The sequence below is a fragment of the Cricetulus griseus genome, chromosome 6, assembly GCF_003668045.3.
Source record: "Cricetulus griseus strain 17A/GY chromosome 6, alternate assembly CriGri-PICRH-1.0, whole genome shotgun sequence".
NCBI lineage: Eukaryota > Metazoa > Chordata > Mammalia > Rodentia > Cricetidae > Cricetulus > Cricetulus griseus.
Window position 1 is genome coordinate 60,481,476 of NC_048599.1, and position 72,089 is coordinate 60,553,564.

Genomic DNA, 72,089 nt, shown 5'->3' on the forward strand with positions numbered 1-72,089 from the left:
ACTCATGATATTTCAAGTTTAATTTTGGCTCTTGGCCCTGGAGGGCTTCAGTACTCCCAGGCTATCTATGCTAAGAGGTATTGTGCATTGCATATTGTTCTTTTAATCTTCAATTTTTCTCTCCCACAGAGGCCTCATGAATACCATCGGATAGACCATATGGTTACATGATACATAGCTGCTATAGCTCTAGATTGGGAGCAGGATTGCAAGATACCAATTACTCTCTAAGTCAGAGAAGTTCCAAGATCTAGTTTGGAGAATGGAATGGGAAGAAGGGGAGAGTAGTGTATTATTTCTAACAGGGGCTGGAGATAGCCCAGCACTGCCTCCAGGGGACCCTCACTGGTAAATGTGGAACCTGGCTTTGTGGTTCAGATTTGCTGCTTCAGATTTAAATGCTGGCATTGTTTAATCAAGAGAATAAGAAACTGAGAGAGCTAGAGAAAGAGAGAAAAGTGACAGCACTCATTCAGGATAGGATGGGACATTCTTAAGAGAAAGGATTGCACCTAAGTGTCTTAACAATGGCTCTGGCATTTATCTAGGGGAGATCTATTTGTCAATCATCTGTCTAACTGTCTTTTGAAGTGTCCATCTTTTGTCTTGATTTTACTTGTTATGCTGAAGTAGTTTTCGACTCTCACCCAGCAGAAACTGTAGTTAGATTTTGGACTATATTAATTACTTTGCTGTTGCTGTGTTAAAACACCCATGACCAAGGTAACTTATAAAAAATCATGAGTTTGTTTTGGCTTATGCTTACAGAGGGTTAAAGTCCATGATGGCAGGGAAGCATAGCAGTAAGCAGCAGGGGTGGAAGTTGGAATAGAAAGCTAGGTATTCACATCTTAAATTGCAAGCAGGAAGCCAGAGCACTCAGAATGACAAGATAGTCTGAAACCTTAAAGCCCAACCTCAGTGATGTACTTCTTCTAATTAGGCCACACGCCCCAAACCTCCACAAACAGCGCCACCAGCTGGGGATCAAGTGTTGAAATATGTGAGCCTATGGAGGCATTCTCATTCAATTCACCCCAATAAATGAAATGCATCTGTCCAATTTCTGTTCCCTTAATTTCCCCATCTTTATATCCTCAGTATCTTCCTTCTCACATTCATTCGGTGTTCACTCACTGAGTAGCCACAAATGCTCCAGGAAGAGCTCTTGGGTGGATGAGAAGGCCTGGGCCCAGAAAAGAGAGAACAGCACACCCTTTCCTAGTTCAGGTGGAAGGTGAGATGTCATTGTCTTCCCTGTCTGATTTCATGGAGTATTGATCCTTCTTCTGAGAGCTAGGTGTAGGGAGCCTGCAACCAAATGTGTGGGAAATAATCCCAGACAATGGGAACAACTCTTTGGCTCCCTGTTTGTAACACAGTGACTGAGAGGTTCCAAGGGACTAGACTGGAGAACTCCCACATGTTTTTGGCTACAGGTTGGAAAGGTTTTAATGGTGAAGACTGAGACATCTTTCCAAGGCCAGCATGTTGGGTCCTTGTGGGTAGGTGCTTGTCACAGATAGCATGCTGGAGCATTCTGTTTTCTGTTACGATAAATCTTTCCACCAAAAGCCGCTGAGCCCTACCGCCACATGGGAGCTTTACGCCAGTCTCCCCTGTCTGAGTTAGGGCCCAAATGAATACACAGAAACTTGTATTAGGTACAAAGCTGCTTGGCCAATGACTAGGATTCTCATCTGTTAGCTCAGTCTTAATTATCATAAATCTATATATTTTATAAGACTTATCTTATCAGACGCCTTATTGGCGTCCCTCCTTGCCGGTGGATCACATCCTGCCGCTGGAGCAGGAATGGGAAAGAGGGCCCTTCCTGTTTCTCCTTCGCTTAAATATGAGTCTCCTTGCTACATCACTTCCTGCCTGGATCATCACTTCTCTACTACATTTCCCAGAATCCTCTTTGACTCCTAGTCCCGCCTATCTTGCTGTTTCATTGGCCAAACAGAACCTTATTAAACAATCAATAAGATAACATACACAGAAGTACTTCCCCATCAGTTTTCTGTGTGAGCCTTTGATGATCTTTAATGTCAAGAAGATTTCCCATGCGCCACGGACAGGTTAGTCCTTGAATATTCAATATGTTCTGGCTTTATTCTGTTCCACAGGGAGCCATTTTTGGTAAAGTTAATGCTAAATTTGGCTGGTAGCAGCTGCTGTCACCTTCTTCTGTTGGACACAGCCAGTGCTCCAGAAAACCTATAGAATAAGAGCAGCAATCTTGATGCCAGTCAGAGGTGGTGGGTAGAATAATGATACCAGTGGATGCAAAGTTAAAGGCACTTGGTCTGCTCACCATGATTTGGTGGTGTCAGGCTGTGCACAGTTTGAATGGTGGGCCCTGCCCCCAGGGTAGTCAAATGTTCTATTGTGGTGACTAGAACGGAGAAAGAACAAAGCAAATATGGTTCCCCATGAGCTTACGTCTTTTGGTCTTTTTGATGCAAGGCAAATGCCTAATGGAAGCCATATCAACTGCCAGGAAATGTTTCTGTCCGGCTTCTGTTATTGACTTGCAGAGTGAGTCACCCAGTCTCTTGTGTTTGAGATCTTCCATCTGCTACTAAAGGAGAATGGTGTCTAATCTTTCTCTGTGGCCAGAATACAGGAAGTGTTATTCCAGGGATTTCCGTGGTAAAGATTAGAGGTATGATTAAAGATAGGTGTCCGTCTCAGTCCAGCTTGTGGGAGGACAAACTTTCAGAAGTCAAAAGAGTCTTGAAGCTGGTTGTTGTCCCACATAGCATTTAGGAGGGAGGTAGAGGCAGGAGGATCAGCGGTTCAAGGTCAGCTTCTGCAGCATAGTGAGTTTGAGACCAGCCTGGACTACACCAGATCCTGTCTCAAACAACAACAACAACAAACAAACAAACAAAACCCAACAAAACAAAACAAAAAAACAACAACAAACCTTGATCTGTACAGTGGGATCAATGCCTTGTTTTCTGGGTTATTATGAAGCTAAAGTGCCATGAGGTAAAAATTGTGCCAGCATAGCACCTGATGTATGTTGCATATATGTGTATATGATATGTGTGTATATGTTTATGTGTAGATATGTATGTATGTGTGTGTTGCATAAGTGTGTATGTGTGGATATGTGCATTTACATGTGTGTCTGTGTGTGTGTGTGAAGTTTTTTTCTTTCACTTCTCTCATGCATCCTCCCCAGTGAACTTTTAATCTCTATGTGGGGAGTTGTCAGTGTCATGACTACAGACATTGATACTGACTTGATCTCCTTGATGGGCAAGCAGCAGAAATATGAAGGAACACCCGGGGCTCAGTAGAAAGTGCTGATAATGACACCGGAACCTGCTTGGAGCTCACATGTCCAAATGAATCATGTCTCCCAGTGTGATTCCTGTGTCTTCCTGTTGGTACAGGAATACCAACTACTGTTTCAATTGTTAGGCTACATTGGATTACTCCTGGATGACTGTTAGACTATCTCTGGAATCAAAGGAGAGCACTTTTTGTGTTAGCTCTACATTCTGGGACCTAGATGCTGTCTCCTCAGGACCTGCCACTCAGTGGCTTCCTGCAGGGTGAAGCCTCAACTTTTCAGGATTTTGTAAGATGCTTCTGGGATGATTCCAGCCTTGTTGTCCTTGGCTACCCTCAGTTTCATCTTCACACCCAGTACTCCAGCCTAATGAGACCACACAGAGATTACCGAAAAGTTCTTGCAGAGCCCCAGAATGCTCTGCCACCTCAAACATCTCTGTCTCTGAACTTCCCTAACTCCACCACACCCCAAGTTTAAATGGAAATTCCTTCCTTTATGGCTCCATTACAGTCACTGACTATTTCCCTTGTGAAAGACTGCTCACTATGTTAGCCATTTGCATGCTTATGTATCTATGGTGTAGGAACTGCTAGAGGTTAGAGACCTTATCTCAAGAAACAGCCTGTATCCCATCTGATTGTCCTTTCAGAATTAAATGTCATCAAAACAAAAAAGTGCCCTCTGTCTTATTATACTCTCCATTCATAGCTGTTTTCTTCCTGGGACCAGAAAACTCACAGCAAAAAGAAGTGGTAGTGTATAGGAATCAATGACACACATTTCTGTATTTAATTTTCTCCTGGATTTTATTTCCCATTTTATCTATATTTTACCATATCTTTCATCTGTATTCCCCAAGATATATGGATATTCCCATCCGTGACCATGCTTGTATTTACTTGAGGAATGGTTCATCTTTTACCTTTAGAGATGTCCTCTCATTATTAAAGTTTCCTTTGACTAAGAAAATTCAAAGGTGTTTTTGAAGGTCCAGGACAGATAGCACCCCACCCTTGTTAGCCCTGAACATGTTACCATCCACCTTACATACTCTTTCAGCCACACACCTGGCCTCAGGTGTGTAAAATGTCCTGGGTTAAGAAACAGAACAGTAGTCCTCTCTTCCTTATCTCTATTGTTGTATAGATCAGCATTTCCCATCTTCTCTATGGGGCAACAAGGAGCTTGACTCCACTATCTCTGGGAACTTTCTGATGAGACATTATTCAGTTGTTAGCAAGTGGCATCTAAGTATGAATTCATTTTGTATGCGTTTTTATGAAAACACTTTGGACACTAGTTAAAAAGCAGTTTTAACTAAGCTCCTTTGTGATGGCAACTGCCCCACAGAGAAAAGTAGGAAGAGTGAAGTGATCTATGACAAAGTAACTTTGCCCACATAGTGTAACATAGTGTACCTGAATTCCCTTATTAAGAAAACCAGTTTGGTGCTGGAGAGATGGCTCAGCCGTTAAAGGCTATGCTCACAACCAAAAAATAAGAAAACAAGTTTGTTTCCAAATGCCTTCTTTTTAAGAAATACAGTCTGTCAATATTTGATAAAAGAATCCAGATTTGAATTACCTGCTCTGCCTTCTAGGTTTGGAAGTTACAAAGTGACTTTGGGAATTTTAGACTTAAGTAGGGGTAGAAAGGGTGTGGGAATAGACTCCCACACATGCAGTCTGCTTTGAATAACTGGTCTCCTTGAGAATGGAGAGAAGGGCTTTTTTTAGTCAGGGGTAGGAGTTGTCTCTGAGATAAGGACCATTTGCTTTCAAGAGGATCCTGGTACTTCTTATCTCCACATCTCTTGGGCTGCAGTGGCTCTGCCATGTGCATCTTGCTGTACCCACCTCCCATGGAAGTAATAGCAAGTTTTATATGGAAACATCCCAAACACTCATCCCTGGTTCAGACTTAGCTGATGGCCTAGAGTCCTTGTTCTACAAATTAAAAAGACAATAACTGATGTTCAGACCCATTCATCAATTAGCCTTTAGTCCCACAACTAGTTACCAACAGGGCTGAGGTCAGAATTCAGGTGTCCTGATTCTCTGGGAGGTGACTCCCTCCATATTCCTCTTCTTCCTTCTTGTGCATTTGATGGCTTGTGGCTCTGCAGCACAGCTAAGAAGTATACCTGGAAGTGGAAAGACAGACACAAAGCTGAAACCTTGCTTTGTTTGGAAAGCCCCCAAGAGCAACCATTTATGTGACCACATAGTTGAAATGACAAAGAGATATAGTGAACTTCCTTATTTGAGAATCTTGTTACAACAATTGCAAAATCCTTTCAACTGTTCCTGTTGGAAGACATATTACTTTCTTGGAAGCTTAAGTATGAAAAACTAGCTTTAAATAGTTGTCAATACATGTGAGGTGAGAGGCTTGCTTGATAGAAATTCTAATGAAGGAGAATGACAAGACGGCTCAGTGGGTAAAGGTGCTTGCCGCCAGGCCTGATGACCTGAGTTCGAGTTCCATGATGCACACAGTGGTGTGAGAGCTGATTCCTACAGGTTGCTTTCTGACCCTCACTTCTGAAATGTGGCGTGGGACACCCAGCACATACATTTTCATATTTGCATTAAATGAAATGTTCACAGTCATGTGGTAACCCTTTCTCAGACATTGAAATGGATTGCCTACTTGAGGGACCATCAATAAAAAGTAGGGGAGAAGAAAATGAAGCTATACCAAATCTCTGTCAGATGTAAATTCCAATTTATATGCAAAAGATCGACTGGAAGTGATATGATGGTTTACATCAGCTTACCACCTTGACAGGACATAGACTAACCTCTGGGCATGTCTGTAGGGGATTCTCCAGGTTATATTAGCTTTGGTGCATGCCTGTGGGGATTCTCTAGGTTAGATTAGCCTTGGCACATGCCTGCAGGACATTTCTAGTTTAGCTAAATTGAAGTAGAAATACTCACCTAATGTGGGTAATACTACCACATGGCTGTTTGCTGTGCTGCATAAAAAGGTGAATGGGAACCAAGCACACACATTCTGTAAATAGAGTTCTTAATTGGTCTAATTAATAAAAACACAGAGTCAGATATAGAGGAAAACTCTGAGAGATTTGAGAGAAGAAAGAGCAAGCCACAGCCACACCTTACCTCCTTAGCGTCTCAGCAGACAAGAGAGCAAGTTCCTGTTTCTGCCTGCTTATATCCCCTCTCTACCCAGCAATCTCCTTCCTTCTGTCTGTACAGACCTCCAGACCTCTATGGTTAGCTGTGGTAAGCTGCATTCTTTGACCTTCAGACAGGCTTTATTTGTACAAGCAAGATATCGCCACATATCCCTCTTTTGGTCTAAAAATAAAAAAAAATGTTGTAGCTAATATAAGAAAAACTATATACAATAAGCCCATACAATATATACAGGCAATAAGTACATTAACAATGTCTAGTTCATTAGCATTTGACAAATTCATAGAAAATACTCCAATATCTATTCTTTCTTGATGAGTTCAAAGTCTTGTACCTAATTTACTTTCTATTTTAATTTTCATTATCAAATTATAAGTCTTTCAAACTTATTACACTTAGCACATCTTTAGTGAGTTTCTTTACTGAGTCTTGTAAACAAGAAAAAACATAACTATACTATTTAGTCTTCAACTCCCTCAGAGACCCAAGAAGGAAATAATATTAACTGAATAAGCAGGAAGTGCAAGCAAGTGACTTCCAAAAAATGTGAGAAATGACAGAAACAGCTGGCTGCCTGGACAGTCACCCAAGGTTGCTCTGCAATGCTGGGGCATCCATTTTGGCCTATAGGCCTAGCATATATGGCAGAAATTTCTGTGAAGCAGGATATTCTGAAGGACTGAACCACCTTGTCTTGGCAAGTTTTGCAGTCACTCTTTTTGGTGTCCTGTTTGTCCAGTTAGGGCAGCATACTGTCAGCACTTGCGGCAAGGGCACTTTCTTGCCCAGTGGCGTACCTTTAACACAAAGAAAGTAAACTCCATGTGGAGTTTCTTCAATGCCCATCATCTTCTCTGATATAGATTGGTGCTTCCAAGAGTAGACACGTGTTTCAAGCACTTCTAGTTTGCAACTCCTAGTCTTGAGGTCTACTGAGAACATGATAATTATGGTTGATAACAATATGCTATATTTTAAAAGTTGTGAGATAGTATACTTTAAGTGTTCTCAAAACAAAAATGATGAATATGTGTGATATAACATGTCAATTGGTTTAATTTAGCCATGCCATTGTGAACATACTGTATTGTGTATCATAATTGTCCATGACTTTATTTATGAGCTAAATAAATGAATGGAAAAGAAAAAAAAGTTTTCCAGAAACAAATAATGCATTAAAAATGAAAACAAAAAAGAGTAGACACGTGTTGTTGTCATAAAAAAAGAACCCATATTATTAAAAACATGTTAAATGCCATATTCTGTAGATCTCTGAAGTGTTTGAAGATGACTTGTCTTTTTAAAATATCTGTTTGACCTTGGAAACATACCTAATATGACTATAAGTTGATTGTAATAGCTGACTAATTACTAAACCACATTTCCTTATTGTCTTATATAGTTGATAATAATAACTTTCAAGGACTAGAAATTTTCATTACATTGTTAAATGATCTGTATAGGTACACTACCTTGAACAATATTAGAAATGTATGTACAATATGTTTCAGCAAAATCTATTTCAAATTTGTATCAATATGTAGCATTTGTATACAATATATAAAAATCCAAACCAATGTAAAATATTTAAAACTAGTAGTTGCTTTTTAAGAGTAGATTCAATAATTTACCTTTTTATCTTATAGCTATATCCCCCCTTTATTCTTTTCAGAGTAAATTCAATAATCTACCCTTTTTATCCTATCATATCTGGATTCCTCTTTTTTTTAAAAAAACAAAAACCTTGAAAATTAAACCGTTGTAACTTTCTTTCTGATTGTAAGCAACAACATTTTGCGACCAATCACCCTAAACAATGACAAATATTGATAATCCAATGAATGACCGAAATCACCCATCCCACTTCTTGGGAATGTGGGTGTGGTGTTTTTAGAAAAGTTACTTTTTGGTTTCTGGGAGTGATGGCATCTGTAGGGGATCCTGAGAAGAAAATTCATATAAATTGTCAAGCTGTATCATTTGTTGTCTAGTCTCTGTGTAATGGGCAAGTGTAGGGCTTGTTTCAAATTATGGTTAAAGTAGTCCCTGAGACTGGATCGCCTCAGCTAGCCACCTTAAATTGTTCCAAGCAGTGTCTGTGAGGCTGGATCATCTCAGCATATCACCTCAAAATTGTTATGAGCAGTTTGTAGTCCAAAGCTGATCTTTAGTTGTTGTTGTTCCTTAGCATGTCAGCAGACAAGAGAGCAAGTTCCCGTTTTTGCCTGCTTGTATCCTCTGTCTACCCAGCTATCTCCTTCCTGTCTATCTGTACAGACCTCCAGACATCTATGGTTAGCTAGTGGCAAGATCCATTCTCTGACCTTCAGACAGGCTTTATTTGTACAAGCAAGATATCACTACAACATTCGATGTTCTCTGTTTCCTGACTGGATGCGGTTTGACCAGCTGCCTCAGGATTCTGCTCCCATGACTCCCTCCCACCCTCCCATGATGAAATATACCCTCAAAGAATAAGCCAAAACAAATCCTTCCCTTCTACTCTAGTCAGGGTATTTTATCACAGTAACACAGAAGTAGCTAATATGAGTGGGAAGAAGTATTACTTCTGAACTGCCTAAGGCTGATTGATCATCACTGCAAACAGTCGAAATAACCATTCAGGAATATGAAGATGGTTGGACTTCTATATGGACTGAATTAATCAGGAGCATCTCTATCCCAAGGTAAGTCAGCTCTTAGTGAGGAAGAGTGTTACATAAAATATTTACTACCTTGTAAATATCTGGGGTCATTTATTAGGGAGATCAGTGAAGTACAGATTTTGATCACTCACCAGAAATGATGGCAGTAAAATAAAAGTGTTTGCTTAGGAAACAAATTAAAAAACAAAAACAACCCCAAACTTTATTGATACCAAGGAACATTCATTCAAGGACCAGGAAGCCATGGGTGTGTGGGCTTGGGTCTTTGACTATGAAGCAGGCTTTTGAACTAAATGAAGAATTCAAATAAAGCAGATGGGGAAAAGAAAGCTAACTGCAAACCACCCAGCCAAGTTTGCTGGTCCTAATAGTTTAAGTTCTATAGGTTTATTTTTGGTGAGCGAGTAGATGTTTGGACTCTATTTATGAGGCTCAGTCATTACCCTAGAGAGAAGAATGTTCTGTAGCAAGAACAACGTAAGTACATATGGGTTGAATGACTCACAATTTTTCTTGAGGAAGGTTGTTTCTGTATCCCCGCTGGGCCTTCTGCTCAGGCAGTTAGCTGCTGCTATAGGGAAATGTGAAGCAGTAACATGGTCCTCCCAGAATGGGAATAGGAGAGTTACCTTGAGTTATTAATGACTGTAGCACTAATGACTTTGTGTTGAGGACTTACAGTGTGTCAAGGACTATTTAGGACAATTGATTTGTAAACCTGAGAGGACTTAGCACTTGTTTTTTGAGTTCATGTCTTATAGCTGGGGTACCTGTTGTGGCTCATTTACTCAATGACAACTTTAATGAGATTGTTATCTCTATGAAGATGCCATAAGTTTCCATGTTCAAGCTGGAGTAAGACTGCTTTTTCCTCTGCCTGAGCATTTGCCTTTCCCTGTGGGTGCATTAATACCTTTGAAGAAATGGAATTGGCCAATTTCTTCAAAGTCTTGTCCTCCAACATATGCTGCTTAAGCACTGAGTTATCTGGCCAATGCCATCCTGGGAAAGAGAATGGACAGGAAGCTGGGGTACAGACTGCCATAGCACAGCTAACGATAAGGTGACCATTCAGTACTCCAGCAATTCCATTGGAAAGATTACACAAGACATCCATTAAAATAGGCTATAAAGAAAATGATCCTTCTCACTGGATTTAGAAAGTATATTGGAAAGTTCTAGAATTTACCTTGATGGCAAAAACCATAATACTTAACAACATGGGTTTTGTTTGGAGCTCCAAGTAAGTCTGGGACCTCTTTGACTTTCAGTCTCTTTGATTTTTCTATATAGTGTTTATCAGTATTCAAAAATACATGTCTACATATGCTTTCTTTTAAAAATATTCTCTCTAGCGGGGTGTTGGTGGCACATGCCTTTAATCCCAGTACTCGGGAGACAGAGGCAGGTGGATCTCTATGAGTTCAAGGCCAGCCTGGTCTCCAGAGCGAGTGCCAGGATAGGCTCTAAAGCTACACAGAGAAACCCTGTCTCGAAAAACCAAAAAAAAAAAAAAAACAAAAAAACAAAAAAACAAAAAAACAAAAAAACCCATTTCTCTCTATATTCTTCTCTCTCTCTCATCAGCTTTATGGAGGCTGGGGCTCTTTAGCCTTGTTTTCTCTTGCCTCCTTGGAAATGCTGGCTTGTAAATACTCAATAAATGTGCCAGATGACTAAGTGTATTAATGAAGGTAATGAATGAAAATTATTCTGTGCAATGAGTATTGATGAAATGAGTTTTCTGCTAGGAGTTTCACATAGACTAGGTGGAAAGCTGTTCAATACTCCTATGATTGTCCCTTCCCCAAAGGCTATCTCATTCTAACCATGGTGGGGTCAGGCAGAACATTCGGGTCTCAAGGGCTAGTAGTCAATGCCCTATCATGTAGACAACTCTACCAGGCCTCTGGCAATGCAGGGTCCAGGTATTGATATTTGGTGGAACTCTCTTCCTCTGTATTAGCACACTTCAAATGTACAATAATTGGGGCCCTGGGTTAATTCCATGCCCTATAAAAGGAGGTCTGCAAGACACATTCTCACGCCTACACACCTCACTGAGAAGAATATGCCATTACTTATCTAGAAGCTGGTTGTTTAGCCTTGCCGTTCCTGGCTGCCAAGTGAGAGTGCTGATGGCAAACTTCTAACCCAGGAAAATGTAAATTAGATGGGTAAACCCAGCAGTGAAAATGAAGGGAGGGGATGAGGCCCTGCTCCTCACAGATACCCCAGACATAGTGGGTCCCCATTTTTCCTTGTTCCCCAAACATATTCGCAAATCAAATTCTCCTTGGAACAAAATGTTACTCTGTCATCCTGTGCTCTCTGTGTCCCCATTCTCTATGATACAAACCCATATTCATCAGGTGTGTACCAGCTCATTAGTTAGGACCTCAGAGAACCAAAATGACTACTCATTCTTAGAAACCTGTGTTAGTGTATGATTTGCCTACTGGCTCCTTGTGGGTTTTCCCATGATGCTTTCTTTTACGGTGGCTGATCGTTCATTCTTCTCTGGAGACTTTCTCTTGGGTCACCCAGGGGAACTCCTTTAGTGAGTTTGCAGTCTCCATCTTAGCTCGGTGGGATTCTTATAGAAATTGGCATGCATTTCCCAAGCATCTTAATACCCATCAGTAATTTACCTCAGGGAGAAAGTCTGGAATGAATGCTGAAAATGAGAGCTATTGAAATAACAACAGCTGAGACAAACATTTTCCATATTCTGCAGAGAGTAATCAATATTTGTGAGGGGAGTAACTTGGCAAGAGTGTGAATGTTCCCTATCTGAAGCATGTTCAACTTTGCAGGACCCTTTCCTTGAAGGACCTTTTAACCACTGCTTAATTGGGATTCTCGGAATCCATCCTCTTGGAGGTACCTAAGTCTCCTTTATCCTCCAAGAGTTTTGGTATAATGACACTAGTCCTGATGAAGCAAGGCCAAAAGATGGCTGGTTTTGTTCCCTGGAGCCCTCCCTCTTCGTTGTGAGCATTTACAGTCTGATTAGCTCACTGGAGGTGCAGCTGTGAGCAGGCAATCTGCTCGCCCCAAAGCAAAGGAGGAGAAGCCTTCCTGTGAACTTCAGAACACATGTTGTCGTGGAAAGGACTTTGCTTTTCATTCATTTAGAGCCCTCTGCTCCCAATAAATGGCTGTAAATGGAGAGGACGGGATATGATGTGTGACTAATTTCCCAAGAGGGGCTAAATATCTCGACTCTTGACCCCAGTGTCTTGCCTCCCCCATCTCCCCATTGAAAGACTCATAGCAGCTTTATTAAAAGGTGGGTGTTTGCGGGGCAGTGCAGGATGGGGACAAAGCACACCACCCAGCATTGGCATTCTTTCCATGATGCTCAGCCAGTAGGATCTCAGTGATCTAAGGGAACAGGCAGTATGCGCTCAGTTGATTCAGCTGAGGAAGTAACTTAGTTTGGCCTTATAAGGCTGTGGTTCCGGTGGAAGCAAGACTGTCTCCATCTGAAAAGGCCTGAGCATTCCCAGATGACATCTGTGGTTTTTCCAACACACAGTCGGCCTCCTTGGTTCCTTGCAGTGCTTAGGTTGTGCAATCAGGATTTGGCAGGTTCTTCATCCTGTGAAATCTGTACATTTTCAGCTCTGACAGCTCAAAAATAATCACTAAATCATTTTTATCAGGGAGGTTTATCGTAAAGCAGAAACTTTCTCGTCCACATTTTTCTTCTTACCAACCAGAACTAGAAATGTGATGATTTATGATGGAGGAAGGTGGCGTGGAAAGAGGGCTGTTTTCAGAAAGGAGCAGTACAGGTTCTTCTCCAGGCTTCCCCTCTTTACTGTCACAGGAACTTGGGTCTTTTAGGGCTTTGGTTTAATCATCTATAAGGATGAGAAAATAGTTGCCAAGCAAATGTGAAGATTAGTTGTAATGTAAGCTAAGTGCTAAATAAATGGATGGGTTAAGTACATTTTTCATGAAAAAATGAGTGGTATGTACATGGTCTAGTGATATTCCCTATATATTCTCACTATAGCAGTGAGAGTGATGATGTAAACTGTATATGTAAGGAATATAAGCATTTTAGCCCTCAACAAACCATCCATGCACACAGGCCCACATTGCATGTACATACACATGCACGTAGGTTTTGGAAACCTTGACTTTTGATGAATAGCTTGCTTCTGAGGTTAGGCCAAGATTACATGTCTCTGAGTTAGTCTTCAGGCCTCTATGTTTGTAGTCGTCTGGGAATGTCTGAAGTGTGTTCTACTGAGAGCCACAGAGACCATACTGAGGCTTTCCCTTTCCTTCCATCAGCTGTCAGCAGGTACAATCAAAAGACGTTGCTCCTAAGTTTCACTGCTGTCTGAGGTCTGAAGATAGAAATCAGTCAGAATTCTAGCTTTTGAGGTATGAGAGAGTTATTTCTAGGCCTTGAAATGTTCTCTTATCACACAGCATCTGTGTTGTTTCCAACAGAGTTTATGAACTGACTTCCCTTGGCACAGTGAAAAAGACACGGTCCTTCCCCTCACAAAGTCTCTCTGACATAATATTGGCCACCAGCTTCGTAGCATGCTTAGTGAAAGACTTGTTATCTCACAATTATAAAACAGAAACAAATCAATTTAATGAAATAAAACAAAAAAACTGCTTGAGACAAACTTGTAAGTTTTCCTTATAGATCTTTTTAGTTTTTTGCAGCTGCTGTGCTGAGGCACCAGGTGAGGGGTACCTGAAGGATTTGGAGTGTGTATCTAGGGAAAGGTTAATACTTCACTTTGGAAATATTGGCCAATGGTAATGTAGAGACTGGGTTGGAGGGGCCTGTGCCTGGAAGCTGGGAGGATAGGGACATGATGTGAAAGAGAGTTCACAAACTCAATGTTGACAGAGAAAATAAGAAGCAGTGATACACTGAAAATATTTTTTATCAAATAGAATAATTGGGACTTGGTATTCTGAAACACAGAAAGAAGAAAAAGGAAGATGGAAGACAAGGATGATGCCTGCTTTTCTAACTTGAGAAGACAATTATATGGTAGTCCTGTTTACTGAAGCAGAATATTACAGAGGGTCAGGCTAGGGGAAAGAAGCATTCCATATTGAAACTCAAAGAGATGTCTAAGGATCTATTGGTGATATCGTTTATGTAATTGAATATTCAGATCCAAAGCTCTGGAAAAATAGTTTTCTAAGTTTGGAAGTTTTCAGCACAAAGTTATCATTTAATTCATGGGGATTCATCTACCAAGAGGGCTTGATTGATTGAGAAGTGAACAGACACCTCTGGAGAGTCAGTGTATTAAAGTCGGTCAAGGGCAAGAAATGGCAAAGGAGAGGGAAAGAAACAATAGATGGGGAGGAGGAGGATGGGGAGATAAAGGATGGAGAAGTCAGGGTTCCAATACAAGATGCTAGTCATGTAAGATGGGGCAAGTTTCTTGTGGGTTTTATGAGAATTTGCTGTTTGTCTTTGCAAGAATGGCTTAAATAGAGTAGTGATGGGGGGGGGCAGAGGACTGTTGAGGACATGGGAGGTGAACAGATGGACAAACATGTGGGGGTGAAGACTTAGAGCAGGAACTAGAAAATCACATGGGACAGTGCAGAGTCAGAACACTTTGCTTTCATTTTCTTATTATCTCGAAGACGAGGAAGCTTGTGGGTGATGGAGGTCTTTGGGAGAAGATAAGCTGTGTGAGAGATCACTGGCAGAGAGAAAGGCTCTAAATCCATGGTACAGGGACTACTCTCATAAAATGGATGCATCTTCTACTGTGAGAATAAACAGAAGGGTACACAGAAGCTGGTAGCTTGGGTGGCTGGATAATTCAGCTTTTCATGTCTTCAATTTTTCAACTCATGACCTCTCTCAGCTTTATGCTACTATTTAGATTATTTCTTTTTAAAACATGAAGATTTATCGACCTGGGAATTTCTGCTTTAGTCTAGGGCATCTCCTAGTGTCGTTCATGACTTAAATGTAATTCCAGAGGGCTGGGTGTGTCTGTCTTGGTGTTCTGTCTAAGTGAAGCATTTAGGGATGGATGGATTACTTCCTTTAAGTGGTTGGGAGTGCTTGGCCTATCCCGCATGGTTAATCACATGTTAGGATACATTTGTGACTTCAAAACAAAATGAACTGAAATTAAAGCCTGAATCTCATCCATCTAGCACTCCACCTGGATATGCAAAGTAGTGCCAGACGCTACCCAGCACTTTATGCAAACGGGTGTTTCATCTTCCATTTTTTTGAAAAACACTTTGAAAGTGATTTTCTGACTACTAAAGCTAAGATGTCTGATTAACCTTGATTACTTTTATGCAGTCAATTTGAAAGTTCATCAGAGACAAGATTTGTGTTCTTCAGTGTACCTGCCTTTAATAGGTTGGCACTGGCTATATATCTTACGATAGGTCTCTCCCAGTAATAGATGAATTATTTCCATCCTTTATAAATAGATTGTATGTATGTCTGAAGTTGGGACATGAGTAATATTGAAGGTAACTTAGGAGAGAGACAAGATGCTGAATATGGCTACTGAAGCCTCACACTTCAAGGATCTTTTCCATCACCATCTAAACAACCTATGGGGAATGAACTCAAAGTACATGGCTTAGTGGGAAGATTACCCAGAATCTAGGCTATCCTGGTCTGTAGAACATACAATCATAGGAGAAAGCATGCTTGGTTGCTGTCTATGGGAGTGAGACATTATACAAAGCTAGTCTGTGGGACTCACTGCCTCCTGGATCAGGCTCCTCATTTGGAGGTCCATTCTAATCACTCAGAAAGTTATAAGGAATTGATTATATCTGGGTACATATAGTCCGATTTAATTTATAGGCTATGTACAGTGGCAATTAAAAGAAATTTCCTTAGGTTAGCCTAATGTGTATAATTTAAGAACTATTGATTTAGATCATGGGAGGTTTTAAGAGATTCCCTGGACTGGAGATTATAAGAAACACAAGGATAATGATCACAACTAATGTATTCTTAAGACTGTATTTTCTAGCCATTGAAATATAATAATACATACTTACACACATATCTTTGTGTGTGTGTGTGTGTGTGTGTGTGTGTGTGTGTGTGTGTATGCATTCTTGTGTGGGTGTCTGAATTTCATGGCACAAATGCAATGGAATGTGTTGGTCCTTGTTGCTTCTGAACATGTCAGAAGCTTCAGGAAGAATGTTACTTCATCATCACATGTTTTTGTCTCATTTCTCTTGCTATGACAAAAATACCCCGACAAAAGTAACTTAGAGGAGAATGGATGCATCTTAGAACACAGTTCCAGGCAACAGTCTGTCCTAGTTTGCTTTCTGTTGTTATGATAAAACACTGACCAAACCAACTTGGGGAGGAAAGGGTTTGTGTAAGTTACAGGTTAAGGTCCATCATTGAGGAAAGTCAAGGCAGGAACTCAAGCTGGAACCTGGAGGCAGGAATCCTGGAGGAGTGCTGCTTGCTGGTTTGCTTTCCATTCCCTCCTCAGCTGTAGCACGAATAATAGAAAACCCAAAGACAGATATTGGGGTTCAAGCTGAAGATCAGAAAAGCAAAGCAGCCAAGCCACCAGAGAGCTCTTACTTCTACTAAGGCTGGGGAGATACTGTCCTCAATGTGGCTGGAGACTAATTGCTTAAGACTGAATGCCAGCTCTGAGACCCTGTTCCTGTCTTACTCAGCTTTGTTTCTTATACAACCTTGGACTACCTGCCCAGGGCTGGCACCACCCACAGTGGATTGGGCTCCCTCACATCAATTGTTAATCAAGACAATGTCCCACATACTTGCCTATAGATGAATATGGTGGAAGCAGTTCCTCAAGGATCACTCTTCCCAGATGACTGTGGTGTCTAGTTGATAAAAATTAGCTGGTATACATCCATCATAGCAGGTAAGTCATAGCTGCAGCTTGAAGGGACTTGTTCTATCATACCCATCATTTGGGAATGAGGGTCAATGAATCCATGCTTGCTGATGACAGATGGCTTTATTCTTTTTGCCCAGTCCAATGTCCAGACCACATTTGATGCTCAAATTCAGAGTGAGTCTTCTCACTCAATCAACCCAACCAAAGACATCCTTACAGAGAAACCCACAAGCCAACCCAACCCAGAAAACTTCCCACCAAGACCCCTGTACCTTACACAGTATCCCGGTGACAATAAAGCTAAGCATCACACCACAATTCACCATATTTTGAAATGCACACAGTAGGCATTTTCACCAGACTGGCATGAGAACAGAAGAACAGACATTATCTCTGTGGGAAATCCTTGGTTTTCAAAGAAGTAGACTTTATGAAGATGGAAACCAAGGAAATGTTCTGCTTGGAACTTTATCTCACTGCAACTTGACATCATATTGCTTAAGGTGACTTTGGGAAGAAGTGGTTTCTTTGTGGGAACATAGGGACTGAAGGAGTAGGAACCAAATAAAGCAGGGTTCCATGAAGCACAGCAAATGGCACTGTAGGTGCTCATCACTGCATACCAAGAAATTAGGCCCAACTTCTCTAGAACTCTGGTACTTAGGAGCCAGTTCTCTTAGAACCAAACACAAAAATTTTAAGGTGAAGGAAATAAAATCAATTCACATCTTCTTACTTATTTCTCAAGAACCCAAAGAAGCTAATCTGCCAATAGTGTCATTTCCGAGAGGCTAATAGAGATCATGTAAAGTCTGGGATGCCTCCCCTGGGATTTGAACACGTCTTGTTCTGAGCATGTACTTAACTTCTCTTTTTGGCTTCACTCAGTCTCCCAGGAATCTTCAGAGTTTAGAAAAATACTACTGAGAAAGAGGTGGTCTTTTCAGAGATAAGAAGGCCTTCCAGATCTGTCATTCCTTGGGAGAAAAGTCTTTGCAGGTAGAAAGCATGGATTACTTTATATTAGATTTTATATTTTTTCAGTTTTGATTACCTAGGACCACACTATCATTTAAAAGTTATGAAGCAATTTTATAGCTTGTCTTGCTCTTTCCCTCTAGGTATTATAATAACTCTCAAATATACAGGAGGAAGAAGACAGTGTGGTTCATTAGATTCTATACTTTGCATGAAACCCAGTGCATCACATCATCAGTTCCTTTGTGAGCATTGGACAGAAATTGTAAGTAAGGTCACTGTGTCTATGAAGCAGAAAGCTCCTACCCATGTGAAAGAGACTGGGATTTTATCCAGGAAGAGACTGCTGTCATTTTATGATTCAACACGAAATGTCTTTTGAATTGTTTCTTGGCAGTGACTCAGAGTAAGGAATTTTTGTGGAAGTAAACAAAGTCCACACAACAATGCTCCCAAGTGATTGGGTAAGAGTCCTTGGCTGTTAGCACTTCCAGGAGGCCTTTAAAGTTTCTCATAGCAACGGCTCAGTAGCAAGGTAAGGTCTGAGTCACAGAGGAACTCTGGATCAGGCAGCAGTCTAGTTACAGGAAATTCATAATCCAAGCCCAAATGGGAACTTATAAGAAGAGCAATATGATGAACCAGTGAACTCTTGAACTTCTTGTCTTCCTGTAGAATGTATTTAAACAGAGTTTGGCCCTACTGGTGGGGGTTAAATAGCCCAGGGAGGATTGGCAGAAATATAAATTCATATACTATTCTAACTGAAGAGTTCTTAGCATTATTTTTATTGAGAACCTTTTCACATTTGCAGATGTTTAGATTTTTTTTTTAAATTTAAAAATAAGACATTCAGGATTGCCAAGGAGAATTCATTATTGAAACATCACTGATTTAGAAATGTAATACAGTAATAGATGTACCTATTAAGTTATGAGTCAGATCAACTCATCCAGTGGGTCTAGTAACTCTTGTCATATCAAAATAGTGCTGTATAAAAACAACATTCTGGAATTTCTGTGGCAGCTCTAATGGGCTGTTATTAAAATATTTATAGTTTGTTTTGGTAATAATGTCACAGCTCTTATAATACCACTAAAGGATATTGTCCATATTCATCTTGGAAGTGGAAATGCTACCTTCCACTTAGATGTTAGCTGGACCAAAGGGTCTTGTTTTATATTTTTCCCATGTAAGTTTGCAATCTTCTTCATTCTATCCATAATCCCCTGAGATCTGGAATAGTAGGTTAGACATGCCTGGTTTGGCTTAAGCCATGCTGGTCCACTGATTGGGTGGCCAGTTGGCTTTCTGGCTTGTTCTATGTATATTGTATAGGACCTTGATTGGGGTTGGGGTAGGGACCGGTATACTCTGGGTCACTTCCCCAGCAGGGAGGCATTGGTAGATGGATGGGGAGAGAAAGTTAAGAATCAAAGTGGGTTCCCTGGTCCAAAGACATGGCCTGATGCTTCTTTGGTCTTGAGAATGTCACCCTTTTGCCATTTCTTCCTGTAGGACTTGAAGGATTTCCAGCCTGTAGAGATTCCCAAGTCAGTACTTCTCTGTGGACCATCTTAATCCTCCTTGAGTGGGGTGGGGAAAAGAGAACAATATGCAAGAACCTAGGGGAGGGGTTGGGACACAGAGAGGCCAAAGGCTGGGGAAGAAGGAGGTGAGTGGACCTCAGACAGTGAGGAGAAACCGTTCAACCTAGAATTCTATCCAAGCAGAATCACCTTTTACTGTGACTTAACTGACAGAAAGATGCCCAGTGCCATCCGTGTTCCTGGAGTGGTTTTGTTTCTTCTACATTCATGGTCCTTGGTTTTCCTCAGAGGTTCTGTTTCTTCTTTCATTTTTTGAGGCTATTTCAGCTGCTTGCCTAACAAAGCTCAGTTTAGAAATGAGAGCCTTCACTTTGAAGGCCAATTTGGAGCAGAGAGAGTGAGGGAGGACCTGGGGCCCTAAAGGTGGGTGAGGCTGCTAAGGCCTCTGGCTGCTCTTGCAGCACTCCCCTGAGTCTGGACGCTTGACTCTGTAGCTTCCAGATATGAGATCATCAGGATGTGATGGCCTCAGGCAGAGGCTACCCAGTAACAGATGGCAAAGAACAGTCATGGCTCCATAGTCAGGGGATAATCAAAGGACTTGTTCTGTGATGCGTCAGTAGGTGTGTGTGTGTGTCTAAAATGTGATGGTTTCATGCATTTACGTCTGTCATTTGTTTCTAAACCAAGGAGAGATGTTTTAGGTTTATAGTTCAATTTGGGAAAGATAATAAATGAAAAGCTAATCCCTTTGCATTGAGGATGATTTCCTCACTTGAGAAATGCAGCTGGTAAGATGCACCTCTGAGGGAATCACAGGATTCCAGTGTGGCCCAGAGCCCAGTGTTATTTGTGGGGGGAGCTTCTCTGGATCTTGCTCATCAAAAGCATGACAGGCATACAAGACATGAAATAAATAGCTCCATCTCTTACAGTCTTCCTGTGGCTTATGGAGAGCTGGGATGTACATTTGTTATCTAATGATCCAATCATGGCAAGTCAGTTTATCATTAAACAGGGTTTCTGTTTGCTTGAAGTTCATATGAGCCGACCTAAGTCAATGGGGTTTTTGAAGAGGAAAGAGATGGATGGGAGGAGAAATTGTTGGAGTAGGCTGCCTAAGCCACAGCTGGGCAATGTGGGTGCATCCAAAGAGGGGAGACCAAAGCAACCAGTGTCCTGCCCCACTTGGACAGAATCATGGACCACGGGAGTCATAAAAAAAGGCTCCACAGATTCCAGATCCAAATTCCTAAGGGTGTGGTGGTGATGCCTGCAATCACTAGGGAGGTCAGATCTGTCACAAACAAAAGCAAACAGATCCAAGCTCCCAGCCTAGAGAAAAAGACTACATAAAGGGTCAGAAAGACAAAGCTTTTCCAAAGACACATAGTGTAGAATCAAGTCCCTGAGCTCAGTGCTCAATTACATGGCAACATGCTTTTGAGATAGCTATGCAAGAGAAAGTTAGATAGTATGAGGCTGGGTGTTGGTGGCACATGCCTTTAATCCCAGCACTTAGGAGGCAGTGGCAGGTGGATCTCTGTGAGTTTGAGGCTAGCCTGATCTACAAAGTGAGTTCCAGGACAGCCAGGGCTGTTACATAAAGAAACCCTGTCTCGAGAAACAAACAAACAAACACACAAAGTTAGGTGGTATGACTTAGAAAAAAGTTGCTCATAAACTCTTCAATACTACTTATTTGAAGAGGCATTAGTTTTTTTTATGCCTGGACAAGAGCTGGAGTAGTGACAGACATCTAATGAATGAAATGGTTCTTACCTCGAGCATAAGGGTAGGCTTAAAATGTATTTCTTTGCCTTTATTATTATTATTATTATTATTATTATTATTATTATTTTACTTTTTCCAGTAAGACTCTAAACCATCTTCAAGATTGTTAGAGAGAGAAGGCTGGAGAGATGACAGGCAGTAAGGGTGCTTGCTGCTGTTACAGAGGATCAGAGTTCAGTTTCCATTGCTGAAATCAGGTGGCTCACAACCACCTGTAACTCCAGTTCCAGAGAGTTAATAGTTTCTTCAAAGTTTGGAGCTATCATTTTAGAATCTGTTCTACAATCTAGCCTTAGTCCCTTGGCTCTTTCTGGACACAGTGTGATCCTGGGGCCGTGGCTGCAAACATCTCTTATGTGACCTTATGTGGGAACTTCTCCTATGATCTGAGAAATATATGAAGATCCAGAGGAAAAAATGGAGTAATTTATTTAGGCAGTAGCCCAGTTTGTTACATGTTGTATAAAATGTACCACCAATGACCTATTTCAGGAGAGCTCTCAAGACAGGCATTTGCTGAGTTTATTACTGATGGTGAGCTATGACTCTTTTTGGGCAAGGGTGAACAGAGGGACATCTTTGATGTTTCTCACTTCATGACTGCCAGGAGCTTGCCAAGCCTCCAGTAAACACTTCACCCATGCCCTTTTCCTTTTAGCAGGGTGTTCCTTAGATAAGCAGCTTTGTAACTGAAGTTGGTTTCAGGAAAAGATAGTTGGGGGGGTGACCATTACCGGTGCCAGTGAGGTATAGGGCAGTATGGACTCCCACCTACTGCTGGTGGAAATGGAAAATTCTGGAGTTACTTTGAAAAGCACTTTTGGGAGTTTCTTACATTAAACATGCACTTAGCACAGCATCTATCAATCCTGACCAACAAGAAACAAATGTTTATAGCAAACCTGTATGCAAATGTGTAGATGGACGTTTCTGTCCTGCCTGGTCTTGTAGCGGTTCAGTCTCAAATAAACACACAGATGTTTATAAACTGTTTGGCCTATTGCTCAGGCTTATTACTAACAAACTCTTACAACTTAAACCAACCCGTAATTCTTATCTATGTTTAACCACATGGCTTGGTACCTTTTCTCAGTATGGCATTCTTATCTTGCTTTCTCTGCGTCTGGCTGGTGACTGCTTCTCTGCCTTTCCTCTTCCCAGAATTCTTAGTCTGGTAGCCCCGCCCATACTTCCTGTCTGGCTACTGGCCAATCAGCATTTTATTAAACCAATATGGGTGACAAATCTTTACAGTGAACAAGAACATTATTCCACATAACAAATGTTTATGGACATTGTTCATAATCACTTTAAAATGCAAATCCAAATGTTCTTCAATGATGGATTGTTCATGTGTTGCTGTGTGTTAGAGGAGAGGGCCCAGACTAGAAAGTCTAATCACATGCAAGTCCATCTGTATGACATTAGAATATAAGCCAAGTTACAGACACAGAGAACCATTAGTAGCTAGTAGGTATTGAGAGTGAGCAAGTGGAAGTTTTTTAGAATCAAGAAATTATCCTGTGTCCAGATGGCAGAGGTGGTTTCATGGCTAGGCATCTGTCAAAACTCAGAATCATCTACCAAAAGGGTTAATTTTTTACTGTGTTAAAAATAAACTCTTAAAAACACCCAAAACAAACCAAAACAAACCACAGTAGAAATGAAAGAGAGAAAAAGTAAAGTAGAGAAAAGGCAGGTCACTTTTGACTGGAACCCAGTTTATTACCGAGCCAAAAAAGGAGCTCAGGGCCACAGGGGACATTCCACTCGCTACTTCATATTCCACCCGCTTTGGCCAAGCTCTTGGTGCAGCCAAGCAGTGGGAAGAGCCTGGTCATTTTTTAGGGTACAGAGGCCCAAAGATATGACTCAGGAAACTGGAAATGGCTGTGTCCTGGGGAAGAGCAGCTGTGTTGAGCAGACAAATCGGTGTCATAATGAAGCTGGGAACAAGTGTTCTGGCGTGACCTCTCTTGGGAAGCACAGCACAGATCAGGGCCCACAGTGCCTGGCCAGAAGGTCTGAAAAGTTGCTGGATGCTCTCCAAAGCTTGGGTGGTTCTCTGCAGTTTTCTTCTTTGCTAGTAGTTCAATGATGAAATTCTGTGTCTGTCAAGGGAAGCCAACCTTGGGGGCCACCAGGTCTCATAACAGCAGATTTTGAGCATTCTTTTTTGTAAGAGCCGATGGCTTCTTTTACTATTAAATAACAGGTAAGGAGCAAACACATTATGGCAGAGAGAGGATGGGGCTTAGCCTTAGACTTACATGGTTTGCAGTAGGATGTGTGACCCAGTTGGGATAACTTACCTTCCTTATAGCTCCCTTTCCTATAGGTTGGGTTATTGTAGCTAGCAAGGACATATCAGAACCATAACCTCACTAGAGAAGACAATCAAAAAACCAAAGCTAAATCTTAGTCACTATTACCATCATGACCACCATGTGTGACCCAGTTGGGATAACTTACCTTCCTTATAGCTCCCTTTCCTACTCTGGGAAAAGGTTGGGTTATTGTAGCTAGCAAGGACATATCAGAACCATAACCTCACCTAGAGAAGACAATCAAAAAACCAAAGCTAAATCTTAGTCACTATTACCATCATGACCACCATGACCACAAATGCCACCACCGCCATCACTTCTATGACAACCACCACCATTACTACCACAATGATCATCACTACCATCACTCACTACCACCATAAACACCATTATTGCCATGACTACCACAACTTCCATCATCACCACTACCTCCATGAACACTATAATCACCAGCACCATGACCAGTATAACCACTACCACCACATTGACCACCACCACCACCCATACTTATTAGTGTCACTACTACAATGACCAACACTACCACAGTCATAACCACACCCACCATCATAAGTGTAACTGCCATCATGACATCAAGCACCACTATTCCTAGGACCATGACCATTCCAGCTACAATCAAAACCACAGCCACTGTGAGCATGGCTGTGGCTACCACCACTATCTTGACCTCTACCATGACGTCCACCACCACAACTATGACGCCACCACAACTACAACTATTACCAGCATAACCATACTCACGGCTACCATTGACCCCTTACCATGACCACAATCACCACCATCAAAATAACTCCAAATGCTCTATTGCTGTTGAATGATGCTTTGAAAATAAGAAGCAATGCTTTAATGGAACCTAATGTTCAAACTCTGGGAGACACATGTGTTATCATCTATATCCTCAAATTGAGAATCTATTTTTGATGTCAGACATTTACTCAATAAAACAGTTGCCTGTCCCAGCTGTAAATCCTACCACTGTCATACTATCTTTTGTTTTGGTGACTACCTCTCACTGAAATACACCACACACCACCATCTCCACACCTTTGCTGATGATATAGTCTCTACATGGGATTATCTCTACGTTTCCATACATATGCTCATGCATGCACATGTACACATACCATAGAGTCTAATGAGATGACTATCTGATGACAGCACAACCTTAAGAATCTAGTGTAGCTTTTCCTGGTCTCTCTTACAGATTGTGTATCATAGGGTCAGGATTATTGCTTTTGCTTTGTATTTCATTGTTCCACGAGGTTACCTCTTTTCTCTGTAAAATACAATAATAATCTCTTTCATCAGATGAAATCTGTTATGTGTTTCTAAGAATGTGCAGATGAACGGTTTAATTTAATCAAATGCATTGTGTGCAACTTGGCCAATGAGCCAAATATTTTCTTCCTTTTGTTTCAGATTTGTGCATGTGAGTGTTTGAGAAAGGCATAATGTGGAATGTGTACATATGTTTCTTGCTTTCTCATGCTCTGGGTCAAATGTACCCTGTGATGTTCCCTGTCTATTCTGAGTAGTAGAGAGAATGGTTACAGATGAATTTCTAATACGTGACAGCTCCGGGAGAGACACGTTGTTAGGAAGTGACAAGGTCACAGCAGGGCTATGAAGTTTGATTAGTCCACATAGTACATTCTGTACTCTTCAAGCGGGAGCCAGACAGATGTTGGTTCAATTTCACTTTAAAGGTATTTTTCAGATCTATACACTAAAGCATGAGAATGGTATGCTTTTTCATAACTCTGGAGCTCCATGTGGTATCCATCATGGATTAAGACGGCTGCAGATGCCAAAGCCAGTTTAAGGCAGCATAGCCCAAGTGTAGATGATAAGTGGCTTTTAGCCACTCCATCTTGAGGGCTTCTTTTCAGCTCCCAATGACCACTACTCACAAGGTGCTGTCTGGCATCCACAATTAATTTCTGGCATTCCTGGATAAAGTGCTAGAGTACTGGACTGGACCTCTGCCTAGTCTCTCCAGGCATTTCTATTAGTTACAGTCCTGTGTGGAGAAGAAGCAGCCTTTTACTTACTGGAGAAAGAAAAGAGAATTTGAATTTTACAAATGATTTACCGTTACTGACCCAAATGAGAGTCACACCCTGCCCTTCCAGACACCCCAAAAAAGTCATCTGGGAACTCAGTGAAGATGGAATCACCCACGTAAACGGAGGAAAGGTCATGATGGAGATGCTGAAAGTGTCCAGGGGAAGTGATGCCAACACACACACACACACACACACACACACACACACACACACACACACACACGTGCATGCATGAGCGCCTTTGTGTTAGGGGAACCTCTTGGAGATATTTCACAACACTGAAAGTACATAGGATAGAATGTTAGAAGCTGACTCAAATTTGGAATGACATTTGTCAATGCTTAGAAAAGACACTCATTTCATACACTATGAGAAAAAGGGAACCAGTTCAAGCCACAGAAGATTTCAAATTTTAATGTTTCTAAGTTTTAAATCACATAGGATTGAGCAAATACTGGTTTGAATGAATTTTTTCAACTACCTATGCATTTAAAACCTACAGCTAGAGAATTTTTAATGTTTCACTAAATCTTTTTAAGGCAATGGGATTGCTACAGTTTCTCCAACTGATTATTCAGGCCTCTCTGCATAGTTAGCTTGCACAGTCATTTTCTGGTTCCGTGTTGTTGTGTGAAGAAGGTATGTCTACTATTGTTAAATGACCAAAGACACTAAGTGCCGGGAAAAGCTTGTAGTCTGGGCATAGCGAATCTGCTTTTGTTGTCAATCTTGTTCTGTAGACGATAGCTGTGAGTGTCTAGACAAGGGGCTTTGCTTCCAACTTCCATGACTGTTGCATTACAAGGGCAGGAGACATGTTCCCTGTACAATGCTAATTCGGAGAAGTTGCACATAAACAGACTTTTTATTTATTTGGCTTCCTGAAGACTTTTGCAGTTGCCTTCTGACCTGTTAGCATCTTCATGGGCTGACTCACATGCTCTGTCCTTTTGAGTAGAGGATGCTTTTGGTGGGATTTGCTTTCCTAACTGTAGAGTATAGCCTTATGGGTTGCTAGGTTGCTGAAGGTTGTTGTAAGGGCTACGTTCTCAGTTGTTTAGTGTTCTATTCCTCAATGTGCTGGGAATCACCATTTTCTTTGGAATATGCATTCCTGCATAATTTGTGAGTTTGGTGTGATTCAGGGTCCTTCACACTTCCTTCACCATTCTTTTACACCCCAGTGCTGAGCAGAGTGGCCACCGCAGCCGATTTTCCCTACTGATTCTGCTCTCCATATCCCTAGAACTGCTGCTTCACAACATTTGGAGCCCCATTTTTCAATTTCTCCCTTTAGTTTCTAAGCTGGTTTGTCCTCCAAGAGGCTTTAAATTTTTGCCCCACTTCTCTACAATTAATTTCTTTGGTTGCTTATGAAATGTAATCTGTGAAATGTTTTGTTCTTACACTAGACTTAGCAAGAAAAGACAAACCATAAAGCTTTCATAAAGAAGAATAGTTATGAGATATGTGTCTAAATCTTGACAGAGCAACGGCTAAGGAAATATCAGAGGCAGTCAGGGGAGTTGGCTCAGTGGTAAAAATATTGCTTTATAAGTGTGAGGACCAGAGCTCAAATTCTCCAGCACCCGTGAAGAAAGATGAGCGTGGTTTCACATACTGGCAGATACTGGTAGCTTGCTGGTCAGTCAACCTAGCCCAAAGGAGGAGAGATTCTGACTTGAAGAAATATGGTGGCGAGTGATAGAGGCAAACACTTGGTATCCTCCTCTGGCCTCCTCATGAATGCTCATGGGCATGTACACTGGCCTGTTCACATGCATGTAGAAAACAACAAAACACTTTCATAATTCATGGACAACACATGCATACCACACATATGAAAACAAAATAAAAAAAACTGGAGGCATTTGGCACAATTCAATGGATTTCTCTCATAATGGAGAAGCTGTCTGTGGACTAGTTCCCCCACCCCCAATAAACCCTGGATTTACAAATGTCAGTAGATTAGATATAAGCTTCTGTTTTCTCAGTTTTCTCAGAGTCTAAGTGAGGACAGAAAGAAACATCCTGCCATGGGGTCTTTTAGCTTTTAAGTCATTTGTTTAGTAGGCTTCTAGGCACTTAGGGTAAATTGGTAAAGAAGCCCTAGGTACACCCCTGCCTACTTTGGCATTCCATTTTAATGAGTAGAAACCTATGGGTTTCTATCACTGCTACTTTGAATTGGGATTATTGGACCCAGCACAAGTAAAACAGAGATGAAACAGATCAAGTAAGATTTTACTTGAGTTTTTGAGTCACTGCCTCAAATAGAAATCAAATCCAAAGCTTTCAGAAGTGTTAAATTCTTTTCACATTTCTGGCTTCCCCACTTATTTTTCCCTTTATCAGTCATGGCCAAAATTGGAAGACAAACATGTCTAGCCTGGGTAGATTTCGAATCCTACTAGGAGATTCAACACAGCCTGGTGCCTTGGGCTTGGCAAAGACACCACTGCATGCCTGTTGCTTGGTGAGCATTAGATGATGGTGTCTGTATCTGAAGCCAGGTTTTAGTAGAAGGGGAGAAGATCCTGTCTGGAAGCATCTCTGATTTCCTTCCCTTTCAAGGATGAAGGGAAATGACCATGGACATTAATGCCCAGAACTTATTCCCTGGAGCAAATCCATACATTAAAGGAAAAGGGCTGGGCTCCTGGCATTACTTGGAAATTTTGCAAATTCTAGCTCTTCTTATTGCTCTTGGCTACTAGTTAACCATGCTATTTAATGGAAAATTGAATACAAACAACTTTGAATTTTTGAAGCTGTCAAACTCCATTATGAATCTCCAGAGAGATACAGATTTTGAAAACAAGTTTTTGCCTTGCCCATCAAATTCACATTGTTTATTCACTGTTCAGGAGAAACCATGAAATCTGACAATCCAGTAGGCTCTTTGAATTTAGCTGTAGTTTTTCTGGTCATTGGATTTTGGGCATTAGATCTATTCTTTATCTAATCTGTGTTTCAAATGGATATAAGTAAAACTCCACTGTCTTCATAATGTGCTTATGATGATCAATTAAATAATGGGTAAGAAAATGCTCCAAAACGGACCCCAAATGTATCAAGTTATTTTTACTGCTTTATCAGATTAAAAAAAAGAAAATAGCATCCTTCCCCTTTCTTTTTCTGGTATTTTTGAGATACAGTCTTATGTAGCTGAGGCTGATCTTGAACTTCTGATCCTTCATTTCCCAAGTGCTAGGGTTACAGGTATTTACACTAATTCTTAGAAGTTTAGGAAGCAATTTAAATAAACACTTCAGAATTTTATGAAGTTGGGGTGTCTAGGCAAATTCTATTGTGTAAATGAGTTAGAATTCAAATATGAATGGATTCAATATAGCATCTCAGATTCTCAGGAGTAGACACAACACTGAGATTTCTTTAGAAAAAAACTCATATGAGTTGAGGCTACAGAAATGAGAACATAACAGGTAATTTTCAGTTCATTTGGTGGAACTTTGGGAAATTTATTTTCACACTGTAAAGCAATCAAGACCACTGGAATGTCTCCTCCCTATGCCTCCATGCAACTCCTCATCTGCGTGTTCTTTAGGAGTTTGGCCACGTAGAAAGGGTTATCTGGTAGATTGAGCCCTGGCTTTCAAGGTTCATTGGTCTTGCACTCAGTTCCCCTTAGGATTTACAGGGACTCCTTAGAACTTGCCACGGCTAATCTTTAATTTGTTTTACCTGGTGCAAATACTGTCTATGCTTTCGGAGTTTTATTTTACATTTGCATGTACACACCTATATCTTTTTTCCTAGAAAGACATTTTAGTTAAATCTAATAATACTTTTCTTTTTAATCTTTAATGACTTTGAATATGTTTTACACTCAGAAAAACTTTTTTGTTGTTGTTATAACAGAATAATATGTAGGGCTTTTTTCTCCCACATTTTCTTGCTGTCTTTTTTTACACTGATAAATTTAATCTGTCTAGCATTTGGTTCTGTGTAGAATGTGGTCTTGTGTATTGATTATAACTCCCAGGACTCCTGGGTCCACTCAACCCTGCTTTCCTAGAACCTACCACTTCCCCTACCTTGGCTGGCTGTCTTACTGGTATGCATGTTGTCTGCCAGGCTCACATTGAAAACTCAAGTCTCTGGCCCTTCATTCATCTCCAGAGTAGGAAAGAATATAGATTTAGCAGCTGTAGGTTTGGCCAGAGGACACAATCTAGAAGTAGGGACAGGTAGCCATTGTGTGAATGATGATTAAAGGGGAACAGGAGATGGGAGGCAGGCGGCACCCCAACTCTCTTTCTGTGAGCCTTTTCAGAGTGCTCAGAGACACTCCTTTCATATGCCGTGTGTATGTGGGGGCTCTGCCTGGTTGTGACTAGCTGTGTCTTCTCATGAAGCCCTAGCCTAGCCCCTATCACCTCCTGCTGGCTTCCATCACCTTCACCTCACTTCTCTTTTCTCCCACCTGCGTTCCTCTGAAATCAAAGCTTCTGGTAGACTCGAGTACATCAAGCTTGCTTCAGGGTTTGTTTCTAGAATGCTGAATCTAGGATAGGAAACTACTAAATCCCTAAATGGAACAGTCCTTTGTTACCAAGTATTGGATAAACACATCCTTCCTTACACATGTATCTGATACTGCTTAGGGTGTCTATTCTCAGCTGCTGGCTGCCTTTTTCTGTATTGTTATGATCCTCTTAATTCATATAGGTTTGGGGTTCAGTGTCCAGAAGGTTCTAAGGTGTTTAGACAGGGACTTGTTCTGTAGCTATGGCTACTCCGACACTCACTGTGTAGCCCAGAGTGGCCGTGGATTTGCAGCATTCCTGTTTCAACTGCTGGAGTTCTGGGATTATAGGCAGGCATAAGCCCCAACAGCTGGGTCAAGGAGTTATGTTCACTGCCAGCTTCTCTCTTTCACTCATGTTCTCCTCTCACATTGCCTCTGATTATGATTTTTGTTCAGCCTCTCATGTTTTCAACATATCATCCTTGATTTCCTCTCACCTGCTGTCAGCCTTTGGTCATCATTGTCTCCTATTCTAGTGTTTTATGTGATTTGAAAATATAACTTTTGGGAATCCTATAATATCCATTCTCTTTTTTTATTGGTGACAAAACCATGGTTTTTCACTGGAGTTACAGTCCCTTGCATGATAAGTCCCTTTTCTGGACTCCTTTATGCCTAGTTTTGGTCACTAGCTATTATCAGAAATACCACGTGGAAGGGTCTGGTAGACTTCTTAAGGGACAGTGGGAGGTGACCTCTGCCTCTGCCTGTCCATCATTTTTTCCTCTGGCTTCCTACTTAGAGTCTGGTAGACGTTTTGGATTGTGAGTCTGAGGCCATGCACAGTTGAAAAAGTAGCTAGATCTCTGGTTTTCCAGAGAACCAGACCCTGACCTTTCATAATGTTGTTTAGACCACGTGTCCTTTGAGATAATTCTGTGTAGGGCTTTCTGACTCTCACAGGCAAACAGAATGAAGCTAATAAACTGAAGAAATGAAGTGTGAGGGGCAAAAGGAGCCATGAATCAAGGTCCCCCACGCCTTATCATGCTCAAGAATTTGGTCACCTTTTAGATGCTTTCCGATCCATCTTGTATGATCCCTGTGGGCTTCACATGAATTAGTATATAGTGTGTTTAACAGTCCCAGAAAGAGTCATCTAGCTCTTCCTTAGTCTAGGGGCTTGGACATTCTTATCCTGGAACTAAACCCAGTTATTGCCCCATGGAACTCACACACTTGGACTCTTGATATAGAGAAAGAACAGAAAGAAGATACTTTATGGTTCTATGAGTCCAACATTCCCAAAGGGGAGCCTGTAAGAAGTATTGTCTCATGTCCTGGTATTAGAGGAAATCCACTTTTGGCTGCTGGATGATGGAAAGAATACACACTGCTGAGACAGTGTGTGGGATTTGCCTCTAAAAGGAAATGAGTATCATCATTTTTAGAGTCAGGGATAGGTGGGGGCAGGGCTTCTCTTTGGAGCATGCCTGCATGATGGACTTACCCAGGGGTCTTTTTCTCATGGGCCCACAGATCTGGTCACTCTCGAAGTTCCAGAAAACCAGAGGTGAGTGCTTTCCTATTTACATAATGAAATCTGAGTGAAGGTTCTGGGGACAGGACAGAAAGAAGAGCTGAGGCTTCTAGCTCCGGGCCTCTGAAGAGTTCATTATGTTACAGAGTTGGTCGACTTGTGGCTGGTATAGGAAAAAAAAAGACCCGAGTCTGACACTGGATCAATTGTAGAGCCCATTGACACCCTTAACATCCCCCCCCCACACACATACACAGGCAAGTGGGACTTGGAGGCTCACACCTATACTCCAAGACTCTATGGAAGTTGAGGCAGGGAGTTCAAGGTCCCATTTGGCTTAGTGTGTAGAGTTAATAATCCTTTTTGTTGTTTTGCTTTTGCCTAGTATGTACATATGCCCAAGGCTCTAGGTTGGATCCCTAATGCCCAGCACTGAAATCCAAACCAAAGGAAAACCCACTAAAACTAAACAAAATGCTTGATTAATCCTGGGACTCAGAAGAATGAAATCACATGGCCAGTGGGACAGGATTCTCTCTCTCTCTCTCTCTCTCTCTCTCTCTCTCTCTCTCTCTCTCTCTGTGTGTGTGTGTGTGTGTGTGTATGCATCTGCAGGCTAGAAGTCAACCTTGGATCCTTGGATGGCATTCCTTAGGTGCCATATACCTTGTTTTTTGAGATGGAATTTCTCACTGGCCTGGAATTTGCCACATAGACTAGGCTGTCTGGCCAATCAGTGATGTTTTAAAAATCATTATATTTTATTTTGCACTGCTAGAGACAGAATACAGGTCCTTGGGCACACTAGGCAAACACTATATCATGAACCTATCTCTCTACTGATTATTGATCTTCTAAATTTAAAAACTTTTTTAATTGAGAAAAGGTCTATCTTTTATACATAAATTAAAGTGGACAATTTTAAAAGCCTTATTTCTATCCTTATTGTGTGATAGAATATGTGTGTTCCAACATACTTTTCTGAATTACAAGGACATGAAGGGATCTACTTAAAGTTTCTCTAGGGTTGAATCAGGCACAGGGTCAGATTTTAAGATCTTTTGGTTATTCAATGATCTAGCAAATATAAAAAGACACAGTATTTCACCAGGAAGCCCAGTTTGGGGCCATTCCTACCACAGCAAGGGGCTAAAGACAGCATCCTCTAAATCATTCACATTTGGTCCATAGAGACCCCAAAGCATCTTCTTTCCAATTTGCTGAAGAACATGGGGAACCTCAGCTTGTGAAGGAGCTACTTGCAAGGCTCGCCCATCCTAGGCATTTCCATGGTCTCTTGGTTTATGGAACTATTTTTCTGCATTATTGTAGTGGATTTTTGTTCTTTTGTCCTTTCTCTCTGGCCATCTCTCTCTCCTGTCTCATCTTGATTGGAGTTTCAAACTGGGAGTATTCTAGATCTAAAATTCTCTGTGCAAATTTTAATTCTTAGATAAGAAACCACATTAGAGAGATGAAATGCACATGCTTTACTCCTCACGCAGAGCCTCAGCATCAGACCTGTCTTCATGGAGAATGACACTGCAGTCTTGATGCAAGAGTGGTCCTCTGCCCTTGGCACCCTATCTGCTAGGAAGCAGCAAATATTTCCTGCTCTGAGACCTGAAATGCCAGCATAAAAGTCCAACTGTGATTAAGCTGTACCCTGGAAACAGGTAAAAGAACAAAATAACTTCATTAAATTATTGAAGATACAATGATAAAATCAGCATCCTTTCCTGTTTGTCACTGATGACCTTAGAGGGAAGTTCTTGGAGATTCATGAGATTGGTTCTTCCTGTGATCTTTAAGGGTGTCTTCTGAACTTGATAGGCATAGTTAAAGGTCAAGAAGGCTTTGGTGTATTGCCATTTCAGGTCATTGGAAAAGTGAGATGATTCGAATGAGAAATGTTCCCCACAGGCTTGGGTGTTTGAACACTTGGTCCCCAGTTGGTAGTGCTGTTTGGGGAGGTTTGGAAAGTGTGGCCTTGGTTGAGGAAGTATATCACTTGGAATGGGCTTTGAGAGTTTACATTTCTTCTGGTTGATTCTCTCTGCTTCATGTATGTGTTTGAATATGTGGACTCTCAGCCTCTGGCTCTAGCGGAGATGCTGTGTCTTTTCCCATGCATCCCTGCCATGATGGATTGTTACCCTGGGGAACTGTACTCACTCTCTCCCATCAGCCTCTTTTGGTGCTGGTGTTTTATCATAGCATCAGAAGAGTGACTAACACAAAAAGAGACTATGTAGGAAGCAGAACTCATGAGAAAGGCTGTCACAGAAATTTACAGACAGCCTGCACCATGGGATACCATAATTCTACAGGAAGATTCCTGAATCCCTAGTCTTTCATAAAGAACCACCGTGTTTGGATATGAGACTGGGGATCCTGCATTTTCTCAAACTCTATTTCAGTGGTCCTCAACCTTCAAATGCTGTGACCGTTTAGTACAGTTCTTCATGTTGTGGTGACCCCATCCATAAAATTATTTCATTGACACTTCATAACTGCAATTTTACTACTGCTTTGAAGTGTAATGTAAATATGTGATAAGCAGGATATTGGATATGTGACTCTTAAAGGGGTTGTGACCCATAGGTTAAGAACTGTCATTCTAGGTGATTCTTGTTGTAATTAGAATTTTAAACCCATTGATGAATATTCACAATACTCAGTTTACCATATAATTTCCAGATGCCAGACACTAATGTGCTTCATATTTTGTGTGCAATATGCAGTTATTGTATAAGTGAGAAATGAAGCTACATAAAGGCTACATATGTTATTCTAGATTCTCCATAGGTGAAGTCACAAACAGAATCTACAGGTTTTTTTTTTTCCTGCTCATGTATATAACATTGAATCATTACAAAGCCATGTTGAAGAGCATGTAATCAATATAAGGGAGTGTCAAACTGAGATCAGATATGAGGGAAAATGAAAAATTTGTTCATGTGACAAGTAGTTTTATAAAGAGGAAGGACATTATTCAACTTTCCACATCTGTATAAGCTGTTCTAAAAATCACATGGCTCCCCAACATGCTCAGCAGACCATCAACGAAAGAGTAGGTGTCAACTTCAGACCTCAGAGAACACCAAGGAAGAAAATGAATGAAACAGGACTCCTACTAGGGTGCAGCAGGGAAAGTGAGCCTCGCTTGATCCTGTCTCACATTTCCCATGCCACTGTTACTGACCTTGCCTTCCACAAATTCAGAAAGCCTGCTACCCTATGCTTTCGGCTATAAAGTTCATATGGGCCCACTAGACTATGATATTATAGGTCTAGACTATCGGTCCTGGGGATTAAAGGAGCATTTGAAGTGTCTGTCATTTCCCCCCAGACCTACATTAGCACTAACCACATAACCTCATGGTAAAGTTTTAACCATCACTCTGAGATGAGAGTCTAAGTCTGAGGATCAAATTTGCTCCTCACACGGAGCAAATTTAGGATCACATGGAGTACTTCTGTGGCTTTATTTGTTACCATCAATATCATTTGGGGGAAATTCTTAATTCTTAAGTATTGCATGATAGAGGGGAGGGGTCAAAAGAGGCAGTGTGTCCTTTCACTTCATTCTCCTGTTAATCTTATAATCTATTATGTCATTATGCTAATGACATAATCCTAGGTTTAGACAAGGGAAGTGATGTCAATGCTATCAGCATGGAATTGTTTCTTTTTAGGAGAATATTTCAGACTCATATGTTTGAAATTTAAAAACAAGCAGAATGAGACTGCCTTCCCAATATTGTGACACACACATACATGAATACTTATACACATAAACACATACACACATAGATGCACACATGCACGTACACACATACACATACACAGACACAGACACACACAGACACACACACACACAGACACACACACACACACACACACACACACACACACACACACACACACACACACACAGAGTTTATGACCCAGGCTTCTTGGTCAGGGAACAAGAGCAATCTAGATTTAGAAATCCAAACTAATGTTGCCCAGGCATTCTATGAAAACAGGTAGAAAATCCCCAGTTACAACAACACCTTGCTTCTTCGCCCAACTGTGTAAGTAAGTGTGCAGATTTTGTTCTGTAGGCATGCCATGCTAAATCCCTTGCAGTCATCATTTGTCCTTAGACAAAGGACTCAGCCAGCAGTGTTCCTCATTATCTGCAGTGGGAGATGGACAAGATCTGTCTCAGGAGGAGGATGGAGAGTTGATCACTTGGAGATTGACATAATACACTTTGGACCTGTATTTTAGCATTTAGCAATTTTATCTGCTAGGGAGAAGGGTACTGGGTTGGGGTGAGGAGTTCCATGTGCCAGAGATACTGTGCCATCAGTCTGTGGTGTTACCTTTGGGTAACATACCTTTGGTACATTCTTTCTGAGGCTCATTTTATTCTATTATTTCAAGTACATGTCCACACAGCTGCCACAATAGCTTTTCCAAAACAAAGCCAGCATTATATAACGTCCTTGCTTCAGCAGCAACCCACAGCTTACGAATAGTGGCTTTCAGCTCTGCTTCTGACCTTATGTCACTTGCAAAGCAATTCACCATTTCTCAGTATAGGTTCCGAGCATTCCCTGCTTCCTCAGGGGAGAATCCTTTGGATCTCTGCACCCCCAAAACATTGAGACCCCTTCACAATCTGGTCACACCTCGTATGCCAGCTCGGTTTCCTTACAGGGTCCCTATGGGGCTTTCTCAGGCTCTTCCTACCACGATGCCTGCTCTCTGATCAGTTTGGTGAGCATTGCATGCCTCACCACCACTGGGACCTATTTGGAGCCACAGACCAGATAAAGGGTCTCCAAGAGAGAGTGGAAACCCCTTTGCTATGATTCTACAACAGTGTGCATCCACATTTTTATTTTAAGTAGCATGGCATTTTAATCCAGGATTTCTATTATTAAATTTATTTTAAGACCTTTCCATGTGTAAAGACAGTAATGCTATAGTTCTGTGTATCTTGCTTACTATATTAGCATCACATTGCTTTAGTCATTGAATTATAGACAATAACGAGTCCTTGCTTATACTTTTCCGTATTTTCCATAATTCCTTCATACTTAAAATATTTTAGTATTATATATGTCTGTCTGTCTGTCTGTATGTATGTATGCATGTATCTATATGCACACATGTGCAGTTCCCACAAAGAGCAGAAGAAGACATTGGGTTCCCAGGAGCTGGAGTTACAGGAAGTTATTAAGTGCTATGTGGTGCTAACACTTGAGCTCAGGTCCTTGGCAAGAACAGCAAAGTCTGGTACTGTGAAAGCTAGTCCTCAAAGGAGATTTTTAGGTAAGGTCCCACTCACAGACCTCTGGGCCCTGTGTCTGAAGTACATGGTGTTCTTATCAGTAAGGACTTGATTTCCACCTCTGGGGGCAACAGAGGGCAATAGCAATAGCCTGGGGGTTTGAGGAGTTTCTTGCACAACTCTGGGCTACAGCTCAAAAGAGGGCTTCTCAAGTTGGTTGTAGGAGTTTTATTAGATGGTCTTTGGCCCTTGGAGTGAGCATTGTCAGCCCAGATGGGAAAATTTCATTTAGATTTTATATGTGCATTTATATACAAACTTTGGTGTATTATGGGATTTTTCTTAGGTTAATTAAATCCTCATGATTTTTTCAGATGTTCCTAGTTCTGGTTTAATATTTCAGACATGTACAAGATGCCAGTTGTTCTTTAAATTTTGATGTGAACTCTTCCCCCAAATAATTATCATTGTTTTTTTCTTTGAAAACCTTGAAACTGCAAAACTGGCTTCCCCTTTTACCCAAGAACTATTCGGGGAAGTGCCTCATCTCCTTTTGAACACTGACTATGTGGTAACATGAAATCCACAGAGCACACATTTCCGTAGCAGGGAATGACGAGGAAGTCTAGACCAGACAGTACTGATAGGGGCAACTGATGTGGGTGAAGTGCTTGATAAGCAGTCTGGGCATCCTTGGGAAAGGGCACTAAGAACAGGGCCAAAGGTTCAGAGAGGCGATGAGGAGACATCTAAGTGCAAACATCAGGATTTAACCGAGGGCAGGCCTTGGCTCTCTCTAGCACAGATAATTATTGATTGGTGCACTCTTTTCCCCATGACGACCTTCTCTAGGCTCAGTGTAGCTGAGTGTCATGGGACATCAAGAGTCTTTTATTGTCATCTTTGTTTGTCCCAACCAAGGGGACAAAGCAAGGTACATATGCCACCTGGGAAGAAGTGACTTGATGGCCTCTTCTTAGCCTCTTTTTCCCTATCGGTGAGGGATCTCTTCATAAGAAATGTGAAGGAGCCTCCCCGTGAGTGATGAAATGTGGAAAAGCTGGTACAATCCATCTCTGTCATATGGATTGTGCCAGTCACACTGGTGCCTTTACCAAAATCTCCCTTTGGCAAAATGGTCTTCATACCTAGATTCTGGATTTGTCTCTCTTCTCTACTTCTTTTTGACATAGCCTAAGCAGTGCTTGTGTACAATTTTATGAACAAACCTGCAAAATTATGAACAGTATCTTGAAGGAAGCCTGGGATAAACAGAACATGGAACCAGCCTGTACCTTTCTTCACCCTCCACGTCTGAATTAAGTTTTCCTTTCCTTCATCTGGGGTATGTATTTTTGGGTCTAGGATTGAGGGGAGCATGTGTGCCCACCTCTTTCCTATTGTTTTCATTTCAGATTGGATAAGACTCTCAAGGAATTTCTGATGAGGTAGTAGCAGTACTTTTGCCCTGGGTGGAGGGCTGGGGAAGCTCACTTCCTGGTTTGTCTGCTCTGCGCTGGCATTTCTGTGTTATAGACTGACTGCAGGACATCACATGATGACTGGCAGCCCACACCAGACAGACTTAAGTTTAGTAGGAAGGTCATGCCCTTTGATCTGGAACATTCCAGGGACTATATGAATTTTGAGACAAACAGGAGAAGTTTAAGGAAGTCTGTTATTGGGGGTGATCCTCTTTCTTTTTGAATATCTTCCCAGAATTGAAATTTCTGTCTTTGCTCTTTGAGTAATCTGTTTCTACTCCCAGTTCATATACTTTTCTAGAAATGATTGGCTAGACTTATTCACCCCAAGGAAATCTCTCTTTGCTGTACTAGACATTGCTACTTATCTCCTGATACCAGGACCTTTGAGCACCAGAGAACATTGGGATCCTACCTGTGTCTATGCTGCACAGTATAGCAGACTCGGTTTATGAGTTTGTATTGCAGCTACACACACCCAGATTACCAAGTTTTAACCTCTGTTGCCTCTTCCATTTGCTTACCCTTCCACTGGACTGAGCTGAATTCAGATGTTCTGAGGCCATTTGATCAAATGAAGGACTGTAAGCTCCAGCAACAGAGCAACAAGATGGAAAGTGCTTGGGTCTTGGGCACTGATGAGCATGAATGAACACAGCTAACTCTACATCTCAGGGGTTGAACCTGGTCCTAATGAAAGTGTGCATGAAGTGTGCCTCAGGAGAGTATGAGAGAAGCAGATCCAATGCTTACAAAGTGAATCTGATATGGTACCTGGTGTCACCTTGCTACTTTATATCAGTGGGATGCTGTGTGCTCTCCTTTGCCTGGACTCAGTGGCCAATTTCACAGTTGACACTGGTAAACTTTCCAGTGAAATTCTATGTCTATGTTAGAACGGGCAAGACTGTTATCCCTAAATGGAGAGATAAAATGTTCTCTCTGCTTATACAAAGGGAAGTTGTAATTTTAAACACTTTTCTGGCATGAGTTATAGCAAGTGTTGAAAAAGAACCAGAAATCACGTATTTGAGAATAAATTATGAAACAGTTTAGTTCAGGGCTTGGTGTAGGCAGACTTTTCTGTCCCACCAGTCAGTTCCAAATAATCACTCAGAGACTTATTATTAATTATAAATGCTGGGCCAGTAACTTAGGCTTGTCTCCAGCCAGCTCTTACACCTTAAATGAACCCATTTCTATTATCTATTGATGCCCTGAGGTGTGTTTACCTCATCTATGTTGCTGCTTCTGTATCTGGCTTGTGAATCCAGACTCCACCCTTCTTCTTCCCAGCATTCTCTCTGACGCCAAAATCATTCCTAGCTATCAGCCAACCAACTTTTTATTAACAATGAGAGCACCACATTTTCACAGTATACAGGATTATTCCACAGCATTTTCCCCTTTTAGTCTAAATAAAAAGGAAGACTTTAACTTTAACACAGTCAAATTATATACAATAAAAACAGTTTACAATAAAAACAGTTATCAATTAAGAATTACAGTTGCAGTATTCAATCCATTAGTATTTGGCAAAATTAGAGAAAATACTCCACTATTTATCTTTATCTTTGTGAGTCTAAAGTTTTGTAGTGACACATCTTTACACCAAGCTGCCTGAGTTCTGCCCACCGAGTTAAGGCCCCAAATAACACACAGAGATTTATTAGTTTCAAATGATGCTTGGCCAATGACTAGGATTTCTCATCTGCTAGCTCAGTCTTAATGATCAACCATACTCAGAAGACTTATTTTATGGAGGACGCTGGCAGAATGCGTCCTGTCTTCCTGGCAGTCACATGGCAGGCAACTCCAGAGCAGAGAGCAGGAGGAAGAGGAAGAGCAAGAGAGCGATTTCCTGCTTATATTCTGAGTCTGCTTGGTATTTCACTTCCTGCCTGGACCACAAGACTTATCTTTACTACATTTCCCAGAATCTTCCTTGACTCTTAGTCCCTCCTAACTTGCTTCTTCATTGGCCAATAGTACTTTATTCAACAACCAATAGGATAAACATACACAGAAGGACTTGCCCCATCACCTCCTCTTTTCTATCTAAATAAAAAGAAGAGTAACTTATCTTTTATAACAACTGAAAAAAACTATAACCATAACTATCTGTCTTAAACTCCATCAAAGATCACAGAAGGATAATATATTAACTCTAGGATTGACTGTGATCATTACCATTTATAACTAACCCCATTTAAATGAAAACAAACATTTACAAACAATATTTGGGAGTTTGGACGTCATTCATTCCAAACTGCTTCCTGCTGGTTGGGGGTGATGTCGTGGGGATCCTGAGAAAACCCAGAAATCCTGGCTGTAGTCGTCTATGACTGCATCATCTCAGCTGTTTTGGATGTAGGATCAGTTGGGACACTGCTTCAGGGGGTCTTACTTGATCAAACCAATTAGTTTGGAAGGAATCCATAGCTTTACATTTTCTGTGAAAACATAAGCAGAAATTCTTTTTCCAAGTAGCCTGTCCTTAGATTTAAATTTTGAAGTCAAAGCATTTTTAAAATGTATAAATTGGATTAATTCAGCAGCACTTACAATCCAATATATTTTAGCAGCTGTAACTCTTTCCTCGGCAATCAAACAATTTAAAGACAATAATATAGAATATAGTATCCAGACTCTGTATTTTCCATCTTTATGTGGCTTTCTTATTATTCTATTTATTTTAATTCCTTTTGTTTCTTTCTTCCTGAGACAGGCTTTCTCTGTGGAAATCTGCCTGCCTCTGCTTCTGGAGTGCTGGCATTAAAGGCGTGTGCCACCACACAAAGCTACTCTATTTCTCCTTTATTTTTAAAACACTTTAAGAAAGACATTCCCCATCAAAATTTTATAAATAATTTACCTCTTATCATAACTAAGGAAAACTTTAAGTGTAATTATTTAACCTTTCATTTCATCAAAGACCCAAAAGGGTGAAATATTACCTACTGTCAGGGACATCTGGTTGCCTGGACAGTCACCCAATATTCTTCTGTAACGTTGGGGAATCCATCTTTGGCCTAGAATATCTGACAGACATTTTTGGGAAGCAGGGAATTTTGAAAAACTGTTCTACTTTGTCTTGGCAGAGTTTGGCAGTTTTTTTTTTGTTGTTGTTTTGTTTTGTTTTTGCATCCTGCTGCTCCAGGTTGGACAGTACACTGCCAGCAATTGAGGCAAGGGCAGTTTCTTTGCACAAAGGGCTAGATTTTGCCATATAGAAAACAAACTCCATACAGAGCTTCTTTGATGCCTATTATCCTCTGTTGAAGTAAATTAGTGCTGTCAGGAGCAGACCTGTCTCATTGTCATGAGAACCCTAACATTATTAAACATATTAAATGCCATCTTCTGGAGGACTTTGAAGTGTTTGAAGACTGTCTGTCTGTCTGTCTGTCTGTCTGTCTATCTATATTGTGTATGACCTTGAAAACATATCTGATTTTAATAGGTCACTAATTACTAACCTGCAATTTTTTATTATCTTAAATAGTTTGTAATAATAATTTTCAAGAACTAGAAATTTACGTTACATTGTTAAATGACCTACATAGGTACAATATCTTAGACCAGAGTAGAAATGTATGTACAATATCTTCTATCAAAAATAAGCTTAAATTTGTGTCAATATTATATACAGTATAACAAGAATAACCTCAAATTTTTATCTATATACAAAATAATGTAAAAGATTTAAGACTAGTAGTTGCTTTTTGGGTTTTAAAGTAGATTCAATAATCTACCCTTTTATCCTATCATTTCTATATCCCCCATTTTATTTTCAGAATGAGATCCCTGAATCTAATCTCCTTTGTTCAGCTTTTTTTTTTCTGACCATTACCAATAACAACTTATAACTAACCCCCATAAATGATGGCAAATATCCATAATCCACTGAACAACCAAAAACTGCCACTCCTCCTCTTGGGAATGTGGGCAATGTGGTTTTAAAATTACTTCCTGTTGTCTGGGGATGATGGCATCTTTAGGGGCCCTGGAGAAAATTGAGATAATTGTCAAGTCCTGGGATATCTAGCTGTATCATTTGTTATCCAGTTTCTGTGTAATGGGAAAGTGTAGGGCTTATTTCAAATCCTGGCTACAGTAGTCTGTGAGGCTGGACCGTCTCAGCTAGCCACCTTAAATTGCTCTGAGAAGTTTGTAGTCCAAAGTCGATCTTTGGGTGGTGTTTGTTAGCTTTCTGGCATAACCACAATCCTGGTGGAATTGTCATTGTGAAGCCCCATCCTCCTTTTGGAGATTTCAAAGGTTGCTGTTAGGAATGGTCATGGTTCACTGCATAAAACTTAAACATTTTAAATGTCATATGCAATAGATCTCAAAGAAGTTAAAGGACCACAATTTGTTAAGTATATCTAGATTGCAAAAGCTTAATTCCTAATTACCTCAAACCTAAAACCATGTATAGGGAGCTAGATGAAGCCTTTTTCTAGGATTAGTTAGTACACTATAAGACCATTAATATCATGACAGAAAGTTTAAAATATATATGTGTATCTATATAAATTTTATAAATTTTGAAATATTTATACCTTAAGAAAAGATTTAAAGAGTCAAAATAAAACCAAAGCATTATGAGATCAGTGGCAATAGAACAGTCCCTTAATTTGGGTTTTTCTTCTGTCCCATATCAGTTGGCTCTTCTGACATGAGACAGAGATTTTGTATTTTTTTTTAACAAGCATGCTTAGGTTTAGAGAAGGAGAGAACCATGCTCAATTCCAAAGGCAGCTTTAATTTTTAGTTGAATTGGGACTATAAAAAACCCATTTGCCTATAATACATAAACTTTTAAAGGCAACAAACATATTTGCATCAATACAAGTGTAGACTGTGCATTGTATACAAGTCAGCCAAAGACGATTTTTTGTTTTATGTTTGAGCAGGTAAAATATATGTTATGTGTTTTGTAGTTTTTCTAGGTTTATTTATTTGTTTGTTGCCAGAATTTTCAGGAGTGTCTTCCTCAATCAAACCTGATCCATTTCAACCTGGAATATCAGCCTCTCATTTCCTGTGGAAATAAAAGCATAATCTCTCTCCCAAAGCAACACACCTATTGTCTTTCATTTGGAAGTCAAGATATGTTTCTAAATATATAGGTTAGTTTAGTCTAATGGCTTTCATAATAAAATGTCTCTTAGCAGCTATCACTCCATCAGTCAAAAAATCCAAAGACAATACAATAACATACAGAATCCAGACTCTCTGTGTATTTCCCATCTTTATTCCATAGTAGCTTGGCATATTTGCCATAAAGAGGCAGATTGTAAGAGTTTTAGGCTCACATGGCTAACAAGTGGCTAGCAGATCTTGGTTGGTAACTCTCACCTCTGCCTTTGCAGTAAAAGAGGCCATAGGCAGCTCACAAACAAGTGGCTGAGGTGGAACTCCAGGGAAATTTATTTACAAAAATAAATGTGGAAGACTGCTTTTGGCCTGTAGACTACATCTTGTTAACTCCCGACCTAGATTCTGTTCTAGTTTGGCTTCTCTTGCTGTGAAATGACCAACTTGGAAGGAAAGGGTTTGTTTAATCTCATAGCTTGTTCTGTCACAAACAGAAGTCAGGGCAGCAACTAGAGGCAGGAACTGGAGCAGAGACCATGGAGGAGCTCTGCTTAAAGGCTGACTCCTCCTGGCTTGCTCATCTTGGTTTCTTAAACAACTCAGGACCATGCCCAGGCGTGGTTTTATCCACAGTGGACTGGGCACTCCCGTGTCCATCATTTTCACACACTTGCCTACAGGCCAATCTGGGGGAGGCATTTTATCAGTTGAGGGTCCCCCTTTCCAGGTAACTTTTGCTTATATCAAATTCACAACAACCTAACCCCTGGCTCCAAACAGGCCACTAGTAGGCCTTAGTTGAATGCAAGGCCATTTGAAAGGAAGTTGTTTTGTTTTGCATTCTGTTTTACCTTGAATCAGAAGTGTTCTGGCATTTGTATCAATAATGATGATAATAATATTATTTAAAATATGTTAGCATTTTAGTTAGCTTTTGATCCCTCTTACCAATGCTCACTGGACAGGAAGTTCGGAAATTTGACTTACAGGTATTTTGGAAATATTTTGTAGGAAGAGTAGGCATGCTCAAGAAAACAAAGGCAAATTAGAGTGAGCTTTCTTCTTTTCTTTTTCCTTTCTTCCTTCTTTCCCTCCTCCTTCCTTCCAAATCTGACTTTTTATTTTTAATATTACTTCTAGTAGCTGTGTGAAGGATATAGAGGGTATTAAAGGTTTCAAAGATTTGTGTGCTTTCATAGTAAAAATTTTAGTACGGAGTGGGAATGCAAGGATTTTTCTTCTCCCCAGCCCATTTTAAAAAGCATTTTCTCCATAGTCCAGAGATGATTGGGGTATTCATCTTTGCTTTTCTTCATATTTGGGAAATCCTAACAAAAAGGGGGCAGATCCATTGAGAATTTAGCAAAACCATAATCCATGTCCTGATATTGGAGGACTCATGGGCCATGGGCCGGTCTCTCTCTCTCTCTCTCTCTCTCTCTCTCTCTCTCTCTCTCTCTCTCTCTCTCTCTCTCTCTCACACACACACACACACACACACACACACACACACACGGTCTCAAGTCTGTCAGTGGGTACTGATGTTGAGTACTGTCTCTGAGGTCCTGAAGGAACCAGACTCACCTCATCAAACTTCCACTTCAGACCTGGGGCAAACAGCCTGTGTGGACACAAGATAAGCTTTCTGCAAACAGGGCAGGCTTTAAAACGGAACACAGTAAACATTTGGGGTTGTTTCTTCCCGCCTTCCCTTTCTTAAGCCATATATGGTAGAGGGACCAGAAGGAGTAGCCTTGACTCTTCTAACAAAAGGCATTCTTTGATGTAGGAGACTGCACTAGCATTTTGCAGCCTGGGGTGGGAGGGAGTCAAGGAAAGGGGAATTAAAGTTCATAGAGGAAGCTACAGTTTTTAGGGCAAGCTGAGATGTGACCTTCAGAGCTTGCCAAATCCATGAGGGAACACAAATTGCTTTTGGACGGCTACTCAATGGCCCCTCTGTGGCCCAGAGTCCCAGGCCCTGGTGGGATGCTCTCTGATGTCATCTGGAGGATCGCCTACCCAGCAGGGACCTGCCCTTGTGCACGTGGGAGGCTAACCAGTGGCATGGATCCCGTGAGGATCCAGGGAATGGAAGCATACATACTCCTGGCTTTGTTGTATTGAGCATACCTGCTTTCCACCAAAATATTTACCCGGCTCTAATTGGCTTTTTACCAAGAAGCATAAGGGTGGAATTTGAAAATTTGTCTCATGTGGAACTTACCCAGGCTTCCATGTAAGCTTGAGCTAACCCCTGCTGATCTTTCTCAACATGTGCCTTGCCGACCCCTCAGGCCTGAAATGGTTGGTTGTTTTTTTTTTTCTCTGACCCAAACTCTTGTTTATTTAGTCCTCTTAAAGGCTGGAAATGTTGCCAAACCGTGGTTTTTTGTTTGATTTTATGTTTTTATTCTCCCACGGACACAAGTAAGATCAATCTTTAAAGGACTGGTGTTTATGGTTGTTGTCTAGTCAGAGCGTCTACTTCTCAGGCACTGACCCAAGACTGTTGTGTTTGGGTTCCACAAGAATGAGGCTGTTGACATTTTAGGGTCTTAATTTTATTTATGTGTTTCTTTGTTCTTGATACAAGGTACCATTCTGTAGCCCAGGCTGGCCTAGGATTCACTGAATGGCTTGGGTTGCTCTTAATTCATACACTCCTCCTGTCTCAGTCTCCTGTTGTGAGCCAGGAGGCCAGGGTCCTGACATTTTAAAGTCATTCTCATCTCTCTTGAGTTTGGCACAAGATTGGAAACTTCCAAGCCCTAGTCTCTTTCTCCCCCTCTCTCCTTTTTTTACCCCTAGACAATTTCAGGGTCAAAAACAGTACCTCAGAAATTGGAAAGGCACAAAATAAAATCCTCACTTATATTCTAGAGTGTGAACTTGGAAACTTAACTTCATTTGTTTAAATCTGTTTCTTTGCACAGAGATGCAGGTAAAACCTGCTTTTGGCTTTTTTTGGAGGGTAGATATGTTTATTTCTACTAAATGGCTGAGTTCATGTCTAATGATAGTGTCGAAGGAATTCTTCCTCACTCTTCCCCAATTCCACCCCCATGCCTGCCTTTCATCCCTCTGGTTTATAGATATCAACCACAGTTCTCCAGAGGAACAGGACCAAAAAGAATACATGTAATTAAAGGGGGAGTTAGGAGATTGGCTTACATGGTCAAGCTGCCTAGTCCTGCAAAGGCTATCTGCAGGCTGGTGAGCCAGGAAATGTGGTAGTTAGATTTTTTTTATCTAAGAGGTTGTAATAAGAAAGACAATGGTGTAGTCCCAGACCAAGACGGAAGGCCTGAGAGCAACCTGGAGAATTACTGCTCAGTGAAAATTGCATTTAAAGGCTCCATAATCTACAATCTGTTCAACCCACAGCTGACAACTGTGATTAGTAGTGTGCTCACCTTTGTGCAATGTATTAGAACTTTCCCTTTCTTTTCCACGTACTCTATCTGGGGCCTCCAACTATTAGATGGTGCCATGCACATTTTTCCCCACTCATTGTATGACCTACACCCTAATCTTCAGCTATTCTCACAGACACACCTACAGATATATTTTATCTATTTTATAGGCATCTCTCAATCTAGTTTGGTTGTCAACCAAAATTAACCATCATTATACATATGAAGAATACAGTGAGGGTAGCCCTCTACCTTGTAGTAGCTTGTGCAAGGCAAAGGAAAAGTCTGACATGTGGTCTCTGAGGTTGCATGCTCCAACTCACAGAGATCTGCCTGCCTCTGCCTCCCGAGTACTGGGATTAAAGGTGCCACCAACACCCAGCGAAAAGTAATTTTTAATGAAGGATGTCACTAAATACTTTTTTGAGTTTATAAAAGACCCCCAGAGTGCTGACTCTAGCAGTCTGTTGGAAATGCATACATGAAATGACCTTTTTCTTTATATGAAGCCTTGCTCAAGAAGACGCTGGAAATTGGAGACATTTTTATGGCCAGGAAAATACAGTCACCCAAGAAGTCCTGTAGAGGGCACTATATGGATGAGGAGGTACTTTTTGTGGGTCTCCTTTGAAGATGAAGAAGGGAGAAGGATGGCTTGAGGAGGGATATACAAGGAGCAGTAGGGTGTAGGACGTATATCAAGTTGAAGTACATCATAGAATAAAGTCTGGGATACTCCCAGATTGCTGAGACTGGAGCTATTGTGTGAGATTTTTCTGCAAAGTAAACAAATGATGGATATTTTTTGGTGTAGTGGTGGCCTTTCAAGGACCTTGCACTAGTTATTTTTGCACAACTGTGATGAAATATGTGACACAAACAACCAATGAAGGAAAAGTCTTGGCTTATGGTTTTAGGTTAGTTCATCACTGATGGGGGAAGTGCTTCGGTGCATATGTTTGTTTTATTGGTTGATAAAGTACTGTTGGCCAATAGGAAAGCAAGATAGGTGGGACTAGGAGTCAAGGAGGACTCTGGGAAATGTAGTAAAAAAGAAGTTGTGTGATATAGGCAGGAAGTGACATAGCAGGCAGACTAATATATAAGCAAAGACAAGAAGGGAGCCATTCCTTTTCTCTTCTTCTTTCTCCTGTTCTCTTCTCTTCGGGGCTGCCATGTGATCCCAGGAAGAGGATGCCAGCAGAAGGCATCCTCGATAAGATAAGTCTTATGATTATGGTTGATAATTAAGACTGAGATAGCATATAAGAAATCCTAGTCAATTGGCCAGCAGCATTGTAAACTAATACAAGTCTCTGTGTGTTATTTGGGGCTCTAATGTGGTGGGCAGAACTCGGGCAGCTTGGCAGAAAGACTTATCATTACACATCACAGCAGAGAAGGGATGGCTGAACTCATCATGGAACTGGAAGGATGCATCAAAGACTACTTGCATCATGAAGGACCAAGAAGCCAAACAAATGAAGCGGGAATGAGGGATAGGTATACTTCAAAGGTCCACTCCCAGTAACCAACTTCCCCCAGTCAGTCCCTACCTCCCAAAGATTCCACAGCCTCCAAAAATACTATTACCAGGGGATCAAGAACCCAAAATTGAGCTTGTGGGGATATTTCAGACTCTAACCATAACAGAGTTCTTGACATGTTGAATGTGTGAATCTTTGTATTTTATGCCACAGATGGTCACTGGGCTTGTAAGAATGTGTGGATCATCTCCATCTTCAATGAACCTATGCTGTCTCTTGGAGCTTGAATCTACCCAGCAACTCACACAGCCTCCTTTGCTTAATGTTGGGACATTCTGGGCAGGTGGCCAATGCACTAACTACTTCTCATCTTAGACAGGATGAATCAGACTCCTAGACCTTACTCTGATTCACTACCCAAAGGTAGTTTTGGTATTTTAGTGAGTTCACATTAAAATATGAATTTCAAAATTTTCTGAAATGACCAAAGGCTATTTTTGCTCCCAAACTAAAAATACATAGTACCAGAAAACTAAGATCAGGCTATGTCCTGCCTTAAGTTACTCCATATCTTGCAAAGTAGTGATTGTTTTGGGACTGTATCTTGCCTTTACATACTTCATTTTCCAAGCAGCATTTGACTCCATTTGAGAATATAGGATGACTCTGCACCACGGTAGACATATAAAAAAATTCCATCTTTTGAGCACCATATACACAGCACATACTAACCAATAACTTAATCTAAAATGACACCACCCTGTAAACTGACCAATGTTAACTAGTCCTGTGGGGGGTATATGGATTATTATGATCATGTCAGAAAAACAGGCTTCAGAACTTACTGGACTCTCCAGACTGAGGAAAGGATGAAAGTCACTCATTTGAACCCAGAGAGAGGAAGACACCTATGTAACAAGGATGGCCCCACTGACCAGTCACCTGACATGTGTGTACAGGTTCCAACACTCATTGAACTCCAGACTATGCTAGGAATTTCATCTCAGCTTGTTCCACACTGATAATATGTCCCTATTAAACTGCCATCTATTTGTCTATCCATTCCTCATAAAATGGTATTGCCCTTTGCCTCTACATCCTTCACCACTTCTTGCCTCTACAGCTTATCTCTGACCCTGAAGCCTGACATTATATCATCATCATTGTCATTGTCATCATTATCATCATCATCATCATCATCATCATCATCATCATCATCATCATTATCAGAAGCAGCAGCAGCAGCAGACCTCCAGCCTAGGTTCATTATATTTATTCTCAAGGAGACTATCTTTAAATCACAATTAGTTTCACAGCTTCAGCCCCTCAGGCCTCTTTGAAACTTCTTGAAGTCTGCCCCAGCCTCTAACCCTTTGCAGGCACTGTGTAACCTACATATATGCATATATAGATATATTGACTGTGTAGTGTGTGATCTGGGAATCAATATTAGCAATTAAGATCGGATAACAGAACCTGGGTTTGTCTTGGCCAGTTGTCAAAGAAAGTGGCATGCTTTGGAAAATTGCTGCCAAGGAAACAATCTTGTCTTGTGAATTTATTGTTACACAAAACAAGTAATCAAACAAAAAACAAAACAAAACTAGCCTTGTGTAAAAACACAAAAGTACTTGTATGTTTTTAACAACGTACTCAAAGCAGACTACCAAGTTTTTTCTTCTTTGTCCTTAAAGGCAGCAATAGAATAAGAATCAAAAGAATCTACATGTTGAGGATGTCCAATGGCATTGGCAACAGGTTCCTCATTTAGAGTCTTTGAGGGCAGCTGTGATGTTGGGAGCCACTTGCTCATCCTAAACTGTTATAATCTGTCTGTTGGGTAATTCTCCCACTGTGTTATCCTTATTTCCCTTATAACCAGAAGCTCCATGGATGATTTTCATGCAACAAGTAGTATTTTGATCTCCAACTGTATGTTGGGTGTAGTGTTAGGGGGTGGCCACCCAAAGATATACAGGCCCAAACAACCATGCCATTAAGGGGTTGAAAATCAAGCCAGGGAGACAACATTACTTGTTTAATAAAACCACGTACATTACTTTTGTAATAGTTCCACTTAGAAATTGCAATTAGGTTCATTATAAGATAATTTAGAAAACACTCAGCAGCTAATGATCTTGGATAGTCATTCTCCAAATAGCCATGTACACATCATCCTTTAATTATAGTGCTGTGATAATCTACTGGCAAAGTGGTGAGATTGCACACTGGCAGTCTACCTGAGCTAGGAGCTAGGGAACTTTTTCCCAAGGAAGTGGGCTTAAGAATACAATTTCAGAGTGAAGAAAAGTTTGCCACAGGCAGAGGAAGTCAAGGTAAGGAGTACAAAGCCACCCAGGCAGAAGCAACACGATCAGCAGAGGTCCTGGGAGCCTTTGTGACCAAATTCCAGTGTGGATTTGAAAGCCCTTTCAAGGGTCCTCTAAATTCTCCCCTTCTACTTTTCAAACAAAGAGAGTTCACTGTGTGTTCAGTACTCTACACACACTTATTTCTAGCTCCCATGCCCCCTCCTTTGCCTTCCCTACCCTCAGTTCTCTGTCCACACTAGTAAGCCACATAAAAGTCGGTGTGTTTACCAGCTGCTTCTTTGACCCTGGTCTGCAGAGTTCTGGTAGAAATCATATGCGTCTAGACAAAAGATTGGTTAGTCTTTGTGAAAGTAAATGTTTCAGATCTGACTCAACCAGACTGAGAGCCAAGAAAGAGAAGATAAGGCTGATGGGAAAGATCTCCTTAATGAATGGCAATAAAACACAACCCAAAGGTGAAGGCAAGTAATAGCCTTGGCGTTTCCTGAGGCTTCAGCCCCAGACAAGCTCATGAAAACCGAGGATTAAGATGCAGGGAGGTTATTTCATTTCCTCTTTGCCTCGTGTAGAACACTTTCCTTTCTTTCTCTCTAATCTCTATTCCCGACACCCCAGGCTCTGAGCAGTCACTCTTTAGCTTTCCAGTGAAAATATTATCCCTTTAAAGTGGGATAAAATGTCTAGGTTATACAGCACCTACAGAGGGAGATTGCTAAATAAAGACATATTTCCTGTTATCTTTAATAAAAAATAAATAAGTCCCCTTTGAATTAGTTGTGTTTATTTACAAGATGGTTGGAAAGCAGCATTTATAATATAAACTAAGAGCTGATAGTTCAAATAGCAGGTTAAAAATTATGTAGGAAGGTAGACATTGAAAACAAATTACTCTCCCAAGTCATCTCCAGGTGGTATGTTATCTGTGGTGGAGAAATTTACAATTTAAGTGTATATAAGAGACTCCACCCAGGGCTACCAATGTAAGAATAATCTACAAAGATGACACCAACTGAAACAATCACAAGCAACAGAGGACAGGCTACCTTAAATGCCCTCCCCTGATTATGAGATTGATGGCTGACTTATATGCCATCCTATAGCCTTCATCCAGCAACTGGTGGAAGTAGAAGCAGACACCCACAACTAATCACTGAACTGAACTGGAACCCAGATGCAAAGGATGAGTGAAGAGCACAGGGGTCTAGACCAGGCTGGTGAAACCCACAGAAACAGCTGACCTGAATATCCAGGAACTCTTGCTCCCCAGTTTGATAGCTGGAATACCAGCATGGGACTGATCCAGACCCAGGAACATGGGTTTCTGTGAGGAAACCTCAGAAATCCCTGGGACCTCTGTAGAAGTTCAATACTTATCCCTAGCATAGGTGTGGAATTTGGGAGCCCATTCCATGTGGAGGAATACTTCCTAAGCCAAGACACATGGGGGTGGGCCTAGGCCCTATCCCAAAGGATACAATAGACACTGATGACACCCTATGGAAGGCCTCACCCACCAGGGGAGCAGAAAGGATATGTGATAGGTAGGGTTTTAGTTGGGGGGGCAGTAGGGGAGGAGGGGCGGGAAAAGGGAACTGGAAATGTCATGTAAAACAAACCTGTTTCTAATTCAAATAAAAAATTTGGAAAAAAAGAACAATGTATGGATATGGGTTTATCAAATGTAAACTAGACCACATTAATGTGAAATGTTAATAATGGGAAACTGTGGAACACATGGAAATTGATTTACTATCTTTTCAATTTTTCTATGAATCTGAAATAAAAGAATAAAAATATTCTAAAATAAAAGATTGATGTCTAAAAAAAAAAGAAAAGAATAATCTTCCTAGAAATAGGGGATAGAAGTAAGGTTTAAGATAACAGCCAAGAGATGTATTTGGATGTGCGTGCGTGCGTGCGTGCGTGCGTGCGTGCGTGCGTGCGTGCGTGCGTGCGTGTGTGTGTGTGTGTGTGTGTGTGTGTGTGTGTGTTTATGTGGGTGTTTGTAAAGGTGTATGGGTGGGAAGACACATTGTTTGTTTTCACTGAGTATCCAGGAGGGAATCTTGGGTACCACAACGCAGCTCCTCATAGTCATCCATCATCTGGGAAGCTGAAGAATTCCCTTGAGATCCAGTTCCATGTCCTGGGTGAGCTGGTATGAGTGCTTTAGAGAGAACAGGAGCGTATAGACTAGAGGAGTACCCTGAAAGGCTGGATTCCATGTGCCAGGAGCTAGTGCCATGGTCTTAGAACACCTCTTCTGTGACTATAAGCATTTCCGAATGGGGAAAGATGTGCTGAAGTTGAGCAATTGAGACAGCAAATTCTCTGGCATGAAAATTTGACATCTTGTCTTTCTTTTTCACTTTCTTGCTTCCCTTGCTATTTGGAAGTTGCAGTTAGACTCAGGTTCATGACTGAGCTAAGCCATCTGTGGTGTAAACTTCAGTTTTCCTATTGACCAAGGGAAGTGAGATGCACTTAGCCTATGGACTTTTCTGGAGGAATACTTAATGAATAACTGCCCCCACCACTCTGGCTCAGTCAGCCCCGAAATGTTGGCAAGCACACCCTCACACATAGGACCTCTTAAAGTGAGGTTGTTTAATTATTTGTCTATAATTTGCTCCCAGATTAGATGGTAAACCCCAGAAATGCCATCCCATCATCTTCAGGATCAAGCATGGTGCCTGGAATATGAGAGCTACAAACAACCCTGCACAATGGAGAATATTTATTTCTCAAGTAAATCAGTAAATAAATTCATATTATTTATTTACTCGATATTAAAGCAGAAATCCAGAAGCATTAAGGAAGCTTCAAGAAAATTGGGTGTGTGTGGTCAAAACCACAAGGGGCTTAGGGAAGCTGGCAGCCTAGGGATCCCATTGGTGGCTGCCCTACCCAGATGCTTGTGGGTAGGGTACAAGGCTGTAGGGACACGAAGGGCACAGCACCAGCCAGTTCTTCCTGTGAAATCTTAGATCTACTGATACCTAGCTTCTCTTGGAGTCTGACTCAGGAAATGAGGGACTCTAAAAGCACAGAGGAGGATCTGCTCTGCAGCACTCTCTCTCCTGGGTTATCTGTGTCTACTTGCTTGACACATGGGGTTGGAGATCAGGCTTTGGTCTAGTCTCTTTTAGGATCCCAAGGGCATCCTTCACATTCTCAGCCAGTGTGGTGAGGACCAGGGGCTCCTTTGGTGGACCACAGTTGTCTTGTGGATATGTGTGAGGACAAAAAGAGCATGGCATTCTTAAACTGGTGTTTCTCTAAATGCAGAGGGTTGCTGTGGCGAACTGCTGTGGCCAAATGCTGCAGTGCCCTCCATTGCCCGAACTACTGCTTACTTGGGAAGCTTGAGTTCTTGGGACTCTCTCTGATTTTAAGCAGGCAAGTCATAGCTCACAGTTTGACAGAAAATATACTGGAGATCCTGGCACCTGAAATCTGTATGGATAGACAAGGTTCATTGATGTAATTTTAAAAAGTGGCACATGAGAGAAAGACACCATGCAACAGAGCTTGGGTGGAAGGGTGGAAGGGTTGTTTTTGGTTTTTTGTTTTTTTAATTGGGGGAAAGTAAATGGGAAAAGAGGGAGGGGAGAAGGGAGACCAGCCTCTGGGGATAAGAGCAGAAGAGAAGAGAGAGGGGGAGAGGAGGAGAGACAGAGGAGAGAGAGAGAGAGAGATGGAGAGAGAGAGATGAAGAGAGAGAGAGAGAGAGAGAGAGAGAGAGAGAGAGAGAGAGAGAGAGAGAGACAGACAGACAGACAGAGGAGGTGGGCAGGTCCCTTTTATAAGGGAATAAGGGAATGTAGGGAATGTGCACAGGTGGTGCTCTTAGTGGCTGCAGCTGAGGACATATCCTGTCAGAACTCCAAGGACAGGGCCGTACAGATGTCGAAATACTAATACTCATCTTTTTGTTACCAGACTGATAACCGTAAAAGTGAACAGGGATACAGTGCTTACGTGTACCTCCTTAGTTTTCGGTTGGGAACACCCTTTGGCTAAAATCAGAAATGGGCTCCGATTCTGGCACTGTTGGTTCAGCACAGAGCCTTAGCATGTACAAGCTAAGGGGCTGTCCCGGTATCTATGAAAAGGCCCCTGAAAACTCTAATTATTCATTACACAACCCAAGTTGGAGGGCAAACATCAGTGGAGAGAACATGAAGACTCACTTCCTATAAACCAGACACTGGACTCACTGTCTTTGTCAAATGTGAATGCACTATTAAAAGCCATGATGACACATGTGTCAGGCTTTCTTAGTTGCTTAAACATAGTTGGGGGTTTGACTAACCATAGGAAAGCTGGGGAGAGATCAATCCTTCCTCTCCTATGTGTCTCCTTCAATGATTCAGGGTGGTCCCTAGCTTAGATCGAGAGAGCCAGCTCTATCCAGGTTCCTTGCTGCCAAGTGACAAGACTCATTTGGTACCAGCCATGGGCAGTAACCAGAGTGGGTAAAACAGAAAAATGTAGCTCCAAGGACCGGAGGCAGCCTTGGCAGCCACATACAAGCAGCCTCAAGCTTTGTTGCTGAGGATCCAGAGAGGCATGTGGCTGACAGATGCTGTTTGTAGTCAGGACTGAACAACTCCAAGAAACAGAATGCCGTGTAGAACAGTCAGGGACCAAAATAGTAATAAACGTAAACAGCAGGAATCACCTTGCGTCTGCCGTTGACACATTTCTTTGTGTCTGTGGTTGACTTCTGAAGTCAACTTCCTCTTAAGGGCTGGCTGGTGTTAAGAAATCAGTGAGTTCTGGGTCACGTTTAACCTTGTTAGATTCAATTTGAGCAACATCTCTGTTATTAGAGAGAATGGTCACACCATTTCTGTTAGGTGTTAGCCCCTAGGTGGTGAGAGCCATATGCATCCATTTCAAATATCCCCTCCACTCTCCTCTCCCCTTCCCTTCCCTCCTCTCCCCTTCCCTCCTCTCCTCTCCCCTCCTCTCCCCTCTCCTCCCCTCCCTTCCTCTCCTCTCCTCTCCTCTCCCCTCTCCTCCTCTCCTCTCCTCTCCTCTCCCCTCCCCTCCTCTCCTCTTCTCTCCCCTCCTCTCCTCTCCCCTCCCCTCCTCTCTCTCCCCTCCTCTCCTCTCCTCTCTCTATTTTCTCCTCCCCTTCATCTCCTCTTCTCCTCTCTCTTACCTTCCCCTTCCTCTCATTTCTTCTCCCTTCCCTCCCCACCCCTCCACTTGGTGCTTAGGTATTTTAGGTGAGTGGTAAATGCTTGCTGAACTGAAGATGAAAGCTATTGCTCTTGTTGTTTTGAGTTCTCTTCTGCCACTGTTGCTAGAGTAGTCTGTTCTTATTTGTGTATGATTCTGCTCTCCTAAATATTAGCATAGTACATGGAGAAGGCTTTATGAACAGGTTGGTTCCAGGCTTGGTGTTAGGGAGTGATTTAGTAGAGGAACCATGATGTGACAAGAGAGTGCCTAAAGTGACTAGGCAGGAACAGCTGAGAGTTCTGTGCCATTAATGTCATGCTGTGGCTTCTCTCAGGTCCCATCATCAATTGGTCCCATCAGTAGACCCTTGGGCCATCCCCCTCCAGGGATTCTGCAAATTCCAAAATTCATTCATTTGAAAAACACTTGCTTGAAAATAATGGTGAGACTATCATCTTCAACTCAATATCCCAGTTCCTGGTGACCTTTTGCTTTGCTTTTCATCATGGTGACCTCTTGTGAGTAGCTTTGGTGACTTAGAATTGTTCAGCAAATGTCTTGTTGTGTATCTGTTGGGCAAGGTGAATGTGGGGCTAGAGTTGGGAGAAGGCGTATTGAGTGAAAAGAGGGAATTAATTAACTGCCTGCTTTTCATTTCCAGTAGGAATTGCTGTCACCTAGCAAGAGTCATCAGGATGCTCCAGTCTTCCATGTACAGAACAGTCAAGTGCACATCCCAATTCTCCAGTGGCATCTAGACTCTCCAAGAGGGACAATTATGGAATTGTCAGTAGTGGGATGAGGCCTCTCTCCAAAGCAGCTCAGCTTTCTCAGTCCCCAAAGCTCTGCATTGGACCTCACAATCCTCTTTGTTCCAACCGAACACCTGGCAGAGATATAGTTAATGATGCTCCCTTTTGGAGTTTATTAATTCCATAAGCCTCTATTTGTGAATGGCTGCAATAAAGAACAAACATAAAAGTGAGAATCGACAGATGGGGCACTACTCCTTTGATGTCACACTCAGATTAAACAGGCAAGTCTTGGGAACAGCTTTCCAAATTAGGGCAGCCAGCCCTTGTGGGAGAAGGTACTAGGGAGCAGAGTAAGGCCTGTTTTGCAGGCTCCCGCCAAGGCAGAGCTTGTACCCAATCTCTAGGGACTTGTTGAAAGAAAAACCAGATCTAATCATATCTTGAATATAAAAATGGGGTCTGTTTTAGACCTTCTGAATATCAAGATAGGTTTCTTAAGGGCATATGAGACTAACTTTTATAGAGATCTGAAGTTTTGTAATTCTTTCTTTTTCCCTCCTCCTCTCTCCCAGCTCTCTCTCTCTCTCTCTCTCTCTCTCTCTCTCTCTCTCTCTCTCTCTCTCTGTGTGTGTGTGTGTGTGTGCATACACCTGGAAGCTCATATGCAATGCCCCCCCCACAAAGACAGAGACAGAGACACACAGACAGATACACACACAGAGATATTAAAGGCACAGAGAGACAAAGACAGACAGACAGACAGATGCATGTGTGCATGTACGCACACACATGGCTTGAAAACAACATCAAGGATGGTAGAGGGAACTTTCTGTGTCATCGTTAGGGTGTGGTTTGCTTCCACATCTGGAGGACTTTATCTTCTGTAAAGAATTCTTGGGACTAGTCATGGGACTCACTTGATTGACTGCTTTATATGAAGTTCTATGCTTGGTTTCCAGAACCATATAAACCAGTGGGCTGTGCATATGTGTAGTCCCAGAACTTAGGGACAGAGGCTAAGAGCAGCAGAAACTTAAGGCCATCCTATGGTACATAGCAAGTTCAAGGCTAGCCTTGGCTACGTAAACCTCATTTCAAGTAAAACATATTTTTAAGGTCCCTTGAAAAGTAGTTTGCATGTTTCTGAGCCACATCCTTCCTGCCTGAGAATCTCCATTCTTTATTAAACAAGAGTACTACACTGTAAAACTAAAATAAAAAAAGACACTTCAGGCCTGGTGAGAGAGCTTAGTGGGTATAAAGGTACTGGGACCTGGGACCCACGTGGTGGAAAGAGAGAACCTGCTCCCAAAGTCATCCTCTAACCTACACATATATGCCATGGCACACATCTCCCCTCATAAAAACATACAAGAATGAATCTAGTTAAGAAAAAAAAACTATTCAGTAGTATTTATTGGTTAATGTTACTGATTAATGATTCACTCTTCTGCACTGTCCAGGTAGATGCCAGTGTGTGACAGTGTGTGTCAGTCAGATACTCCAGGAAGAAGGTGCTGAGATGGAGGTAAAGGCAGGAATAATGACCACAGAGAAGGAACAAGGTTGGGTGAGGAATGTTTCCAGGGACACACACAGCTTCTTCACCTATAGAAATAAACTGGAGATGAAGCAATGATGTGTAGGCAGGAGAGTCCGACTACCATGTAGCCCTAATAAGGTATTGGCAAAGACATGGAGGCTGATGCAAACCCCATAGGTGCTAAGGGTGGACTGTCAGCTAGCTACTTCTGCAGCTGAATGCCAAGTTTCTTTTCCTTTTCTTTGTGAAGGGAAATCCACACATCATACCCCCACTGCCACACAGCCTTCCTCTACCATAGTTTTACCAGTTTACCCCATTCTACTTGGCCATGCCACATCTAACCAAATGCCATGCCAAATTAGTTTTACCTGAGAAATTTCACTCCCATGGTTGACCCTGCTTATCTTCAACTAGCCTAGGGGACCATTTTCTCTACTCTAGACAGATGGATTTTGTGCATTTATGACTAGTGCTGACAGACACACAGAACCACATGCTGCACGGGGGAACTTGGGGTTGAATGCACTGCCTGAGCTGTTTTGAATTTCTTAGTGATTTTTGTCTTACAGTATACTTCTTGAAAGTGGACTCTGATGGACTGGACTACAGAGTGGTGACCCATGCATGTACCATTTCATCTGTAGCTCCCATTCCACCTCCGTGGATGGTTTTTAGCTGGCCATTCTCCTAGTTTCTGGTGCCCCAGCTGTGTCTAATCTCCTTTTCCACATTATATGAACACACCCTCCACCTATCTATAATGGGAACCTGGACTCAGACATAGGAAAAAAGGGGCTGGTGTGGTGTCTCGGGACAAGTCTGTTCTAAACTAGAAAAGCCAAAGGGCATTTGGCAGGTGACTCCATGAGCCTCTTGCCCATCTCAGACCCAGGTATCTGAACTGTGCCCTTCATAGTTTCTTAGAGTTGAAGGCAGGATTGGACTCTAACTGTCCCTGGTGAAATCCACTCATCACTCTTCCTCTATTGGCCCTCTCCCCCTCTCTCACTTTTCTCATGCCCCAATTGAGCTCTCTGAAATCACTTTTAGATTAGATGGCTTGAACCCAGCCTTTTTCTCATCTAGGGGACCTCAAAGTAAGCCTGCCCTCTTATGTCTTCTTTTCTTTCCCTGGACTTTCTTTACCCTCACTGTCCTTTTGAGGTTGCTGACTGTGTATGGCTCCTTCCCAGCATGGCCGTTGTACACCCTGGCCTTCCTTTCTAGAATGCCTCCTGTTGCTCTTTGGTACAGATCTGTATTCCAAATGATCTCTTATTTGTCCTTCAGGTCCTATCAGCAGGCACCCTCAGAGGATTCCTTCCTGGCTCTAGTCACAGGGTGCCACAGTCTTTATTACAGATCCTCAGAGCCTCTGACAGCTTAGTTTAGTTTGTAAATTTGTGTTTATGATTATGATACTGATTAATACCTACCTGGTGCAATAGAAAATGAGCTTCCAGGGAAGGATTATAGAGTGTCCGAATGCTTTCCACTTTTCTTCCAAAGCCTTCATACAGCCTGGGTCGTTACCGGTGCTTGGTGAATATTTACTCAAATGTTGAATGAATTCATAGATATTTAAAAAATGTGTGACTACTCACAACTGACAAGGGCTCTGACTCACTTAAACTGTGTGATCTCAGTCAGGTCCTTCAGTTTTCTGAACTGAATTTCCTAGTGTGAAAATGATGTAATCATGGAACTTATCTTTGAAGGTTCTTGTAAGAATTAAATGAGATAGTGAAAAATCCTTAGGAGGGTATTTGAGACTGACATACAGGAAACATTAATTATAATGTGAGGTTTATTTCAAAGAGTCCAAAGAAAAGAAGGATAAGGGATTATGAAATGCTATGCCTTTCTGGAGTACTATGGAGAGATATAAAAAAGAAAAGAAAATAGCCAAGGATGTAGCTCATTAGATATGCTAGCTGTAAAGTTAAATTTCCTTTAACACTTGTGTTGGGACCTGTATATGGAAATCCATTCCATCCTGCCACGAGTTCATAGACTTCAACTCACTTCTATTGTCCTTAAGACATTAGCTTAACAGCTACAGGATGCCCTGGCCTAGGTGGTGAATGGCTCCTATCTAAATAACAATAGATTTGGGTCCAGGCAAGTTTATACTCATCCTGAAGACTAGGTGATACATGCAGCTATGAAGCACCTGATGGCCAAGAAGTATATGCATCTACAGAGTGACTTTAGGATTAAGGGAAGTGATTGCTATTTGCCCTTTATACATGATAATAGAAATCTTCTGCCATTGTCCCCACCTTTGGTTGGTTACTTAAGATAATGAATAAATAGAGGTGCATTCACGATGGACTGAAACTGCCCTCCTGACACTATCCTATGTCTCCGTCTTTCCTTTAACATCTGTAGCTAGCCTTTCCCTCATCCACATACCCCTACTCAGGAGCGGATCTGGGCCTGATTGGCTGGTCCTGACTGCAGCCCCATAAACACTAGTCTGCGACACACTTCATGTTCAATGCTACTTCCCTCATTCTGCTTTCTTTAAATATTGCCAAACTTATTTGTCATAGTCTTCACTGAGTCTTTCCGTGGAGTTTCGCTGCATTGCTGGATCTGCAGCCTGCATTTTGGGGCAGTGAATTAGCTCAGGCTCAGCTAATGGTGCACCTGTCTTCATGCATTTTCTTCATGTGCTCTCCAGATGAGCCATTAACATGCGAATGTTCACTTTAGTGGTTTTCTTTCTGTCTCTTTGTAGATAAGGAAATGTAAAACACTGGTACATACTTGTGACAAGATCCTTTGAATAGCTAAAAATTACAATGGATGAAATGTTGCTTAAGATTTCCACAGCCTGAATGGTTATCGTTATGTGTTTAATATATTGTGATGATATTTTTCACTTGGGTATTTACATTTATATTTATATTCTTATATTTACTTATTGAGTTATTTAGCTATATGACATATTTATTAAGCTGCATTCAACTCTCGAGAACTTTAGTCTTAGGAGAAATGTTGGAGTGGAACATGATAACCCCCCATTTTATCAACAGGTGCCTTAGCTCTTTCTCTAGTCCAAGCATGCTTTTGGATACTGGCTATCCAGCAGTGAGCAAGCAGGCTTTTCCTTTCCTAGAACTACAGTACATACTCTAGATTATAGTCATAAATGAAGACTGGCAGAAGACTTCTGAAAAGTTAGGAAGAACAACTCGCCCAGCAAGCTTGCAATAAAGAGACATGCCTTAAAGATGGGATCTGCTAGCTAAAGGAAAGATGCAAGATTCCATGGTTTCCCAGGAGGAGGGAAGGCTTGGGCAAGCTTTGGAAGTTTAAGCATTAAGCCTCAAATCCCCTGTTAAATAATCCACTACAAAGAAAGGAGTGGAGAGAAAGCTGGGGAGCAGGATGCTCAATGTCACCAGTTTTTCATTCTAGTTATTCTTTGTTGGTGGATGCGTGTGAACTAAAGGATGTGTATGAGTGTCCCAGGTCTTTATTGTTTAGATACCACTGGCCTTCCCCCAGTGGTAAGGGACAGACATGGTTCCTGGAGGGCATAGCACACTTCCCCTCTTAAGAACCGCAAGAGAGTGAGAGCAGACTATGTGATCTTCTACCACCATAGGAAGGTGTACTAATTTTAACTGGCTGTACTTGACCCAGCTAACAGGATAAAAAGTCAGAATTGTCTCACATTGACATTTAAATACATTGAAAGGGCAAAGGGAAGACTAGTGAAAGGAGACAGTAGTACATGCTGATCCAGTTAGTGAGACCAAGAAAAGGAAAGACTGAAAGACCCCCAGAAGCTCAGGCCCCCAGGATCTCAGCCCAGGACTGCGGTCACCCCAATCACCAGGCAGAGTTGAAAGCTTGATGCAAACTGCTTTATTGTAGTTGTTTAACAAGCTAACCCCATGTTAGCTCGGGTCTTTCATCCACCCACCATGGCGGATGGCTAGGAAAGATGCTTCAAAGCCACTGCATAGAGATCTTATACGGCAGCATAAGGGGAGTGTCTAGGGGTACGCACATGCTCAGGATTGGTGTGCCTCCAGGCTTGGAGGGTTTGCCCTGTGTTGATTGGTCAACTGGTTGTTATGGCCCATAGGCCCTCCCAGGGTGGTTGCTATGCTCTGTGTGTCATTGCTGTGCACTTGTCCGTAAAGCACACCACCAGCTAACTTCTGATTAGATCCTTGCCATGAGGCAGGCATCTGACCTCATAGTGACCAAGACAAGGTCAGTGCAAGCATGTGTTTGGCTGTTGTGGCTGCCGAAATGGGGAGCTGGTCCCTTCAGACTACAGAAATAATACAACCAAGCTTACTTTGCTGTCTTTCACATCCACCATTAGTTTACCGTGTTTGGCTGCTGTAATACTGATGGTTTCACTTTGCTTTGAGGGAAGATATGATATGGTGTTACAAGAGGAAACCCTACCATGTCTTCATCAGTGAAGTAGGTTCTTTGAGAGTCACTTTTGAGAGGAAATGAAAGACAGGAAACCTGGTAAACATATATATATATATATATATATATATATATATATATATATATCTGAATTGTGAGAAATCCAAGATACTGAACCTGCTGAGGGTTCCTTTTCTGGGGATGCTATTGGGCTATGAAACCTGAAAAGTGTGCTCAAAGATGAGAAGACTGACAGAGGCTGTCTGGAAGTTCAGGAAGAGGAGAAAGTATATCCACCCCGAAGCTCTCAAGAGGCTGTAAAATCAACCATTTTCATGGTCAACTTGTGAAGAGCACTTTCCATTGATTTAATGGTTTTTGGGGTGTATGTAGGTGTTAATGCACATGCGACTGTGGTGAGTCCATGTCTAACTCCTTCTTGTGGTCGTACACTGGGGTGTGAGTTTACTTCTGACCCTTTAGGATTCTCTTACTGTGGTCACGAGCAGGAAATGTGGATGACTAGTGGTTTCTAAGGGTGGTACTTCTGATAAGCTGTGGGTCATTGGGGAAACCATTTCCCTTCCCCATGTCCCAGCTTTAGGTCATTGAGAGTGAGGAAATAAAAGGCCATGAAACATTTAGCTTTCATAATCTATCGTGTGCAAGCTCTCTAACCCACAAACACACAGTTCCTGAAACAACAACAACAAAAAACAAAACAAAAGACAACTCTTCCATAATAGATTTGAAATTTCTTATGTGTATGGTTATTATATGAGAGATTGGAATATACACCAACATAAATGCATGATTTGTAGACAGAAACACAAACTTATAATTGAGACAATTAAAATAAACACATACAAGTAGCAAAAGCTTTTTCTCAGCAAATATCACACACATGTATTTATACATGTAATATTTTAAACAACGAAGCTATCTGTGGTTGGAACAATTGAATGTCTTGGTATCTCACTGTCCTGTAGATAATCTTCTATTTCTATGTTGTGACCAGGCTTTGATCATGGGGGAGCCCACAGCCATTCCATGCCTGTCTGTGGTTTTACCACAAGTCTGATCTTGAGCCTGCGTATGTTCAGGCGTCCAAATCTTGGTCTTTAATAAACCTTGTTTAAATCCTTCTTGAGGCTCTGGGGCTAAACATACCCTGGGAGAAGAGAGCAGGGACAAGCTGCCAGGATGAAAAGAAAATAACATCTGCGTGGTTTAGTGGGCAGAGCCAGCTTTAAACTAATGTTCATCTTCCTGCTCAGACAACTGATCTCTGGCTTAGAAGCAACTGGGTTTGCCTCATCCATCTTGTCTTGTTTTGTTTTAACTCAACATACACTGATTAAGTGCTTCCTAAATGCCTGGTTTGGGCAATGAGCAGAAAACAGAAGGTACGCAAAGCTCTCGTCTGGACGTGCTAGTGGGAGAAGACAGACAGTATGAAAACATGTTTTATTGTGGGTGATGATAATTAATAAGGTGGAGGAAAAAGAGTGATGGGGCTTTAATGCTTTTAGTGTGGTGGTCAGAGGAGATATACATGAAAGTAGAGATATAAGGCCACCAAGGAGAGTGCCAGGTCCATAGCTGAAGAGGGACAAGGGTGTGTTGAGGGAGCCCAGAAGAGACACCCAACTAGTTTGCTGCGTGCTTCTACCTTTCCAGTAGAAATGTATCCAAGCATGACATGCTCCAATCTTCCAGGAAATCCTGGACTGTACATCTAGGTAGATCAGCTTAGAAAAAGAAATCCAACCGAGGTGGAAGCTTGACTGGGAGCATTGAAAGGTCAGGGTTAGAGAACTGGTGACAGAGAGATGTCTGAGAATTGCAGTTATCACCCACAGATCACCTCAGGACACAGTGAGTGAGGCCTTGAAGAACTCTCTTGGCTCTAGCACTGGAGAGAAGATTGGCAATGAGTTATGTGTGACTCCAATTTTCTGCTATACAGGGGTCCACATCTTTACTTACTGGCATCCCTCCATGCACAGAGTGGAGCACTAGGCTCATCATCACCATTGTTTATTGAACAAATGTGCTGTAGTTGGCATCCTGTGAAGCTCTGAGAACTTGAAGGAGCCTTCAGTCCTAAACTTGCTCATGAAAGGAAGACTTTGCTTCAAGGTCAAGGCAGAAAACACCTTCTAACTCATACCAGGCTGGACTTAGCTGTCATAAGCCAGTCACTTGCCATGGAGTGATCAGATGTGCTGTCCTGTAGGGGGTTTGTTACCAAAACTGTATTAGTCATAGTGTTCCAGTCTCATAGTGACAATGATGCTTTATGATCACATCTGTAAAATATCTGTACACTTTCACAAACCAGGAAATGGGTTAGAGAGCATGCCTTGTTTCTGTGTCTGTGTGTCCTGACATCACACTGGCCAGGATTGGGGGATACCCCTCCCAAGAACTTCTCATATCTGCCATCTCGGTTGCACGTTTATCCTTCCGTTAGCACTATCATCTGGCACATTGGGTTTTTAGGGTTTGCAGAAGTGTTGACCTACAATTCTGGTAAGATGTTGTCTGGATAATGTAGAGATCTCTCTCAGTAATGAGGTCCCTTGCAGGGGACCGTTAGTTGGTGTACAGGTTGTCATAGAATTCATTGTACTCACTTGTAAGTGAGCAAACTGAAATGGATTGGAGTAAGATGGTGACTCCCAGCAGATTCAAGCACTTCTTAACTGAGTTTCATAAACAGGGGTTACCTGACAATAATGAATATAGCCTATAGTCATAGAAATTGTAAAGCCTTCAAAAATTCTTGTGGTAAATTCTATTTTACTTCAAATACCAGTAGAATATTAAGGCATTGAGCATTAAGGGTTTATACAAAAGTGAAATGTTTCGTATAATATTTCAGGTATGGAAATGGGATGGATATTAGACAAATCAGATGCCTAATTTCTTCAACAATGCTGTCATACATTACTTTAGACAGCCATAGTTTGACAGCCAGAAGTGATATGTTAAGAAGACTAAGCAACTCAGCTTACCATTGTCATTTAAGAGAATTTACACTAAGTTTGAGTACATTAGGATGACATAACTTCTTAATTTGCTGGGCATTGCTTCTTAAGTTCATAGATAACCGCCTATAATTACAATGGCTGTACTTAATATTAGCTGTAGATTATTTTCCTTCTTTATTTAGCTCCTAGTACTAGTGACCACTCTTACAAGGAACAGTTCTCTCTGCTGCTGTATTCTTTCTCACCTGCACCAACATTGACATTTGTGCAATCACTTAATCACACTCAGATCCAGGTCTTGGCCTCAGTGCATTTCTCTCCTCCCTGATTTTGCTCCTCTCTGGGCAGTCCTGAGTTTTGTTAGGTACATAGCCCAAAAATGAAGCTGTTTGTTCTTCTATCTTGTGGTATTGCCAGCATCCTATTGAAATAAAGCTTCAAATAACTTGGCTGGTCTTTAAATTCAATTAAATTATTTTCAGATGATAGGTTATCTATGGATCCTGCTCAGAAAATGAGACCAGGCCTAAAGATCTAGATGTCCAGAGAACTTAGAAACTGAAGTTATCTGGGGGCAAGGCAAGGGTGGCATATTGTGAGGGAGTTAGGATTGCCTTGTTCTGTAGTTGTAGCTTTAGAAGCAGAAAGGGTTCAGTTGGGTGACCTAGAACACTGAATCCCTGGTGTCCAGGAGCAGGAAGATGGGACTAGACCAGGAATAGGCCAGTACTCCCTTGATCCTTTTAGGTAAGTTATTTGAACCTATGATTTCACACCATCACTTGGACTACTGAGTACAGAAAAAGCTCCTACAGGAAGTTTCAGTTTAGGACAGTGTGTGTGTATGTGGTGTGTATGTGTGCATAGGAGGCAATTGTCCTTCCTCACAAGCCACTCCCCTTTTCTCTCAGAGGCAGTGTCTTTTACTGGGAGCTGGAGCTTGCCAGTTAGTCTAGCCTATTTTGCAGCAAGCCCCAGGGTGCCACCAGTCTCTGCCTTCCCAGCTTTGGGATTACAAGTATATTCCAGCAAGGGTTTTCTAGCTTGGGTTCTGGCTCTCAAACTCAGTTCCTTATGCACATGCAACAAGCACTTTACTGGTGGAGCTGTCGCCATTGCCCCTAGCTTAGGGTACTTCAGTTGTAATGGGGAATTAGAAGTATCAAACTCTCCCTGCTTCTCTGTGTTCTGCCAAAGATGTCACCATGTGTTTTCTAGTGTCAGAAATTCTTTGGGCGTTTGTCTTTAATTGCACAATAAGAGAGTAAAGACTTAAATATGTAAGTGTGATAAACGATGACTCCTTTGTTGAGGTATGGAAAGGGACTGAAGAGGGGAATTTGGAAACTAGGAAATGACGCTTCAGTTTTTAAGTTTTCTGCAGGCTAGTGCTAACTTAATCTTAGTCAACACCTGTGAGGACTTCTTTTTATTTCTCTTCCCAGAATCCATTTAATGTTCTGAATCTCTAATCACAAACCTTGTCATCCAGTCTAGTGATTTTTTTTCCACATAGTGACTTGTGTTGTCCTCAGTGGATATATCTGACATAATTGTTATTCATATGTTCTTTCTAAAAGAATGTACATGGTTTCTGGAAAGGGACAAAGAGATTCAAGGTATTAATCGCGTAATCCCAGTAAAGTGGAAGCTTGGGGTGGCATCTAGGAAATTGAGACAAAAAGAGAGGAGCATTTGCCTGAATCAACTACTTATGTTGAATTGGGTCATTGTTTGTTGTTTTTGTATGGGCATCGTTAAAAAGTAACACTTGACAATGATCAGGTTCCAGAAGTTTGTGTTTGTTGTTCAAGTTATAGCAGAGAATAAGATGTTTTTGCTCTTTGCTTAGGGCCTAGAGACTAGACATGTAACCAAGAGTCCACAACACTACTTTCTAGAGACCTCTTCATTTTACAGAAAAAAAAACAAAACAACATAATCAAACATAGCAAAAAATCAAAAGCACTGCAACTGGTGATTAGCAAAGTCAGTGCTTTCCACACTACTCATCTAACTCAGAGCCTGTTCATAGCATAGACAACCAAGTGCCCACAAGAATTGTGGCTAGAGTTACCTCAGTGATCTCGTTGACTTAAAAGAGTCCCTCCCTGTCTTTCTCAAGGGCTGGCAGGTACCCAGGTAGACTAATACTGAGGTGAATTTTGCTCCGGACACTAAATGGGAGTACATGTGGATGAGATGAGGCAGAGTGAGGTGCACTGTTGTTTGGGTAGTTGTCTTCCCCTCCCTCTTATATTCCTCAGTGAATTTCTGGGCCTGCCTGAGCAGAGGAGTTTGCATAACTACTGGGTTTTTATAACATAGATAATTAAAGCATGAGTGAGAAGTATGAGTGAAAGTCGTCAGCACTTGCTGGATAATTAGTTCATTATGCCTTAGTTTATGACTCAGCTAAAGGGAGCCTACACTATAGCTTCATCTGGAATCAATTGAGGGACCCCCAACTGATGGACTTAATGAATAACTTCTTGCTTAGTGTAAAACTGAATGTTAGGACTGTACGAAGGTAGGGGTCTTGAATCATCCACACTAAATCTGTTGCTGCTCTTTGTGAGACTTTAGTAGGTCAAGTGTCTCTGTGTGAATGCTCGTGTGTATGTGGCAAAGCAGAAGACAACCTTAGCTGTTGTTCCTCAAGAATGCCACTCGTCTTATCCTGAGATAAGGTCTCCCATTGGCTTGGTGCTTGCCCATTAGGCTAGGCTGGTTGGCCTAGGTGTCCATCTGTCTCCCGACTCCCAATACTGGGATTACAAGCAGACATTCCATGCCTGGGTTTTCAGATCTCTTCCTGGATTTGAACTCAAGTCCTCATGGTTGCACTACAAACACTATAGTAACTGAGTCAATGCTTCAGGTGTAAGTAACTTTAAAACTCCTTTCAGTATTGTCTTTTAGAGTAGCCCATTCACATTTTTGGACTTGGCCTGGAAAAATGGGGATTTTAATATCTAATTGGGAGCTTTTACATTTGTTTCATTGGAAATTGGAGTGCATTTTGATATACAGGATCAAGGATTATTCCTACACTAAACACATCCCAAACTAAGTCACCAAAAGGAGGGTCCTTCCTGAGTCTCTCCACACATGTGATCCTTATTCTCCCTGGAGTGGGAACTAATAACAGCAGTGGGCCACCTGAGCTGAAGATGATGTCTCTTTTACCCCAGAAGACTTGTTAAGAGGAGGTAAGCCTCAGAACAACTAGGGAGATTGTGCCCCAAATGTTTCCCTACATTGACACCTCATTTCCCATCAGTATGACGGGGAAAGTGTCCTATAGCCACTCAACAAGTTAGTCATACTGGGAAACTTATCATCTTTGGGCACCAGTTCCTCTGAGCCAGGAGTGGTAGATATGTGGTCCATCTTGCATATGCAAGCTATTTCCCAGTGCTATCACGGACTGTACCAGTGTGCTATTTCCAGCTTGTCATTTGTCTTTTGGTTTTCGAAACTACCATCAAAGAAGACAGATGTATTTCTTCCCCCTGGGGTATTTCTCTCTGACATTCTTTATTGATTACCCCCCAAACAGATGTGATCACTTTTTTGCATGGTCAAAACATCAGCCAGTGGCATCTATTGCCAGACACCAGCCATCCCAGCTGATACCAGACTATGCCAGTTTAAATTTACAGAGGCAAAATCTTGGCTTGGCTCCCATTTAAGCTATAGATATCAAAGCAAAAAATCGAAGGCATGGCCATCTGGAGGTACTCTGTTGATGAATTGGTGAGATAATAAATATAAAGTTCACCCTCTAGCTTCTGATAGGAGTGAATCTAAACTAGCCTAGACTGGTAAAAAGTGAAGGCACCATCAAGGCTCTTTGAGAAGGAAATTCTAGATCCACATACCTTCCATAAGGGCTGTCACAGGAATTAAATGTTTCTGGCAATGAAAAGACTTTGGCTGCCCATTCACCATAGATATTTTCTTAGGTCCACTAAATGCACACACACAGTCACACAGAAATTACTCCATTAGGTGCTATGGAGCATATTTTGGGGAGTATAAAATATAATAGGCTACCAAAATAGGAATTTTATCTATTAAATATAAGGGGAAATTCATCTAATAGTTATAATACATACACAAGGAACTATGTAAGCCTGAGCAATGAGTCGGGGCCATCACGAGAGTATGTTGTGACACGCATCCACAGCTGAATAATAAGATGAGTACTGCCATGTTAAACATTTACTGACCATTTACCAAATTCCTGGTATGCTTCTAAATGCCTGCATACACTGGGCTGGGCATTTTATGTGTGTGTTTAATCATCATAGCAACGACCTTCCTGAGGAAGAGAGGAAACTGGTCAGCTAAGGATCAGAGGCTGGAAGGTTTAAAGGAAGAAGTAGGCTGGTAGGTACTTGGTGTCATGATTGGCAGGACGCCTACATAGAGTAAGAGCTTGTTTGTCACACATTTAAATTTGAGTTATTGATGGAGTGGTCACTGAGGGAGAGAATCAAATAATGCTGGAGAAGAAAGCTGTGATCAGATTGTGTAGAGTTTGAAATTTAAGTTAAATGGTTTCAATTTGATATTGCAGATAATTTTTTTCTACAGTGCTTGAATTTCTTCAAAGGCCAACATAGTCACCCACAAACAAAGGCTACCCTATACATTTTATTAAGAGAAGTCTCATTTTCAGTTCATTCTCTTTTCTTGATGTCTTTGTTCCTTTGTCATTTTTGAGACAAGGCTTCATGTAGACCAGGCTGGCCTCAAGCTCCTTACATAGCTGAAGATAATCTTGAAAACTCTGTTTCCTCTTGCCTCTACCACCCACTTTTATGATTTCCTTAAGAACTGATGGAGCAATACTTGCCATTAAGCTCAATTCTATTACAGAATGCTTGCTGAGTTTTGTTGGAAGTTTCAGCTACAGAATTTAGGCACCAGTTGAGATGACCTCTTGTCATTTCTGTAGACTCTTCTATATGCATGGTGGTAGGAAAGGCTTCAGGTAGTCAAAGAACTGAATGGTGTGTCCCAGTCTTCTAGGTTATAGCTGACAGGACCTCTGTAGGGCATTGTGATATGACAATGAGCCAACTTTGAGAACAGTGACCACACAAAATGTTTTGCAATAGGTGCTAAAACAAAAAGATGGTTTCTTTGGAGAAGGGATCCCACAGTGCCATAACAAACAAATCTGTGTTGACTGAAAGCAGGATGGAGCAGGAAGAACATATAAGCAGAAGGTATTATGTGGGGAGAAATTATTTCATGTATGCCTTGAGCTCAAATATTTTGATTTCAAATTCAGTTTCTGATACATCTGAAACTCTCACTAAGATTTTCTGCCAGCCTTTTTAAATATTCTTTTTCCTCAGGTTTTTTCTGTTGCATTTTGTATCATTGTTCACTCACTACTCTGGAAATTATTCTCTGCTGAAGTGTATCCCCCTGGTGTCCCCATCTTCTATGCTCTTTCCTTTTCTTAGGCTCCCTTTCTGCTGTGTTCAAAGGTTAGCTGGGACACATTTCCCTCTGTTTTATTTTAAATTTCCATTTTTAAGATTTCATTCAATTTTAGACTTTAAACTTCATTGCATGATGATTTTCTTTAATTTCCAGCTGGCACAATCTAGAATCACCTGGGAGAGTGTCAATGAGGGACTGTCTACATTGGGTTAGTCTATGGGTACCTGTGGAGGAACTGTCTTTTTATTGAAAATAGATTTGTTCTTATATATATTTCAATTATGGTTCTCTCTTCAACTTCTCCTGGTTCCCCCATACCTTCCCTCCTATCCTGAATTTACCCATTTCTATCTCTCATTAGAAAAAAAGCAGACACCTAAGGGAATGTAATAGAAGATAAAAACCAAACCAAGCCAATCAGAATAGGATAAAACAAAGAGACAGCAGGAAAAGGGCTAAAGGAAAAGCATAAGAAACACAACCAGACCCAGAGAAATACATGTTGCATCCATAGGAATTGTGGCAGATTGTCTTTCTTTATGTTAATTGATAAGAGAAGGCATGCTTATGCAATGCCATTCTGTGGGCAGGGCGTTCTGAGCTGTACAAGTGGAGAAACTGAGCTGAGCACAAGCAAGTGGGTATACACACATTTGTTCTCTTGACTGTGAATATGGTGTGACCAGCTACCTCAAGCTCATGCTGCTTAGACTTTCCTGTGTGAAGGGCTGCACACTGAAACTTCGAACTAAAACCAGCCCTTTCTTACCTAAGTTGTTAGGGGATTTTTATCACAACAACAGAAGTGATCCTAGAACATACTACTTTTCATATGGT

The 72,089-nt window shown here is 41.4% G+C and overlaps 1 long non-coding RNA gene across 1 annotated transcript; it reads left to right on the top strand.

Moving 5' to 3' along the window:
- Nucleotides 1-2,000: 2,000 nt before the first annotated feature.
- Nucleotides 2,001-57,073, top strand: LOC113836411. Its single transcript, XR_003486582.2, has 3 exons — nucleotides 2,001-2,084; nucleotides 33,291-33,461; nucleotides 56,750-57,073. It is a non-coding gene; the product is annotated as an uncharacterized LOC113836411 (long non-coding RNA).
- Nucleotides 57,074-72,089: the final 15,016 nt, after the last annotated feature.